The 72089-nt window shown below is 33.7% G+C and overlaps 5 protein-coding genes across 5 annotated transcripts in view; 4 read left to right on the forward strand and 1 right to left on the reverse strand.

Annotated features, from left to right (window-relative positions):
- LOC119837121 (divergent protein kinase domain 2A) overlaps positions 1-413 on the forward strand; it is a 2942-nt gene extending 2529 nt beyond the window's left edge. Inside the window, exon 3 of the mRNA XM_038362626.1 lies at positions 1-413. This exon is cut by the window's left edge and continues 215 nt beyond it. Within this exon, the coding sequence (XP_038218554.1) occupies positions 1-221 (221 nt within the window). The 3' untranslated portion in view covers positions 222-413.
- A 140-nt stretch (positions 414-553) lies between these two features.
- Positions 554-7199, forward strand: LOC119837028 (G patch domain-containing protein 1 homolog). Its single transcript, XM_038362508.1, has 10 exons — positions 554-753; positions 1215-1405; positions 1946-2084; positions 2455-2636; positions 2884-3105; positions 3326-3478; positions 3926-4073; positions 4700-5123; positions 5666-5872; positions 6394-7199. Exons 1-10 carry the CDS (start codon positions 684-686, stop codon positions 7196-7198), a joined length of 2541 nt encoding a protein of 846 aa, XP_038218436.1. The 5' UTR covers positions 554-683; the 3' UTR covers position 7199.
- A 2731-nt stretch (positions 7200-9930) lies between these two features.
- LOC119836966 (UPF0183 protein CG7083) lies at positions 9931-29233 on the forward strand. Its single transcript, XM_038362441.1, has 11 exons — positions 9931-10135; positions 21263-21345; positions 21718-21845; positions 23685-23844; positions 24268-24363; positions 25275-25425; positions 25916-26118; positions 26990-27114; positions 27768-27957; positions 28587-28682; positions 29069-29233. Exons 1-10 carry the CDS (start codon positions 10072-10074, stop codon positions 28671-28673), a joined length of 1287 nt encoding a protein of 428 aa, XP_038218369.1. The 5' UTR covers positions 9931-10071; the 3' UTR covers positions 28674-28682; positions 29069-29233.
- Positions 29234-55679: 26446 nt separating this feature from the next.
- On the reverse strand, positions 55680-62869 carry LOC119836892 (ceramide glucosyltransferase). The gene has a single exon (XM_038362335.1). It carries the CDS (start codon positions 62601-62603, stop codon positions 61410-61412), a length of 1194 nt encoding a protein of 397 aa, XP_038218263.1. The 5' UTR covers positions 62604-62869; the 3' UTR covers positions 55680-61409.
- Positions 62870-63645: 776 nt separating this feature from the next.
- Positions 63646-72089, forward strand: part of LOC119837183 — an 11426-nt gene continuing 2982 nt past the window's right edge. The window contains exons 1-11 of the mRNA XM_038362707.1: positions 63646-63882; positions 63956-64156; positions 64296-64489; positions 64770-64989; positions 65352-65484; positions 65681-65831; positions 66478-66637; positions 67001-67075; positions 67755-67872; positions 68491-68567; positions 68641-71899. Of these exons, the coding sequence (XP_038218635.1) occupies positions 63730-63882; positions 63956-64156; positions 64296-64489; positions 64770-64989; positions 65352-65484; positions 65681-65831; positions 66478-66637; positions 67001-67075; positions 67755-67872; positions 68491-68567; positions 68641-71899 (4741 nt within the window). The 5' untranslated portion in view covers positions 63646-63729. The remainder of the gene's footprint in view (positions 63883-63955; positions 64157-64295; positions 64490-64769; positions 64990-65351; positions 65485-65680; positions 65832-66477; positions 66638-67000; positions 67076-67754; positions 67873-68490; positions 68568-68640; positions 71900-72089) is intronic.

Here is a 72089-nt window from a genome sequence, read left to right on the forward strand (position 1 = left end):
ATCATAATATATGGGCTGCTTGCTATGTCTTGGCGGGTGATGATAACCCATTTCTTTATCCCATACCCAAAGAAATCAACAGCACAAGACCTCATTTTGATAGGCTCCTACATAGTTGTCTTCATGGAGATGACAAATTTCGTACAGCTGGCAAGCTACAACATGTAATAGAAGATATGTTGCTTGATGAAAAAATTATCGCTTTGGGTACGATAAGATAATTTGTTTGCGTTACAAAAGTATACTTTTTTTTCTGTGATATTAGTGTTTAGTCAAACAAATCTGAAATCCATGCTTCTGAAAATGATAAATTTTATAAGCGCGAACACTAAATTTAATTTATGGTTGTGAGGAATGGTATACAATTTTCGTTTATGCATTTTGTTATTTAAGTTTTTAATAAATATGATGGATCATGTATGAAAATGATTTTTATTCTTCCCCCTATGGCTGAATTACCACAAAAAAAAATCACATTTGACATTACAATTACACAGTGACGGGTGACGTACAGATAGCGTATGTCATGAGATGACAATGACAGTCCATGAAACATGTTTTCAGTTTGGGGTTGACTGTGTTTATTAAAAAAGTCGTTTTATGCCCTGTTCTAAATATGATAAAGTAATATTTTGTTCTCTGAGAATAGTTCTTAAATTATTTCCTTTAAAAATCTGATCATAATGACTGATTCGGACAGTGAAGATGAAAATATTATCCGGTACGGCACCCCCCTTGAACCATATGAAGAAGGTTTGTAAATAAATAATTACACTATCTAATTCATTACATTTCTTTTAAAATTTATCGCCAATATTTCATTCTAATACATGTTGAGTCCTCGACTTCATTCGTGTGTTCAGTCTATTTGTTATGTGTGACTTCCGTGTATCTCGGCGTCAAATTTTTGATTCGGCAAGCGGTTGTGAAACACTGATAAGTTTTCCATCTTTGCATTCTCTTTTCCTCTCTAAAATAGTATTTAGATTATTAGTATTTATTTATCATATTAAGATTTTTAAAGAAGTTGAAGAAACATATTATATTACACTGACATACACAAACATGAGTTTTTCAAAATACTAAATTTGATTTTATTATGAATACATATAGTCGGATGTGATAATGTCCCCTTATTTAGGGTAGGTTTATATATTTCGAAAATACCATTAAATGGCTTTTACAAAAATATTTAATTTTATCTATCATGCCAGATGAAATACCATCAAAGCGTAAATACCAACAACCAGCTGACCAATATGCAGTTGATGACCATGGAAGGCGAAGGTTTCATGGTGCTTTTACTGGTGGCTTTTCTGCTGGGTACGGCAACACAGTTGGTACACCTGAAGGATGGAGTCCGGCAACATTCAAAAGTTCACGATCAGAAAAAGCACAGCGTTCTGTAAGTATTATAATATTTAATTCTTCATATTGGATTATCATTAATTTTTTGCAAATGATTTGTTGCCTAGTTTTAGGATTACTGATAATTCTTTCATCAGGTAAAGTATATGGTTTTCAAAGAACTAATTTGTAATACTACCAACAGTAACATAAATGTAAACCTATGAGGATAGATATATAGTATATATGTATGTTTATTGCTCTTTAATGTGAAGCCACTTAATGGATTTCAATTATAATCGGCAGTAATGTAGTTTATGTACCTACCAGAATAACACATGTACTTCAAAAATACTTCCTTTTGCCATGGGTTTCTCTACATATGTGTGATGCATAGTGTAATAAATCTGCTCCAATGATTGATTATTGACAGTTATTCAATCAGTTAATTACTTATTTAATTATTTTCACTGATTTTGATTATTTCACTTATGAGTCACTCAGTCAGTTAATTATTTAATTATTTTTGATAGTGTCCACTCATCATGGTTATTAATGATTGCATAATAATATATTTAAATATTCAATACCATAACAGAGTCAAAGACCAGAAGACTTCATGGATGAAGAGGATAGAAGTGAATTTGGTATTGCTCCAAAACAAATGCAAACACATGGCGAGTTTTCAGGACAGAAGAGGTCCAGACAAAATAGGTTCCACGATGGTCCCATACCAGGTATTGTAATTAAATGTTTGTCTGTGTGTGTAGTGATTACATGCACTCATTACTGTACTTTTTGTGTGTGCTGCTGATGCAAATAATGTTTCAATTACAAACTACCCTCATACATTTTAATAAAAAATTTAAAAAAGTTTTAATTTCATATCATCCAGAATGTGATGTGTTATTTTATGGTAAATAAATTACTAATCACATTATTCTTATGCATACAAACTTACCACTTATTTGAATAATAATATTTAACCGAAATCTTTGTACTAATCACACACACATATTACCAAATATGATATACGCATTATGCATGTATTATAACAGTGATGTTTTTTTTTTAATACCAAACTAATAAATTACTATTATTTAATAGGTGAGCCGGTCCTAGAGCAACTACTGCGTCCCATTCACGAATCGGCCGCTGTAAAGATGTTACGTGCTATGGGCTGGCGGGAGGGGCAGGGTACGGGAGAGAGGCTAACTAAGGCTGAGAAGAAGAAGACAAAGAAGCAACATAAAGTTTATGGGTGTTATATGCCACCGGATATGCGACAGGTCATACAGATCAATAATTAATGTTTGTAATAAATGTATTGCTTGATTTTGAGGATTTATAGTCTTTTGTATTTATTTTATCATGAATTATTGATAAAATCGTTGTAGACAAAATGAAATTATATCTATGCATTGTATATGCAATTGTAGGTTCTCACATTATATATATAATGTACTATGTATGTTATAAAATGCATGTATGATGGTATTTTTTGGGAGTGTAAAATTAAAATTAAAATTTTTGCAGGAAAATCAACAGCAATCGGAAGAAAGTTCGGATTCGGAGTTCGAATATGAAACCCTATTTGCGCCAGACGATTATGAGCCTTATATCCTACAGCCTAAGAACGATCGCTTTGGCCTTGGTTACAGTGGCTTGAGTAGACATTCAGTACTGGGAAATTTAGTCGGTGAATATGGAAGTAGTGATACAAGGAGCCACTTGGTTATGAAGGAGAAAGGCAAAAAGGTACTATATTTCAAATTGTATTTAATTTTTTTTAATTATGTAGTTTTTTTTGTTTTGTTACTCAATAGCTCTTTGATTTAGAAGCGATTGGCGTAGCGTTTTGTGTATGACAGGAAATTGTTGTAATTTGGCCCCATTTTAGAATCTGGAGTGTTACCCTAACCCAGGAACGTCCTTTTTTGCCGGTAAACATTACAAAAACATTTTCAAAACATTGCAGGTCTCAATCCGCGGTCAGGCGTTCGGCGTGGGTGCGTTCGAGGCTGACGACGAAGACATCTACGCGAACGAAGACATGTCCCACTACGACTTTGCGATAGGTGGCGCTATCGAGAAGAGTGAACAGAAGAAACCTAAGGAGAGAGCCAGTAATGTATGTTCGTTATTATGTTTTGTTGTGTGTATAACTAGTCAATAACTTGTTTTATCTGAGTTAGTACTTTCGAAAATGAATAAAAAGAGTGTATTTAACATTGGTAATGGAATTTGTTTGTTGGAACGCACTAATCACAGGAACCACTGGTCTGATTTAAAAAATTATTTCAGTGTTAGATACCCTATTTATTGAGGAAGGCTATATATGTACCACGAGCAAAGCCGGGGCGAACCACTAGTTAAGTCTATATACTACTTTACCTTATAATCTAAAGCTGAAGTATTTGTTTGCTTTTTTTGTACACACGAAACCTTAGGTACTAATGGACCTATTTAAATAATTATTCCGTAATAAGTTCCATAAGCTATACAATGTCTATATATCTCGGTCGAAACGGTCGGGTAGACACGTATGATGTAATTTGTTTGAATAATTTTTTTTTAGGTGTTGCCAGGGTTTGTGAAAGCAAGCAAACCTCTTCCCAAAGTGCCCTCATTCCCGCCACCAGTTTTGCCCCGGGATTACAAGCCTGCCCCAGCTGGAATCAGACGCACTAGGTTTGAGGCAACTAGCGTGCCTCAAAGAGATCAAGGTACGTTTTATTTACACTTTAGTTCGCACCCGCGGCGTCACTTGCATGTTATACGGGTAAAAGGTAGCCCATGTTCTAAGCCAGAGTCTGATTTTATCAAATCTATGTCTTTATTAAATGCAGTACCGATTTTTGCGTGAAAGATTAACAAACATACACACATTCTTACAAACTTTCTTGTTTATAATTTATAATATAAATCAAATAAAAATAATCACCATAATCGGTTGACCCAGCGAAGCTCCTTTTTTTTGAAGACGGTTGAAAATATAATTCGATAATATTTAAATTATTCATTCATTCATTTCATTTATGTGAACTAAACTTACACACACATACTTGTAACTTATTCTTATTTGTTCTTATGAAACGGTTTGTGTTATCTGTATCCCCATGTACATTGAGTAAATAGTAAGCCCTAATCAGACTAAAAAAAAACCCAATTTTAATTATGTTATAAATTATAATGTATATAAATGAAATTACAAATATTATGTATATGAAGTTAAAGGGAAGGCACTATCTTCTGAGATATAGATAAATAACCTAGTTCAGACGGCAGAGCAATGTTGTAATTTTAATATTTGCTAATTAATTTTATTTTACTAATAAATAATTGTTTCCAGCCCTGGGCCGGCATGAGCTATCAGCCGAAGCGCGTGGTGCATTACTCGGCGAAACTCCAGTACCCCCACCGAAGGAAACACCGCAAAACGTGGAAACGAAGCCCAAAGAGCAAACGCAAGACGCGATCAACAAATTATTCGGGAAAAACGTCAATTTCGTGTCGACCAATGAGAAGAAAGAGGAGACAATGCCGGATTTCATTTCCATAAAAGATTCGGGCCGAACGGTGACGCCAGTGTTTAAACCGTTCGCGAGTGATCCCAAGAAACAAGCGAGATACGAGAGGTTTTTGGTTGGTGGAGGAGTGGGGGAGCGGGACGGTGATATGGGTAATGTCGGCGCGTGGGAGAGGGACAGGGAGATGTTGGAGTTTGAGCAAGCGGCCAAGTTGTATAGGCCACTGTCTGGTGTTATGGGTGATAGGTGAGTTGTTATGGAAATTGATATAATTATAATGTCGATATTTTATTTAGTTATAGATTTTGCTCTTTTGATTTGATTTTGTTTAGCCTGGGTTTCTGAATCAAGGATTGAATGAATTGTGGTGCATTTAATTAAAAAAGGGTTTTTGTACAAGGAAATATAATTATTCTTTATTCTACTATCTACTAATCTACTATCTACTATCCTACTTCCCACTAATATTATAAATGCGAAAGTTTGCAAGGATGTGTGTGTGTTTGTTGCTCTTTCACGCAAAAACTACTGAACCGATTGCAATGAAATTTGGTACGTAGATAGCTGGACAACTGGAATAACATAAAGGCAATTATTATATATTGTAATATTTATCCTGATATTCCTACAGGATACGGACTTACGCGGGTTCACCCGCGGGGCGCAGCTAGTACTTAATAATTGTGTAGAATGAATATTTTATATATTTATTTTGTGAGTTTGTTGTTGCATTTATAAATTATGAAGCATACAAATGTTTATTAGTAATATATTTAAATATGTAACAGATTCACCCACGCTACGCAACCCGACGAAGCGCTCAATCCGCTATGCGCAGTTGCAAAAAGTTCTACCAATTACGGTTTAGCAACTCCGGAGATGGAAGAGGCGGCTAAAAAGGGCGCGTTTGGTGTTATGACCAGGAGGAAGGTTGATTGGAGGCCTGAGTCCATCGTCTGTAAAAGATTTAATATACCTGAATTGGGAGGAAACACGTAAATATTTGGTTTAAAATACGTCAAAATTTATTAGAAAAAATGCTATCCTACTTAAATTATAAATGCGAAAGTTTGTAAGGATGTGTGTGCGTTTGTTGCTCTTTCACGCAAAAACTGCTGAACCGATTGCAATGAAATTTACACAATTTAGACAGCTGGACTACTGGAATTACATATACGCAACTTTTTATCCCGATATTCATACGGGCTCACCCTGGCTTGCTGGGGAGAAACTTAAACTATCAGTTCAGTAGTTTTTTATATTTTTTTTATTAGAAACTAATATAACAACTCTTTGATATATCAGTGTCGATGATATAGCCTAAGGAATATGAATTATAAAACAAATTTCAAGGTCTAAAAACTTATAATCAGAATTTAAATGCTATATTGTTTCTTCAGCGCTTATTAAAAATATGTCAATATTTAGGTGTCTCTATTCGGTTAAACAGAGCAAAAAAGCAAATATAATTTTAGTTTAATTAATGTACAGTTTCTATAAAATGATTTTATTTCAGTTATGCACAGCAAAAGGAAGACAAACCGAAAGTGTCATACTCAATATTCTCGTATATGGAATCGTCAGTACATGATAAAGACAGTTTCACTAAAGAACAGACCAAATTCAGCGGTTCCAAATCACTAAGCATAGATAATAAACCACAAACAAAAGCACCAAAAGTACAAGAAAATACGCCAATACTAAATGCACCGCACAAAAGAATGACGGTAGCAGAATTATTTCTAAAAGAATCTGAGAGGGATATGCAAAATAAAGAAACGCCTCAAGCACTCACTGAAACTATAGAGAAATTCGATAAAATGGATCTCTATAAAGCGATATTTTTGAGCGACAGTGAGAATGATGATGATAAGAAGACGGACAATGATTTTATTGAAAACCCGAAAAATGTTGAACGAAATACGTCACCTCCGCGTGGAATATTCGCGAATATTGACTTCGACGAAATTAATTCGTGGCGAAGGGCGCCAAAAGAAAAGGAAGATAAAAAAGATGCACAGAGCACAGATAATAAAGACGCTGATACAGGTAGAACTAATGAGACAGATAGCGGTAATAAAGCGGAACCCGAAGTTTACGGCCCTCAAATTCCAGTTAATTTACAGAGGAATATAGAAACAAATATTAATGAAAGTTTTAAGCCGAAGTTTAGAAGCAAGGAAGAAAGAAAAGATGACTCTGACTCAAGTTCAGATTCATGGGTGGACGCGAAAGAAGTTAAACACAAAAAGCATAAAAAGAAAAGTAAAAAACATAAATCGAAGCATAAGAAATCGAAACATAAGAAAAAAGATAAATAAATGTAGGAAATTTATGCCCTTTTTATTTATTTTTTATTTCTTGTAGAATATAATCTACTATATAAAAATAAGTCGGGTTTTCCTTCCTGACGCTATAACTCCAAAACGCACGAACCGATTTCCACGGTTTTGCATTCGTTGGAAAGGTCTCGGCCTCCGTGAGGTTTATAGCAAAGAAAATTCAGGGAAAATTTCAACAGAAAAACGGGAAATTCATTTTTCACATACAGCCATCTGGTAGCGAAACGAAGTTCGCCAAGTTTGCTAGTATATACTATTACTATACGATAACTTTCACATTACATACAAATTACCTTTATTTCAGTGATAACATAACATCAGTATAAAACTCTGCTTAAAAATACAATATACTCAATCTAAGTTAGGGGCTTGTTTGCACCAAATCACTGTAAGCTTATACTATTTTAAAAACATTATATACCTTAAGTCATTCAGTAAGTTATGAAGCATGCAGTAAATGCGAATGAATTAAATTGGTCTCTTGGTTCTTCACTTCTTTGATGTGGAGAATACAATATGCATGTATTTACGATAGCATCACCCATTGTTTACATTTATTATGGAACAAGTGGATGACATTGTATAGTTGTCGAGTTTAGCATTAATATTATACACGGTGATTCTACATAGTTAAAAATTTAATGATAAGTTTATAATGTGTTCTACTTCGATATAATGATCTTACTTTCACTCTAATTGAAAACTCTTTCTCCCAAACGGCGACGGCGAAAGTTGAAACTATAGCAATATAGTATTATATTATCTGTGCTATAGCACAACAGCACTAAGTAGAATAAAAACTGGGTTTCTTCAAATTTGAATAATATGTTACTGTACAACAGATGAAATAAATACTTCGATCCAAGTATAGCAATAGTTTTTGAAGATAAATGAAGCTACCAAAATGCGGGAAAAAATAAATAGACCAATTTTGAAGGTGACATACTCGTTTTGGATCGTATCTTTAGACAAAAATTTTACATGTAGGTACACGTGTAAAGAGATAAAATAAAATATGTAGACTCGTTCATTTTGAGCCATAGGTACACTTGCATAATTATCCATAGCTCGCATATAAGGTACTCGATATAAAATCTACATCTAATTGTGTAAGTATTTGTTGTATTTTTATAATTCAAAAATAAATGTGCAATATTATGATACAATCCTTGTCGTCTAATATATGCGACAACAATCGTCGTAATACCCATGTAAAATTCGATTTCAGTCGTCGTGCGCGGGAATTATAAACATCTGCGTTGGCGGTCATTGTCAACTATTTTTATGCAATGAAAACAAATTCATGTTTACAAAAATTCACGTAGAATTGTGCGTAGTATATTATAATTAGGTGAAACGACGAAAACATTACACAATACAGTTACGTCGAAAGTGTAGGTGTTGAGATCATTTCAAGGTTATTTACAATGGCGGGAAACGGAGCGAGTATCCTGTACGATACGCGAAACGCTTACCGAATATTAACAATAACAATCTTCCGAATAGTAGATATCATAATAATAAATCAAAACCAATAATTCACCAAACAACGTCTTCGATATCAATCAGTTTCATAGAACGATTTGTTTTGTTGATATGTGAAAAGTTCAATAATCAATATACATTGCTGCATTATTTTGAATTCTTTTTTTAGGGGGGTATGAAAAGTGTAATGTACTAGTATTTGCAATTATTATCATTAATGCCTCAGTTGTCAATAACATTGACGTGAGATAGAGATGCTGAATAGCTATAATGCTGCTGCAGAAAAGGAAGAAACATAAACTGTGATTAGACAGAGCTAGACTTATTAATTTTACATACATCTGAAAGAGAAACATATAAAACAGTGTTACAGCATTAAATTTTTTCGTCACGATTGGTACGCATGCGTCATAAGGCTATAACAGGGCAGTATTCAAACTTAAGTTTAATACAAAATTAATCTTAACTACGTCTAATATACATTTCACAAAATTTAATAATTAAGAGATGAACAAATTCATGCGAAAAGACTTATATGTTTGAGTTTTGTTGACCTTTATTTCAATACAATAAAACTAACTACATGTGCCAATTCTAAAACTATAAAGTTAATGTAGCTATAGAGGAACAAAACAATCCAAACAATGAAATTCGTATCAATAACTAGCTGCGCCACGCGGTTTCACCCACGTAAGTCCGTATCCGATGGGAATATTGGGATAAAAAAACCACTGGAATAGCAATATATAGGCAATATGTTATTCCAGCTTTCTACGTAACAAATTCCATTGCAATTGGTGCAGTAATTTTTGTGTGAAAGAGTAACAAACACACACACACACCCTTACAAACTTTCGCATTTATAATATTAGTAGGATAATAATAATAAATACATGAAGAATTTCATAATGCGGATGAAAAAATAGATAGATACCTACTATTAATCCTATTCTATCCTACTTCCTACTTTAATATTATAAATGCGAAAGTTTATAAGGATGTGTGTGTGTGTGTTTGTTGCTCTTTCGCGCAAAAACTACTGAACCGATTGCAATTAAATTTGGTACGTAGATAGCTTAACAACTGGAATAACATATAGGCAACTTTATATCCTGACATTCCTACGGGATACGAACTTGGGCGGGTAAAACCGTAGGGCGCAGCTAGTTAGATATAAACGTAAAATGCGACCCTGTCAGAATACAATCAGCTGTTTGTAATGACAGTTCCCCTGACAAATACAAAATGGTTGAAAACTAAAGTTGGCAAACAAAGAAAGGCAGCGTAATATCGCGTTTTATCGTGTAAAAATAATTTTATTAAGTGAAAGTTAGTTAGTTTAGTGTATATAGTGTGTTTTGTGCACAATGCTGGATTTAGAAATCATCCCTGAGCGTTCCCTGGGCTGTGATGCCTGGGAGTTCGTATTAGGTGAGCTATTCACGTATGTTTTTAATTTACGTCAAGATTTTGCGTTGTATTCCGAGGGGATGCGTCTTACGCAATGATTGTTAAATGTACGTGAGATTCAAACTTAATTTCACTTATTTAAGAACCTCTCGAAACGGGTATCATTGATTTTTTAACCGCCCGAGTATCGCGGGTGCGTCTTTGTTTCCACTTGTTCAATGTTTATTTTTTTTTTCTTACACTTGACCATGAAAACGGTCATTTAGCATTGTTTTTATGTTTATTCAACTATTTTTTAAATGGATTAATTTTATTGTTGTCACTGGCGTTGTTAGTTTATTTTTAATGAACTTAATGAGTTTTTCATTTGAAATGTATTTTTTTTATGTATGATGCATCGTGACCTGATTATGTGTTGTTATGTAGCACGATAAATGTATGAAAATTAATTATTAACTTGACACAGTTGTGTGGAATCTCTAATTAAGCGGTTTTCATAGTTGTATTTATAGTAGTTGCATTTGAAAGTACAAGATTTTATTTATTTTTTATATCCCCTCTTATTAAACAACAAATTAAATACTAGTTTTCCTCCTTGGCTTCACTCAATGGTCATATACATATCCAATGGTAAAAGAATTTTTGAAACTGGTCTAGTATATCTTGGGATAACCAATTATGATCAAGAAATCTATAACAATATCAAACTGAAAGATAATTTGGTTTGACTAATGAACCGACAAATACACTCAGCATGAGTTACATGCTTGGTACAGCGAAATCTTTGCAAGTGCGAGTCAGAACTGTTGAGGCTTATAGGCTGTTACGTCTTAACTCTATATCAGATCAAATACAAAGTATTCTTTACTATCCTGCTTAATACTATCCTACTAATATTATAAACAGGAAGGTATGGATAGATGTACTGATGTTTGTTACTGTTTCACGCAAAAGCAGCGTATTGCATCTGTATGAAATGTGCCACAATGATAGATTATAGTCTGGATTAGCACATAGACTACTTTTTACCCAGTTGCCTGATAGGATACTGCTTTTTCACCAGTTACAGCTAGTATAGTACAAAATAAAGTCGCTCCACATTTTCTGTGCATATGCTTAAATCTTTAAAACAATGCCACAGCTTTTGATGTGTTTTTGTTTTGAATAGATTCAAGAGAAAGGTTTCAATGCATATAGGTTTATATCAGAATAGCACATAAACTCTAGAACTAGCTTTTAAATGCCCATAGCTTTATCTGCAGATTGTGATCCCATACCACACCATAGCTTTGTTTTTACTAATCCTAGTAATATAGATGTCAAATGAAAGATTGTAACAAAACCATTACAATAAAACTACAAAGTAAGTAGTTAATAGGTCATATAAAATTAATTTTGTGTCATCGGACACACTTAGTGACACCTTAAATAAAGAATCAAGATGGAGTTAGTGTGTGACGAACGTTTTTAGCTGATTGGCTAAAGTGAAAGTTAAAGTAAATAAGTACTTCTGTTAAAAAAACTTCCAGATCTATTATTTATTTTTGGCTACATTTTATTGTTAATAAAACATTTATAAATTGACATAACTATATGAATATAACTTCATTTCAGTATTTAAAAATCTTTACAACAATTTTCTCTACATCTATTAAATAATAAATTTTATCAGCATATCAAAACTGTTTTTTTTTGCTATCAGTGGAGCCGTCCTTGAATCATGTAAACAATAAACTACAAGGAATAATAAATATGTTATTGTTATCTTTCCGTGTAAATAACTATTTTTGTAAATTTTCCTATCGTTACAATTTTTTTATAGAATTTTTTTTGTTAGTATTTATTTTTAATTTATATATTTATTAAACAGAACTAAATCATTTAAAAGGGACCACAAGGAAGGCAACTTTCATATAAAACACTTATCATAAAAGTTGATGCACCTAATCCAAAGTAGGTAACAAATAGGTAATATCGTAAAAACTGTTTTTTTATAATTATTTAATGAAAAAACTGTGATCTGTAATTTTACTTTCAATCTAACGCATTATTTTTCGTTAGATTGTAACATGGAATTTCGTCTCTCCGAAGTTTGCTTGGCCTGTAGATTAGGCCTATCCACAGTTATGAGCCGTCGATAGTTTTACAAACGCTCGCAGTTATGTATTACTTAGCTTAGTTAGCTGCGTCCCGCGTTTTCATCTGCGTAAGTCAGTATCCCGTAGGAATATCGGAATAAAAAGTTGCCTATGTTATTCCAGTTGTCTAGCTGTCTACGTACCAAATTTCACTGCAATCGGTTCAGTAGTTTTTGCCTGAAAGATCAACAAACACACACATCCTTACAAACTTTCGCTTTAATAATTTTAGTAGGATAGGATGCCGAGAATTTACTTGTCCAAACCTCCGTGAGGTGCAACTTGCTCGATAGATAAAATCTCGTGTGTTTACATGTGACATACATACATTACGACCATGACAAAGCTCTTCCTAAACGTGGTTAATCTTTGTTATAAATTAATCATTAATTACGTGTTAATTGAATGACGAATATAATATTATTTCTTTTATTTTTGATAAACACCAGATGGTTGTGACTATAATGCTGTTAATAACATTGTTATTTAGGAGAATTATTTATTGCGCCTCAAATTATATCGTGTTTTAATTATTTGTTTCGTTGTTGCATTGTATTGTTATTGTATTTTAGGTTGAAACTGTACAAATATGTTTTATCAGTATGTAGATCACACCTTTTTATTTAAAATGTATTTATATTTATTTTACCTTGTAAAACAGTTTTTTTATGTCACCTATCGGGTAACTGAGCTGGTGGTTCGCCTAATGGTAAGCGATCACCACTGCCCATGAACTGTCGCAGTGGTAAGGCTTCTGCGAATGCGCTTTAAGGTGTAAGGAAAGAATTGACGACTGGAAAGAACTGGACTGGGAAGGGTGAGGAAAAGGAAAAGGTAAAAGGCCAGTTGCCTCGGTTTCCCAAACAATCAATGACAATTTTTAAAGTGTGTAGGTGTAATACTTGCGTAAAGGTTATTATTTATTATTCTCTTTTTTATTTTTTGTTTCAATTCAATTCTCATTAAATAGCTTCTAAATTATACACGAAAACGTCTCATTTTAATCAGCTTTATTTGCTCAAAATTACTTTCATTTAGTTATTAAATAAAAACATTTTACAAATTTTACGTTAACATTGTGGTGATATGGCTCGAACATAATCATATCAACATAGCTTATCCTAAAATCATAAAAAATAATTATGTAATTTTAAGCCGATTCGCAGTAATAGCCCTCATGTCAACGCACTTTTTACGTGTTATCGTGGCTTCGGTGTAGTCACAACAAAGCGTAGTATTCGGAGATAAGTGGACTTCTAATTGAGATAGAGGATATTGGACTGTATGTAGTTGGAGGGGAGTCTATTTTTGGGTGCCGCGGTAGGAACAGATTTTAATCGTGATTGGTCAAGCGTGTGTCGTTTGATTATACTTCTGGTTAGCCTGGTTTAAATATGTTTTAATTAGGATTTTTGACTTGATAGATTTACTTACTTAAAAAAAGATGAATTTTGCCAAATTTTTAAACAAAAGGTTAGTTGGAAAGTCATTGGGAAGAAAATTGCCATGGCTTAACAGAAATAGACTTTATCTGTAGTCTCCAAAAAACATTTATCAAACCTATTACCCTAAAACTGGTCATATATGTAATTGTTTATAGTTATTAGTAGGCATACTTAATATTATTTTTTCTGTGACATAGTATAAACGTGGGTGTAGTATATTATAAAATTGCATAATGTAATGAAAAGACTCGATATACTATATAGTATAATAGGCATACTACGATCTCCACTATCTATCGAAATCTTAGTCTCCTCGTTCTAAGAGTTGTTGTTTTGTAAAAAACTAAAGGCTTCGATATCGTAAAGCCCATGTGAGATTACAATGTTCTAATAACAAGTGTGACGTAGATAAAACGTTTTGAATTGTTTGTACGGAATAATATAATACGATATTTAATTTTTAGTTTTATAGCATTGAAATGCTTTTATAAATGGGATTTTTTTATTAATTTATTATTTTTTATAGAAAAAATTCGATCACGGGGCGGGATTCGAACCCGCGTTTCTTGCCTAACCGTAGCAACGCCTAGCCTCTCGGCCACCCGTGATCCCTTCTATTTCCCTTTCTATCCTTTCAAAAAAAAAAAAAAATAATAATACGACATTGTTTTGAAAACCTTTTGCGGATATTACATATCTGATAATAAGTGCTGCTAAATTAACTCCTCGTTAATTGGTATAGAGCTTTTGTTCTTCTAACCTAACCTTCATAGTTTCTAATCTTCTAGAAAAAGTATCGTATTTTCCCACAAAGCGTATAAAAGTGACAAAAACGCCTTGGACGTATAAGTGGAGGAATTAATCTATAGTATGATAAAGTGTATTTATTTAGTTTTTCGGTAATTCCATTCGTACGTTAGACTGGGGTATCATTTTGCTCTATATACCTACGTATATAATCTAGGGTTACGTGGAGCGCCTACGAGCTTTAGTTTTGATCACCTTTATTCTACAGGTAATTGCAAATTTCCTTTCAACCTATAAACATGCTTAGAAAGCATTGTTTTGTAGGTGTATCCCGAAAAAAATACCTTCCTACAGTTCTGTAGCCTCCTTCAAATATGATAGCTTCTATTTCTTTACCTATAACCATCTAGTTACACGGGTATCCTTTTATTGTTTTTATTGCTCGTGGGGTACACAATATAAAAAATGAACGTATAATAAAAACAGGTAAGAACAGTATTAAATACGTCAATTTAGTTATGGATGGGTTTCGTGTTATGGCCACATCAAGAACCTTTACGAGTCTAGGGATTTACGTTGTGGCAACAGAACCATCTGTAATATTAAATGTCGTGTTCGTTACGAGAATTACTTTATATGGACAAAGGGTGAATATATTATGTTTGAGAATTGGCGGTTTTTAAGACTGAAGTACTGTTTTATTATTGTTTCTTGTCAAACTCTACTGCTGTAGACAATAGAAAGCAATACTATATGGTAAACTTCCAAAATGTTTCTTTAAATTAACATTTATCTCCATAGCTTCGGAAATGGGGTATCCGACCGCGGCTTCGCTCGCGTGGTCAAAATTAAGTTTCATGGTACACACTTTCATCCCCTTTTTATCCTCTTGCGGGTAGAATTTGTCAAAATAGTGGATGCCTACGTCATAACACCTAACTGCATTCCAAATTTCAGCCCGGTCCGACCAGTGGTTTGGGTTGTGCGTAGATAGATCACTGTCAGTCAGTCAGTCACATCTAACAAATTACCAGTAGTCTAATTAAAATATATATACACAGCATTGCATAGGCCATGCATTTATCTCAAACAAATTTCATACAATAACTTAACTTGTTAACTGTTGTCCTATTCAAACATTTTATCATTTCACATACACTGCCTCATATGAATAACCAATACGTTAAATGCATCAAACTATTTTTAAATGTCTACTGAGTCACCAAAGACAGTATTAACAGTCGGATCGATTCGTGAGTAGCATAAGGCATATGTAGGTCATATTCCAAGTCTATAGGTATGGAAAGTAACTGATTCACATTTAGGGCTACCAAGGAATTTTAAATTGAAACAAAGAGTCACCCTTTTGCCTCGGATTTTCGAACGGTATGTATCATGTCTGTGCGCCCAAATTTAATTAAGACAGACATGATAAACGGGTGAAATAAACAAATTATAACAATTTACGCATTCTTCTTGGTACCGAATTCAACATTCAGAACAAAGACCAGTCTCTCTGCTGTCGCCTTTATTGTAATAAATACTGAGGTATTCAAGTTTTAATAAAAGCAAACAAACATTAGAAAAATCGAGATCTGTCTAAACTTCCAGCGTAGGTACATACGCAGAGTCCACTAGCCTAAACATTGCCTCATTTTTCCATAACCAATGATAATGGTTTAAAATTGTCTGCTAACCATATTCCAGATCAAACAGATATGCAACAAAGGGCTCGACAAAAGATGTAACGGTGCGATATACGAATATAATAGTGCGAAGTACTTATCCCGTTTGCTTTAATATTAGTCACTGTTTTGTAACAGCTTTGTTCATCTCGATGACCCTTTTTTAGTATTAAGGCCAGAGATTTCAATATTCGTTGCACAGCGGTTAAATCATGTTGCATTGAAGTATTTTTTACTTTTAATTTTAAGACTCGATGTATACAAACTGTTTGAATGGTGGCGGACGGTAAATAAAAGAAAACAGATACGAATTCCCAATTAAGCATAGTGTATGAGTACTGCTCAGAATAAAGAAGAATAAATAGAGGTATTCCAAACGTAAAACAAACCGAAAGTGAAGGGATTTTATAAGCAGGATAAAACGGTAAAAGAAATGGAGAAAATTTGATTGTTAATTAAATAATTAATCAGAACCTAAACGCTGTTTCATGTTCACAAGCCGACCCTGAACTTCATGCATCATGACATTTCTGCATAATTTTTTTCACGTGAATTCGACGATGTTGATTGTTAACGTGCTATTCAGGGTGGAAACAAATCTGATAATTGATGTGAGATGAACAAACAAAAGATTACACAAATGGGACCAGCAGTTCTTGTATTGTGCAGTAAAAATCCACCATCCAACTAAAACAAATGAGCATCGAAATTTAACGTCAATTTCGCCACGTTTTCCCTCACGATAATCGATATAATGGCACTGCAGTCGGAATATTGGTTGGCAATTACTGAATAAATGAAGTGGACGCGTGAAAATAACTCTGATATTAAAAACAACGAAATAAAATGACAAAGGAAACCCAATGAAAAAAAACTTTGTTATATATTTAGTAGGTCTGATCTCTATCTCTGAGAGTAACTCGTATTGAAAAAAAAATATCGTTTACGTAACAAGCTGCCATTTACCCGACATCACCAGGCATACATCTGGAAAATTCTGTCTCAAACATTATAAACTAACTTAAAAAAAGGACAAAATGTTGATAAGAAAACGTATTTTAACCAGCAGATGTCCCCATGTTCCATATAGCATGCTAATGATATTTTCATTGGCGTTCATGGAAAATGAACAGCTGTTCCGAGACCTTTGATTTTGCAGGTGTCGCATGCCCTTTACTGATCTTTTGTATCATTAAGGTTCATTTGTGACGATTGCTTTGGTGGGTTATGAGGTCATGGTGGTGATAGATAACTAACAAAATGAGTATTGGTGTGATTTAGGACAGTTTTTTATTTTTAATTATTTCTTTATTCACACCAAGTAGAACTTATTATCATTACAGGATATTATCCTAATTCGACAGAGTTATTTTATAAAAAAGGAAAACAAAACTTTGCTTATCATAGCTTATTTATAATAATAGCAAAGAATATATAACAGTACCTTTGAAAACTCGCTCAAAGTACAAAAACACATCTATTTTATTGTATAATTCGTTAAAGGTGAGTGCACAAAACAAACACTTTTTTTTTGTCTGCACATTTCGGGTTCTTCATAACTTTGGCTCAAAGCAAGAGAGCTTAAAGCTTATATGTATAGTATTACCTGCTAAAGCATAATAATTGTATATTGGATATGTAAAAACAAAAAACACCTCACTACTATGCCTGTGTATTCTATAACGTATATACCTTTTGAATCCGATCCTATCCTATTATATCCTGATAATATTATAAATGCGAAAGTTTGTGAGGATGGATGTATGTGTATGCGTATGTTTGTTACTCTTTCACGCACTACTACTGAACCAATTGCGATGAAATTTTGGTACGTAGATAGCTGGACAACTGGAATAACACATAGGCAACTTGTCTGTTGTCTTGTCCCGATATTCCTACGGGATACAGACTTAAGCGGGTGAAACCGCGGGGCACAGCTAGCATTGGATATACAACAAAAATACTGATAACTGTGGATGTGTATTTTAAAACTTATGTACCATTAGAACTTACTGTTTATATAATTCATTAATTTCTTTGATATATCTTGTTCGATTAATGTCGTTCTGGTCAAGGGGTCACCAGCACTTCATTGCAACATTAAAATTCTCTCTGTGTATGTCATATACGCGGTAAAAATTAAATCAGTACCTACAGCATTGTCATTTCGAGGAATATGATATGGATGTTTTCATAATACATATTAAATAATAAATAAACATTGTTAACAGTAAATGGTTTTACTACTGCAGCATTTCACACAGACTCGAATGTCTAATGAAATCTATGTGGATATCCTACTAATATTATAATTGCTAAAGTTTGTAAGGATGTGTATGTGTTTGTTGCTCTTTCACGCAAAAACTACTGAACCGATTGCAATGATATTTGGTACGTAGACAGCTGGACAACTGGAATAACATATAGGCAGGCTTTTTATCCCGATATTCCTACGGGATACGGACTTACGCGGGTGAAACCGCGGGGCGCAGCTAGTATGTATAATAAAACAGTAACTTGACCATTTCTCTACAATTTTTTTTCAAAAAGAGTATTTGCTGTAGAGTATGAATGTTTTTTTAGACCCCGAAACAATGGTTACTTCTTTTTCTGTTTATCTGTTTGTATTTGTGTGAATCAGGTAAAAGCCACTGGACAGATTTAATAAAATTTTATATGATGACAAAGTAATATGAGTTTCTTATACCTAATTATGGAAATTAAATTATGTGATATTGGGTAGGTCTTTAAAAATGAGGTTTCGTAGTGGGTTTTTTGCTAAAATAAACAGTGTACGGAATATACGCATTAAAAAAATGTCATACTGCATCTTCCAGCATCTACATGGTACAAGGTTTTTTAGGCCACGCGAGCGAAGCCGTAGGTGGAATGCTAGTCAGTAAATAAAGGAAAGTCGCTTCCCGCGTCTGTATGTATGTATGCATGCTTAAATCCTTAAAATGGCGCAACGGATTTTGATGGAACTTTTTTAATAGATAGAGTGATTCAAGAGGAAGGTTTATATGTATCTGTTAAACTACTCCGAATTTAACACCCGCGAAGCCGCGGGTAGCATAAGCTATTGAATAAAATAGATTTAATGGTAGTTTTTTTTTATTATTTCTTAATGAAGGCAATCCAACAAAAAGTAACTGATTTATTATAGATATAACGTTATATGGAATGTAACTATGTTCGTATAAAAACTCGGCACGAGTAACATTAAATAGGTGATTTTGTTGAGGATGTTTTTAATGTCTGAATTAGAGCCCATCAAAACTTGAGTATTCATAAAGTATTTAGGTCGTATAAAAATTTCGGGATACCCTCACAATTGGTGTTTAAAATGGAATTAAAATTGCATCGGAAATAATATTTCATGTAATTATGATTGAGCACTGTAATTTATCTTATCTATCTAATATATAAAATTCTCGTGTCACAGTTTTCGTTGCCAAACTCCTCCGAAACGGCTTGACCGATTCCTCTGAAATTTGGTAAGCATATTGGGTAGGTCTGAGAATCGGCCAACATCTATTTTTTATCCCGATATTCCTACGGGATACGGACTTACGCGGGTGAAACCGCGGGGCGCAGCTAGTATACATATAAAATTCTCGTGTCACAATGTTAGTAACCTTACTCCTAGGAAACGGGTGGACCGATTCGAATGAAATTTTGTCTGCATATTGGGTAGGTCTGAGAATCGGCCAACATCTATTTTTCATACCCCTAAATGATAAGGAGTAAGGGAGAAAAGCGTTTGCCGGGTCGGCTAGTAAATACTAAATAGTATGTATAGGTATAAATATAAAATTTTCTAGATGAGTAATTCGTAGCTAATCTTTTAGGGTTCCGTACTCGAGGGTAATGGGGAGCTTATTACAAAGCCATCGCTGTCCGTCGGTTTGTCTTTCCCCACGTTTGACACCACTGTATCTCATGAACCTTGATGGTTAGCTATTTTCAGAGATGCATTTCTGCTGCCGCTATAATACCAAATGAAAAAAAAAACGAAATTAAGCAACGGTGGGCACGGTCTTAAATTGGATGGGTGACCGAGTTTTTTTTCAGTTGGCCTTTAGCTTATACGGGACTCTTAATCTCATAAGTCTAAGACTCGCACTTGAATTTTTTTTTCTCAATTAAGTAACGACTTGCGGTTTCACACATTATTTTTTAAAGGACAATAAAGAAAAAATAAACTCATTTGTTTATTTTTTTTAATCATTATTAGTGAGAAGGCCATTTCACGTCCCTGACATTCGAACTACAATCACGCTGCAGTGCTGTCCTGTGTCTGATATATTGTATCAACTATCGTAAAGATAATAATATGTAGTTCACTACTACTTGATTGTAAAAGTAATTTAATAGTATGCAGTAAAAGATATAGCCAGCAAAATGTGTACGTTGATTAAATTGAGTTTCTATGTAAATAATATAATCAGGCTATGCTTTTTCATAGATTTGATTGAACAAATAGAAATAAAGTTATATATAGGATTTTTTTTATTACTGTGGCAGGATCACGGGTGTCCGAGAGGCTAGGCTTTGCTACGGTTAGGCAAGAAACGCGGGTTCGAATCTCGCCCCGTGATCGAATTTTTTCTATTCTTTCAAAAATTTGTCATTTATAAAAGCATTTCAATGCTATAAAACTAAAAAATTAAAGTTATATATACTCAAACACGGAGTGACGACATTCGTAGGGTTGCTGGTGACAATTGGCGACAAAGAGCCAACGACCGGGCTCAGTGGCGTGCTATGAGAGAGGCCTACGTCCAGCAGTGGACATCAAAAGGCTGATAATGATACTCAAACACATTTATTCATTTTGATGAGCGAACCCTACAAGACAAATAAAGTCTTTTATTCATCAAAAAAGTCTAGTTAAAATGAAGTTACTATATATTTTGAAACTAATTATAACCAACTAGGGAAACGGTTTTGCACGGGTGCAATAATACATGATATATGCATCTAAACCTTCCTCTTTAATCATCAGCTATCTATTAAAAAAAACCCCATCAAAATCTTTTGCATAATTTTAATGACCTTAGCATACAGACAGACGGCGGTAAAGCGACTGTGTTTTATACTATGTAGTGATGATTGTTATTATTATTTCAGGAATGCACTTCTCTCAAGCTGTTGCGATTATTCAGAGTCAAGTGGGCACAATCAGAGGAGTCCAAGTACTTTACAGCGATCAGGTGAGATATATAACACAACCAGCTGTTGCCCGTAGCTTTGCCCGTTCGGTCAAAATAGATTTTTTCATGGTACAAATTCATTCATCCCTTATTTTATGCCCGTGTAGATAGAATTTCTCAAAATCCTTTATTAGCGGATGCCTATATCATAGAGGCTATGCGCATGCCAAATTTCAAACGAATCGGTCCGGCATTGTGGACTAGGCGGGCGAATTCGCGTGCGTATTTCTATAAACCAATAAACATAATACGATAGAAGTAGTTATAATATAGTACTTTTACTTCCATAGACAAATGAAAAACAAATATATGACGAATAGAACAAGGACTATAGAACGATAACTGTACTCATAATAATATTGTCTTTTTCAGAATCCGCTCGCTGTAGATTTAGTTATAAACATGCCTCAAGACGGTATACGGTTAATATTCGACCCGGTGGCGCAACGGCTGAAGATTATAGAAATTTATAATATGAAATTAGTAAAGCTTAGGTATAGGTGAGTATCTGTTAGCCTTTTTTTCACTTAAGTGGGGAAATCTTTTATGAGACACCCAAAGGGTCCTCCCGGGAAGGAGCTGTGGGTAATGTTACTGCTCCATGTACTCCTCTGCCCTTCGGGACATGCCCTAAGCGCTGATTTACAAGCAACGGCGGGAACGCTTAGCTTTGTAAACGGTTAGCCGTTATCGTTAGTTGAAATTTCTTTAACCAGAAGAAAGATACAGGATTCTTGAGTTTGTTTTCATCCCGGGTTCGTCTCGAATACACCCCGCTGAATCCTGGGCTAGGAGTTAATTTGTACAAGGTACTGAGGGGAATAAGCAATTTCGAATCGATTTATCGAGATGTAGTCTAATATAACTTTATGTGTGTATGTGTATATCACATCTATAGCATCATTTTACTAAGTGTTATAAAAATAATAAAAAAATTATAGACCAAATACTATTATAAATAAAAAAAATGTATAGGTGTACATAATGAAATAATAAATAAAAAATATCATAGCATATCATTTGACGGGTAACTGTATGCGTTTTGCCACAAGCAAAAACGATCTAATGAAATACATTCAGCCGAGTCATAACGGATTGACCTTAACGGGGAATGAAAGTAATCAATTGCAACTTTAATATTATATAGTTTTTTGCAATAACAACATTGCGTAACTGTGTTTTTATCGTTGTTACGCCGAGATGGGATGTCGGTTGTTTACGAAGTTCAATTGGATCATGCTTTCAGATGAATTCTGGGTTTTGATCATGATTACGTAATATCTAATGATGTAAGGTTGTTTGGTTAATAGTGTGCATGATTTATGTTACTTTAAAAATCACTGTTTTATTTCATTCGTAACAATAGATTTAAACTAGCAAAAAATGTTGATTTAAATTAAATATGAAAATGCTCATTGATGACAAATCTCTGCTTGGGGAAAAGGATAGTTATTCACTTATTTATTTACTCTTTTCTATACATAAACATGTGTTATATCAAAATATATTTCCCTTATACATAAGACTATATTTTAGGAAAATACAATCAATTCCACATTAAGATAATTGTTTTCCAGTAAATAATAATAAACGGAACCATCTCTAAATCCGGCATTTAACATTAACTAACTAAATTATAAATTGACCGCCTCCTTGGTACAGTGGTTAACGCGTGAGCTTAGAACCGAGGGGTCCTGGGTTCGATTCCCGGTGGGGACGCACAAAATAAAAATGTCTCGGTCTGGCAGGACACAGAAGGCTGATCACCTACTTGTCCATAAAGAAAATCGATCAGTGAAACGGATGTATATCATCTGCCCCATACCCCACTAGGGGACACGGGACTTCATTTTTAACCAAATTATAAGCCTTACAAATATCTAATGCATTGCAGTTTTAACGGATATTATAATAGAAATCTGTACCTGATAACCAATCAATAATCGTAGATGTTTGACATTAGAATTTAAAGAATCTTCTTCTTTCCAAAAAACAAATTCGACGAATTGATTAAAATATATACTGTATATTAACATTGGAATCATTGTACGTTAGATATATAAATTATGTTTTTATCTCCTGTTATTTTTTCTTAATTTGCCAAAAAGTATATTGTTTTCTTGAAAATGTAAAATTATCTTTATTTTACAAGAGCAACTACAGAGTCACTTGCCGACTTTTCTCTGTAGACTGCTTTCCGAGCCGGTGGTAAATGTTAAAACTATGTTATTACGATTCAAAAGTGCTTCTATAAGTGGTGTAATTGAATAAAAATATGTTCGAGTTTAAAAACAACCAACCAAGGAAATAACAATGATATATTTATTAACGAATTCCAGCGGTTTGTGCTTCAACTCGCCGGAGATAACGCCGTCCATCGAGCAGGTGGAGCACTGCTTCGGCGCGACCCACCCGGGCCTGTACGACGGCCAGCGGCATCTGTTCGCGCTCAACTTTCGGGGTCTCACCTTCTATTTCCCCGTTGATAGCAAATTTGAGGTATCTTTGAACACGATTTTATTCGCTTCACCTGTATGTTTGCACGTTTGTATGAGTCAGACTGCTTTGGCCTCGATTTTGACCCACCTTTTAACGGAGAGATTTAATTCAAACTTTATACAGTTATAAAGGGTCGATGACAATACAATAGTTTCATGAGTTTGTTATTCTGATAAAAATCAGGTTTGCCATTTGCTTACGTAAGTTCTGTATAAGAGCAAGTGACAGTTTTGTTGAATCTTTCATTTAATGGTCTTTTTGCTTTTTTTTTGAAAGTGTTAACCCATTACTACAATATTATAATTAGTGTCAATGTGCCTATAGCCATATTACACTTGACCTTAAGGTGAAATAGAGGACGGTAAATTGTAAAAAAGAAAACAAATAAAATAAAGAAATTATAAATTTTTTATTCGTTTTCAGCCTGGATACGCGCACGGTTTGGGTTCACTACAATTCCCAAATGGAGGGTCACCAGTCGTATCAAGAACGACTATATATTACGGATCACAGCATCAGGTATATTATGAAATGTATAAAAAAGGAAAAAAAATATTCCTTATGAAATTATGGAAATTTCTAGAACTAGTTCGACCACATTGAAACACGTAGAGCGCCAATTTTTTATATTATTTACTAACATTTTTCAATCGGCAAGCCAAGAAACAAATATGTGTTTTATTGTTATACTAGTCAATTGCCGCGGCTTCGCCCAGGTTAACGCGAGATCAAGAATTTTTTTTTGAATAATATAGCATCCTGTTAGTGAAAGAGATTTCATGATTGGATGAGTACTTCAGAAGATTACCTCGAACAAACATACAAAGATAGAAACCATAATTATTTATGATAGATTAGTACAGATAATTGATATGTCCACATACACACATGTTTAAATGAATACTTATTAAATGTTGAAAGTCCATGTTGTGATATTCACAAACTACTTATAATATAGTGGTGTCATGTAAGTAAATGTTCATAAAATTGTAATTAATTAATTACATAAGAGTCAGTCATGTGACATCAGATAAGATCGCAATAGAATTATGGACACTGAAGTCATTAAATTTTAATAACATAATCAGTAAGAACTCATGACTTGATCAGCTGTATTAACAATCACACTAATAGGTATAAATGTGAATGTTTGCTTGTTTGGATGTTTGTTCGTCAATCACGCTGAAACTTCTGAACGGATTTCGATGAAATTTGGTATACGCACAGGGTGTGAGCTGACTTTGGTGATAGGATACCTTTCATCCCGATTAAATGCTCCCTTGGGATAAAACAGGAATACACAGTCACTAAATCATTTGTAAATGTCCTAATTCCATTCGGGCGAAGCCGCGTGCGAAAGCTACTGTAAAATATAAATTTATCACAATATTTTTCTAGGCGTCCCATCACAGTATTTTTACGCATTGCAGTTGACGAGGTCAAGTAACGGTGGTCGCTGTTCAGCGCCGCTAGCGGACCTGCCTCTGTCGTGTTACCGCCACCAGCTGCATCTGCGCCGCTGCGACGTGCTGCGTACCGCGACCAGCACGCTTGGCCTCCGCCTGCATATATACACTGAAGGTATGTATGGGGCGCTGGGATCAGGTTATAGTGGTGGATGAATGAATAATCCTATCCCACTAATATTATAAATGCGAAAGTTTGTAAGCATGTGTGTGTTTGTTGCTCTTTCACGCAAAACTACTGAACCGATTGCAATGAATTGGTATGTAGACAGCTGGACAACTGGAATAACATATAGGCAACTTTTGTCCCGATATTCCTACGGGATACGGACTTGCGCGGGTGAAACTTCGGGGCGCAGCTAGTATATAAAAAATTGAATTCCATTTCTTTTTCTTTTATTTTTGCTTTTACGTTTGAAAATAAGATACAGCAATTTTATATTAATTAGACTATGCAATGACAATGCAAGTAATTAAAAAGTTCAGTTAACAGATATTAAATTTTTACCAAACATCCTTTCTTAACTAATGGGATGGAAGTCAAATAAAGGGTGTGTATTTAATATATGTTTGAGTTTGGAATAACAAAATGGCGGTGTGCGCAGGCAGCCGCGCGGGCGAAGCGCCGGCGGCGCGGCGGCGCGTGGTGCGCTTCGGCGACAGCTGCCAGGCGGTGTCGCGCGCGCTCGCGGCGCCGGCGCGCCTCTACTACAAGGCGGACGACAAGATGCGCATCCACCGGCCCACCGCGCGCCGCCGCCCCCCTCCCGCCTCCGACTACTTCTTCAACTACTTCACGCTGGGCCTGGTGAGTGGCGTACACACGCACGCAACACCGACTTACACACCCATCGCAAGTACACTGACTTATGCACCCACACGTGTGCGCGTCCGCGTGCGCGCGCGATGAACGTGCCTACGTGAGACACGCTCGCACACTTACGCACCCACACACGTACACACACACTCATACTGACTTAGGCTTAGTCTTAGTCACGTACGTTCTCGCACTCGCACACGCGTACGCACACCCACATATACGTGCATGCATGTAAACACACAAATTTAGAGCGTTCTATTACTTTAGTTTTCTAATAATAATTCGTTGTGGCAATTTTGTACGTGAAGGCGAGGCGAGGTTTTTAAGGTTACACTTACTTGTGATATAGACTTGTTATCAGCCTTTTGTACGAATTGCTGTAAGATACAAAAATGAAAGACATTAAAAAAAGAATGGTTGCCTGTAAAGTCGGTTTTACGGGTGAAGATTTTACGTGACAACGTCTTTTTCTCGGTAGAATATTTATTGATATGAATATTATTAAATTGCACAATAGGAACAAGGAATTGAATGAAAATAAGAATTGCACAAATTTTAACTATAGAAGATATATTTTGTTTACTAAAAAGACAGAGACAGAGACACAAGCACGCGCCGATTCAATGCGCCTAGGCCTCCGAGCCGCAACCTAATTTAAGACGTTGTCACGTCAAAATATAGTTCAAAATATTTAGTTGCATGGATTCTGGTATCAGAAATAGACTTATGGATTAATTATAGATGTTGTAATTTTATTTTTCGAAACAACAACAATACAAATCATAACTTTTTTGGCATGTAAATATAAAAACTGCTGTAACAAAACTCATCTACATGTTCTTTATCTATTCTCTTTCAGGACGTGCTATTCGATGCGCGCACGCACCAAGTGAAAAAGTTCGTGTTGCACACCAACTACCCGGGACACTATAACTTCAACATGTACCACCGCTGCGAGTTTGAGCTGAACGTGCAGCCGGATAAGTGGGTTTTTATGAACATATAAATTACATATATTCGATATGTTTTTCTAAGAGATTTAACTTATTTTAGTATTGTGAACAAAAAATTAATACGTCCGATCGTAGAAAGATAATTTATATAAAACAAACGAAAACGTACAACATACGTGTGTATATGTGTGTGCTTTTAATTATCATCGATAATTGCAAATTTCAACAAACAAAATTGGTGCTTTTAAAACGAATATAACGAGAAACGTATTCAGTTATAAAATCATGAACCAAGAAATGTTACGCGACTCCTCCGTTCCAACAACACGCGTCGTGTGCGCGTGTCGTATCGCAACGTATCATCAATCGACATTTTCAGTACAAATTCATGCCCAAAACTCCGCCGTGCATTTCTAAAAATATTATACCGCTGATGTGTATTATGCAGTATAGTATAACATTGCAATGTTTTCATTATACTTTCGTTTTTAAGATGCTTTAGTTTAAATAATATGCATGTTGTGTTTACCTTTTAAAGGTGTGCATTTAGCTCTTAATTTTTTTTTAATATTTTTTGATATAATTTCTTTAATGTAATGTTTGTTTCCTGTTGGTGAACCTATAATAAATAAAATAAAAATATAATAAAGTGTGAGACGTTGACCGCGATTGTGTGCGACGCAGGTGCGAGTCGAACACGCTGGTGGAGTCTTGCGGCGCGGTGTGCGTCACCGCGTACAGCAAGTGGGAGAGCGTGTCGCGCGCGCTGCGCGTGTGCGAGCGGCCCGTCGTGCTCAACCGCGCCTCCTCCACCAACACCACCAACCCCTTCGGCTCCACCTTCTGCTACGGCTACCAGGATATCATATTCGAGGTCCATTTTTTTTTTCATCAAAATTCAGACTTTTTCAGACATTCAGATTATCACCACTCCGTGTACACAAACGCGTACAGCACGTGGAAAAGTGTATTGTGCTAAACTGAATCTCCTCCGTTCCAACCCCTTCCCACCTTCTGCTACGGCTACCAGGATATCATATTCGAGTTCAATTTTTTTTTTTTATCAAAATATTACATATGGCGTGTGTACAGGTTTTTGTCCAATGCGATATATGGAGATTTTGCTTAGTATGGAGATATCGGTAAGTATATGGCATTACTCCGTGTACACAGACGCGTACAGCAAGTGGAAAAGTGTGTTGTGCTTAACTGTTTTACTCACACCAACACCACCAACCCGTTCGGTTCCACCTTCTGCTACAACTACCAGGATATCATATTCGAAGTAATATGGAGATTTTGCGACCGAGTTCGTGATATCCGTCAAGGCCCTTGCCCCCAGCTAAGGGGGCCCTTGACCAGCCAGGCTACTGGAAGCCTAGCGTAGGTACGGCGTCCGTACTCAGATGTAGTAGCACTTCCGCCTGATATCGAGATTCACTCAAAACAAAATGACATATGAATATTTGGGCCACATAAATATATAGATATTTTGCATTGCAGGTGATGTCCAACAACTACATAGCGTCGATAACTCTGTACCAGCCAGAGGGCACTCGACCCCAGTACGCGGTCAGCTCTATCGCGTGACACGACCAGGTGAATAGAATAAACTTATATTTTTTTTATTTTTTTTCTTCGTTGGGCCAAATATAAGTGGTTAGCACCGCCCATAAACACTTATAATCCAGAAAAAGAGGTGTTACAAGTGTTTTGTCGGCCTTTAAGTGACATATAAGATATTTTCTTGGACCCCAAAGTCGTAATTGTTCGGGAACATAGATAGCTGGTTGCATATTATGGAAAATCAACATTATATATTAAATTTTACAAAAATTATGTTAACGTTTAATTAAAAACGCTAAAAACAGATTTTTTACATGACATGACCATAGGCCTAATTTAATTTGTTATAATGTTACTTAGGCCGTTTCTGCTTTCGTGGCTTCAATTATTCTATTATTTCATCGTTGACGTTTTTACAGGTAACACAAAGAAATGGTAAAAAATACAAAACCTGAATGCCAGTTTGACAGTCAACAAGCGACACTCGCCAGTGTTGCTACTTCAAAAAAACTAATTCCATCGAACTTCTGGCAACAACAATACATATCCCCGAACTAAACCAACCTAAGAGGAAACAGTATTTAACAAAAAAAAAATGTGATAAAAACTGTGAAAAAAAAACTACAAAAAAAAGTGAGTGACCGATCTCAAATAGTGTGGAAGTTTATTTAAAACCTTAGCAAAAATTGACAGTTATATATAACTTATAAGTTTATGTTTTAATCAAGTGACGGACGATGTTACAGAAATTTCTGGATATTTTAGTCAATTGTGTTCTCTTTTTGAAATTGACGTGTTTCCAAAGTATAAATAGACTGTTGTAAATATCGGAGAATATTATGATAATTATTATATTGTAAATTGACGTATTTTTTCTAAAATAAAACCCTGATCGAGGTGTTTGACGACGTGTGACTATTGTGAAAAAAAAAAGTGCAAAAAATATTTTCTATGCACCACAATAATGTGTTAATAGGCTATATATAGACTATAATTTGTGTAAAATAAATTCATAGATAAAAATTCTTATCCTTTCAACTCTTTGAAATCATTGATATAAAAAAAATCATTGAATACTTCTTTTATTATAATTTTTACATTATGGTGCATGTTTATTTTTAAGAATACTTGTCTATGAATATATTTAACTTTTTTATTGTAAGTATCATTTATAATTAATTAATGGTTTTTGCTATTCGATTTTTTTCACAATTTTATATTATTAATCGAAGAGCCGAGTTCGCTTAAAATAAATAAACTAAAATAAATATCTACTTATTTGTTCGCTAATGCGCAATCTCGTATGTATGTTTGTGTGTATGTATGTATGCTTATCTGCTATTGTCACAAATAATCGTAGTTGATTTTCTGTAATTCTTTAAATTTAAAAATTGAGAGATTAGCTCCGTACACGACATTATATAATATTAGTTTTAATTAATGGTTTAATGGCTCTTAAATGATTGTTGAGTTTGTTCTTATCAAAAAATAATCTAAAAAATCGATCAAGTGCGAGTTGGACTCGCGGCACTAAGGGTTCTGTACAAGTAAAAAAATCGGTCGCTCTTCCATTAATGACGGTGCCAACGTCATATAACCATGTTTTTTATTATTAAAATAAATGGTCTCTCAAAATTTCAACTTTCGTACAGACGGACGGACAGACAGACGCGTAGTCTTAGCCAAATCTTAGCAATAGAGTCTTCTTTACCCTTTGGCTACGGAACCCCATACAACGGGCGCGACCAGAACGAAAATACGTAACTGGTAAATCAGTTTGCTTTAGGAATAGCATGAAAATTAATTTAAAATTACTGTGATCAAAATACACCAGTCACTGAGTGTCGTAACAACTCACTGGAACGTTTATCAAATTATTTCAATTCTTAGCGGTTTTATTCGCCAAAGATACTAAATGATACGCACAGATGATAAACGTACAGATTTTTTCAAATTCTATTATGACACACCGCAATTAAAACGGGTAAAAAAATAATAATGTTATAAGCATTTGGCTACCCTGGGAGTTCTCAATAAATTGTTTGTAGAAAAACATGACGTAAAAATGATCAATATATGTGAAATGATGTACACCGGCAAATTTCTTCAATTTTCTTTAATAAAAAAAAAAACTGCTATCGTTGTATTAAAAAAAAATAATAATAATATTACATGCGTGTTTCGTTTACGCAATATTTATCGTCGTGTACGAAAGCTAATGCTAGTAATTATTATCTTAGTCCTGTTATTGATGAGCAATTTGAATGATTTTCTAATTTTTGTATTTAATAACATGGCAACCTTACAAAATGTTTTGAATTTCGAATTGTGAGAATAATATGGCCAGTTTTAAAACTGTTCGAATGCATGAGTGTAACGTTTTAAAAAGTTAGATTGTATTCTAAAATAAGACATTTTTCATTAATATTTATACCATTTCTGAGGTGATGATATGGTGCAAGTGGAAGTGCATGTTAAAAATTTCAATAAAAGAGCTTATAGGCTACAAGGCTTAACAGGCGGGAAGGTTGTGATAATTCATTTTGTTTTAGGACAATATATTTCCGTTATGGCAATAATGTAAGGTTGATTTGGCGTTTGAGATTCTTTTGAATTGAACCCTTTGAGACAATAAAACGTCTGGTCCGTCTTAACTTCAACATAATCAATTAATTTTGATATGATTTCAACGCTACATATTATTTATGTTTGCACAAGTATTGCGTGATTGTTAGTGTAAGTGGCTGTGGTGCCATACAAAAAAAAGGAAAAAATTGACAAATAATACATTAAAAAAAGTATTAAATGTAAGGTAGCGTACGCCACCCCTTGTTAGTGTGGTACGGTTTTCTATATGTCAATTTTTTATCGTTTTTTTAATCTTCATTATCTTATTATTGTATAATACTCATTTACCAAAATATACCTCACTTTTAATTGTATGAAAATGAAAATAACCATGTAATAGTTCGTTTTATAGTAATAAATAAATAGTCGAATTCCGTACAAACACTGACAAGTTATTTAATGGTAAATAATTAGCTTATTTTGTCTCGCTGTGGCTTGTACTCGTCACAGCTTTGTCACTTTATTCATAAGGTTATTTGTATATCAATTATGTCAGCCAAACTACTATTTGGTAGAAATATATTTTACGCTGGCAACACCATATTGGGTTCCACTATAAACATGTGTGTCATTTAATTTTAAGATTTAAATCATGTTGCCATTACATAATTGTAAATTATACATTGTGTATAGAAATAGAGAATATATTTTTGGTCTAACATAAATTATAGAAAATCACACAAAAACACCTAAGGCTGACATAATAATCGTATAATGTAACTATAGTGTTTATAATAAACGTGTAGCAGTGTTATATTATGCATTTAGTGATACAAAAACTTTATGATTAGTGAATAGACGAGACCCACACTATTTTTTTTTTATTTCAACAGTCGAAATGCATAATAACATCGAATTATAGCAAGTTACATATTAGTAATAGATAGATGCATCAATAAATACGTGGGCCATTTTAATCAGAATAAATACAGCGGTCCTCGTTTTACAGTCATATATGTGTATTTTATAATCATTAATCCATACATTTTTCGATAAGAGAATTGTTTGTGCAATTCGATTTAATTTTTTAATGTTAATACCATCACAAAGCCTGGCGCGGGAACACATTTTTTACATGTCCAAAGGACTGTTTGCGATAACTGTCAGGTTGACAGTTCACGCATATGTGCAATATTCCTTGTCCGGTTGTGTTGCATTAATGACCTTTTTTACGAGAGCGGGCATCTGCTTTGGTTGATGGTAAAGGATTATCACAGATCATTGTAATATGTATGAATTGCGCTAATACTTCTAAATATTTTCCTTAAAGCGATATTGCCGAATTCCTTAAAATAAACACACATTTTAATGCGATATAGATCACACATTTTCGCTTTTAGGAACATACAAGTTATTATCAAAGTTTAAAAAATGCCAAGTTTTATCAGAAGTATGTATGTGTGGCTAGTTCAAGCTAAAATTTAAATAGGAACGTTATATTTTTAATATCAATCGGTGATTGTTGTAATGCTGTTATTTAATCTGATTAAAGTTTCAATATTTGATGGCATACCACGTTCAATTGTGTGTTCTTTATAAATATTGCTTTACTTGTTAGTAAAGTGTAACTACAGTTCTAGCTCAATGAAGATTGTTTAGTTAAACATTAAATGGGTGTAAACGGCTTCAATGCTCAGATAAATATGAATTAATTCAACGTAACGCCATCTAATCTGAAAGTAAAACGAATTCATTGTTGAATGTGCTATTTCTATTTATTTGTACAGTGTAACAACGGTAACCTAAAAAGTAGTTTGAAAATTACACTAATCTAACAGAATTAAAGAATGAAGTAAGTGAAGAAAGTGAAAAAGAATTACATGCTATTTGTTTTGCTGACCGTATTGGGTAAGAAAGAGAAGACAGAAAAGTGTAAGGGAGACGGACAATATTCTTATTTTAATTAGTGTTTCATTTTCATTCATATGTTTGGTTCAATTAATTAAAGGAAAGAATAATATGCTTGTTTCAACAGCGTTTTAAATTGATGATAAATAATTATCTTATTTAAATGAGCATTGAAGTCTGCTCTTAAATAATTTGAAACACATAGCCAATGTTTTATTTATTTCTAAGTGTGTTGTTGTAAAATTGTTGTATTGCTGTTGTTATGTTTAAAAGTGAAATAAACTTGAGATTTGTACGACGACGGCTGAAGTAAAATAATTTTTAACTGGAATGGGTTAATGTAATCAATTATAGTTTTATTTTATTTTATGAAATTCATGACTTGGCTGTGCCAAAAAGACGTGTATCCCAAAATACAGTTATATCTGAATACATCAAAACTTGCAATAAAATTTCAACTAAAATATATTTTCGTATTTTATTGTTCCCTTAATAATTTTTGCGGAAGTCCGAGGAAGTTTGTACTTCGAGTTGATGGGAAAATGCTCTTAACTTATTAATATATTTATAGGTGTGAATTCTCGTATCCCCTTGTGGGATATAAGGAAAATGCATTGAGCATCTGTTACTCTGGCCGATAGTCCTTGCGGTCAAGTAACTGCGATCAGCCTTCTGCGTCATTCAGGAGTCCAGCCCTAGATACTATTGAGGGACCCACGGGAATGAAACCCAGGACCGTTCAGTTCAACTCTTACGCGTTAAGCACTGCGCCAATGCATATGGAAGAAAATATAATTCTTAAAAGTATATCGCTTTCTCTACGTAATAATTTTATGAGAATGGCTGCTCTAGCCATGGCCAAGTAAAATGAACAGAGAAGATATAAGTAGAAGTTGCCTTTGAAATATTCATTTTAATGCATACTATGATGGACGTATTAAGCCCCGTAATGAAGGTAAGCTTTTGAATTGAATCTGCATGTTATGGAGCAGCTCACTTATTGCTTGATGATGATTGACAATGAAACGCTTTCGCCCCAAGAGCGCCAAAATTTAAACAAAGCTTCCATCAATATTGTTGATACACTGTTGCTAGACAAATGTTTACTATGTACACGAGGCTTTGCTGGTCTAGTAAACTAGGCATAATAAAAATTAATCAAATTATTTTTATCACAATAACGGACGATAAAAAATTGAATAATTTAGATAAGGTACTCTGTGATTGCGCTAGACTTACTAACTATTTGGGTTCCGTACCCCAAACGTAAAACAGGACCTTATTACTCAGATTTCGCTGTCCGACTGTCTGTCTATCTGTCGGTCCGCCCGTCTGTCACCAGGCTGTATCTTATGATCCGTGCTAGTTAGACAGATAAAAATTTTAAAGATGTATTTTCGTTGCCCCTCTGATAACAAATTAATAAAAATCGAGAAAAGGCAACGGTTTTCACGATCATAATTTGATTTGATCATTGTTTTCGTTGTTGTTGATCCGTTGATCTCTAGGTTATTTGTATAACCTAGGAACCCTTTGTGTCGCAAGTGCAACTCGTAATTTGACCGTTTTAATTATATTAGCTCGATTTTAACGTTAAATCAAGAATCACATCGAATTACGTCATTACAGGACAGCAATTACGTGCGACCTGTGGATGTATTGCGTTTCTATATAACAGAAAAAAGAAACAAACACACAGACAAATAACAAATTATAATAGGAAACAATTAAATTATTAAAAAAAATATATACATGTATTATAATTACATAATAATAATATCATTCTGGTTTCACCAAAAAAAATATGAATGATTCGGTGTACAGTACTAAAATTATATGAATCACACTGTCATACTAATACTAAAAATGTGAACTCAATCACACTGAAACAACTGAACAGATTTTGATGGATTTTTGTATAAAGACAGGGTATGAGCTGACTGATGATAGGATACTTTTTATCACGATTAAATGCTCCCTTGGGAAAATTTTATTATTTGTAAATGTCCTAAATCCACGCAGTCAAAGCCGCGGGTGGAAGCTAGTATTAATATATGGGCAAATATTTATTACTTTCAATTTACATATGAAGAGTTCTGTCTCCTTGTGAGTTATGTAATTAAGTACAATTTCACTGGTCGATTTTCTGTATGGATATAGAGCTAGTTGAATGGATGTGGATCATTCTCCTATACGTGTTAGTGAATCATTGTTTATTTTGTCTCCCAGGAATTGATCCTGCAAACTATGTGGTCATACACTTCCGGACTACAGCGCCAAGGAGACGGTCTTATACACACGATCTAGTTATAAAGTTAAATAAACGACAGATGAAGAGAGTCGTGCATGATACTCATAGAATACACACATGACATATAATATGATTATGAAGCGCTTTAATCCTTTAATATATATACGATAGTGGTTGATTGTTTGCATAGATAAACTCACCAATCGTAGGTATGATATACCTACAAATCTTGTCACACCAGTTCTAAAACGTTTCAAGTTTTAATGCTAATATCATGCATAAATGTTAGACATGAGTAACAATATTTTATAAAGAAACATAGGTCTGCCATTTATCGTTGATTAAATACTAGTTTTGTGCCCGCTGCTTCGCTCGCGTGTTATCATCATCATCATCATCAGCAGCAGCCCGTAGATGTTCCGCTGCTGAAACACAGGCCTCCTATGAAGATTCCGGCCATAATCCATCACGCTGGCCAAGAGCGGATTGGCAGATGACACATGTCGTCGAACTTTTTATTCTTACGTGTTTCCTCACGATGTTTTTACTTTAAATTTGTTTCTTGTGAATTGTGATAAGGTCTCTTCTATCTGTTTATCAAATTTAATCAAAATCACTTCAGTTCAGCATTCGTGAACACGCAGGAGATACTTTGGCATTAATGTATCTTGGAATATTTTATTAATATTCTACAAAGTATTAAATCATAAAGAAATTCAAGGAGATTCTGTGCTTTAATAGATATTAAAACTGTTAGTCTTGTTACCTTTTCACGCCTAATAACTAAATAGGTAAAAAAGTAATGTAGTATGTACCTGTATACGATGAATGTTTTAGCTGGTTCATAAACAGGATGAATTTTCTAATAACGATGGAAGATAATATAACGTAGCTAGTATTAGTCTAGAAATGTACGAGTATAAATAATTATAATAATGAGTCAAACAGCGACAGCGTCGCTATTTCAAATATATATATGTTCACGTATGACCTATTTAATGGATGTAGTTATTAAAATTACCCCAATTAACCTTATAGACCTTTTAACCCCGCTGCTACAATTATAATAGCCAATTCTTGCGGCAGTGCTTATCTACTGGGTGTGGCATGTGAAATTTTTGGACACAACATTTCTTTGAATAAGATGTAATTTTAACAAAACTTATCGATCTGGACCTTATGGGCCCACCCTGGCTTCGCCCACGGAACGTATGTTGCCTATAGCACTCAGGGATCACATACCAACATATCCAACAGTGAAAGAATTTTTGAAATAGGTCAAGTCGTTAACAAACTACTAGTAGAGATTGATAGAAAGTTATTAGGTACTTTAGGTTTTTTGCAAATGGTTGATTAACAACAGTGACCAGAAGTGCCAAGATTCTGAAGAGTCTAGCAAAATTGAAACATTATTAGAATTTAGAAGTCCATTGTAGGTGAAAAAAAAGACAGTTGTATAATGTTATACTCCTTATTGCAAAATGCAAACATATCCAGATAATGTACAATTTAAGGCAACGTAAAGTTAAATAGTCAAGCCATTGTTAGCAATTCCACCTGAGTCATACCAACCTGTGCCATTCTTAATGGGAGGCCCTGATTTTTCAACATTTCTTCTGATTTTCCTCTTTGAAAATGAATTATTTGATGACGACTTAGTTATCCAAATATAAATACAATATCTACTACATTCTATAGACGTAAGTGAATAGATTTGTCCACTTTGTGTTGATAATAAAATAAATTTCAATATATAAGTCACCAGACGACGATAATCAACTTTCAAAGAGATGAGTCCTCGTTAAATATATTAAGACTTTAGAAACTTACCAATAAATTTGCACGTGACATATCTTAAGTAAAGAGTCTTTTTTTACCTCTCGTAAATAGGTAAGGTCAAGCGAATCTTATTTAAAGTGAAACATCGTTATCATCTCCTAATCTTATCTGAAGAATATCTCAAGTGTACTTTAATAAAGATCAAATAATATTTTGGAGCAGATATTATTATCAGTGTTTTCAAGTGCGATGATTTATGCGTGTCATCATATTGTTTTTTATATTCCGAAATGACTCACCAAGCTCCGTCTGCTCTCTTTTGCATCATTTTTCATTGATGTTCCTTCACAATTTGTCGTTGCGTAGTGTTTTATATAGTCTGTTATATACCCTTGATTAATGGTATATTTAAAAACGAACAATTGTTCAATTATTTACTTAATAGGTTCGTTCTGTCACAAAATATGCAAGCGTGGCGATCGAAATTTGACCTGCTCACTCGATCCTCATCAAAGTGTCGATGTACCTAATGAAAAAAAAAAAAATCATGTGAGCATATATACCTACGGAAGGACAACCGGTATTAATAAAAAAAAATCAACCGACTCAAAATAAAAAAGGTTATCAATTCAACAGTATTTTATACTGGTTTAATAGGAAATGTCCAATTCTATCATTTAGCATCTAGAATTTTCTATGGAAGAAGTGTCACTGGAAAATTATATTCTATTCGTGTACTGATCACAATTTGAGATTCATCGTTTTAAACAACGTTTCAAATCACGAAGGAGATGCTGAAATCAACAGATATTTTTCTTTTTCTTTTGTTACACACAACTGACATTTCTGGGGTGCCGGAGCTCTTTTCTAGAAACGTCGGTGATTCTATATGAAGATAATAATTAATTGAAGATTAATGGTCAATAAGTAAATTTTATCTCTTAAAAAAGTGATATAATTCTAATTATATAATAGTACTTATGTGCAAAATCACAATATAATTAATTTACACTAGAAGCGTTCATACCAATATAACGGACTAATTTAAAAGGACTTCCTGGACTGCTGATGAATACCGACTACTCACACTTAACAGACTATTTTAAGCATCATTAAATACAATTACATTGAAACGAATTTATTATTAATATTTCGAGTAGCTTAGTTATATTTGTTTAATATTTAAATCGTCTGAATAGTAACTGTTAGTTTAGCATTCATTGCGAGAGTTTATTTGAAATAATTATCTTTGTGAGAAATGGGTACAAGGTCTTTTGTGAGTCAAGTTAGTAAGTGGTGGTTGTTACCGTTATTATTTTTATAAATTTTATAATATGCGCTATTTTCCAATGGCTTTTTGCAAACTATTATTACAAATTACGAAGTTGACCACGCGTCATTGTGGCCGAGTCTGATAAAAGGGTTAAGTGTGCGTTGTTTTGGATAATGTAGAGATATATTATGTTAAAAACTTATATCATAAATTAACATATAATTGACGTATAGAATACTATATTTTATTTTTAAACCAAAGGCAGTAAATTATTAGCCGAATATTTCAAATGTATTTATTGCAAAAATTGCATTTTACGAAGTACCTAAATACTACAGAGTAGGTCTATATTACTGGCTGTTTTCTGAAGAAACTGCTTACGAAACCTTTTCGTTGACAATCACTTTTTTTAACAATTCAATAGTCATCCAAACGTAGTCTAGTTAAATAAATAAGTGTTTGAGTTTGTGTACATATAACTTATTTGGAATAAGATAACGTCCAGAAAAACTTCATATACCTACTTACGTATCTACACGATAGTGTGCCTTATATGTTGCATATCTTAGGAAACTATATGCTTTGTTCGTAATCTTGGCGGAAACAAATAAACGAAGATATATTCTAAAGCAGCAGTGGTGGCTCAGTGGTAAGAACCTCGGACTTCAAAATCGATAAGTCGGGATTCGAGACCGGGCGAGCGTGCAGGAAATAAAACGATTTTTCAATTTATCTGCACATGTAGATAACATCATCACTGCTTAAAATGGTAATGGAAAACAACGTGAAGAAACCGGCATGTCCAAGAATCAAAAGTTCGACGACATGTGACATCTGCCAACCCGCAATTGGCCAGCGTGGTGGATTATGGCCTGAACCCTCATAGGAGGCCTGTGTCCCAGCAGTGGGAACATATATGGGCTGATGATGATGATATTTTAAAATCCTTAGTACTACCTAACTATTCATATTTTAAACGTGAAAGCGTATTTTTCCTTACCCTTCCTAGTCCTTTCCTTTATTCTTCTCGTCAATCTTTTCTTAATCCCTTTCCAATTTGAAGTCGGCAATCCATTTGTATTAACGTGAGGTCTGGAATCGACCTAACGCCTCTCCAAATGTCCATGGGCGGTGGTAGCGCTTACCATCAGGCGACCCACCAGCTCCATTGTTTATATGCTTGTATGTTTATATGTAACTAACTTCTTAGACTCGATTTTGACCAATTTTAAATGGACGGATTTAGTGCGAACTTTGTACACTTATCAAGAATCGGTGACAATGCAATAAATTTAACGAATTTATTTTATTTGCTGATAAGGAACGCTAGGATTAAATAATTTCCTTACGTATTTCTGTATGTAAAAGGACCCTGACCTAATCCATCCATTATAAAACCAAAAATTACTAATTCCAAATTATCGGCTGAATACAAAATGCCGAGTATTTGTAAACGGCGAAATTATACAATCTTCCTGCAACATATATAAATGAATAGGTCGTCCTTACGTCACCTGTATAAGGAAAAGGTTGTTTGTCACACTGCATTTTGTTTTGACGTGGGCTTCCTTGCATCATGTAACGAATATTAAATAATCTCATTAGAATACACTGTTTTGATAAATTCGTTATCTATAATATATTCAGCATAATATACAACGTACCTGCACCTATTTAGATTATACTAAATAACATTTTTCTCAGCAGACAAGAAAGTAACTTGTTCTCTTCTTTATTTATACAAGTCTATTATATTGTTTTAAATTCTTATGTTTCTCATAATTTTATTCACCTTTTTTGTTTAACATGTTAAGTGACCGACTCCTTAAGACTTCATTTTCCTCTTCTCGATTCACTTTACGGACAGATTTAATTCAAACCTTGAACACTTATCAAGGATCGATGTAAAGTGACTTCAAAAGCTTATTCTTGTTATCCTGATTAGAATTGAAGGGATTTAAAAAAAAACCTTATCATGGACACTCTAGAGCAAGTGACACAATTGAAGCGTGTTTTTGAGTTTTTTAAACATATTATATTCTTTTGTATTTTATACCTTAGATCGTAAACCACACCCCACTCTGACATTGACGTCACTTTTATAATATTTGCCCCTTATACTTTACACCAATCAAACACTTGGTACTTTTTATTTTTGAAATGAAATTTCTCGGTTTTGAGTTTTATCTGTATCATATACATATTATGTAAACATACGGTGCAAAGAATTCGATGCAATACATAAGGATAAATACCAAAAATACTATAAAAGATAAAGTGGATCCAAGGTCAATAAACTCAGAACAGCTCAGTACCTATAAATAATGTTACTTTTTTGTTCCGACGAATGACTACTTAAAAATGTATCACCTAGAGAAGCCTTCACATAGATATAGTTATAAAATAGAGACGAAGCAATTATTCACCGTTCAATTTGCAATCAAAAAGCAATCAACAGGACATGAATTTATATTACTAGCTTTTGGTCTCGGCTTCGCACGCGTTATATTCGAATTAAAACCCTTCCACCTTCTTTCATTTATATGGCATTATACAAACCTTTCCTTTGGATCACTGTAACTATTAAAAATAAACATCATCAAAATCTGTAGCGTAATTTTAAAGGTCTTACAGACACACAGACACACAGACGGCAGAAAGCGACTTTATATTATACTATGTAGTGATAGGTTGGAGCGCATCCACACACCTATCCCAACGATAGATGTGTGGAATTATCTTAATAAAAAATAAAAAGTTATGTTAAGTAAATAATTTTTTAAAACGACAATTGAACACTTAACCTGTGACATCGACTGTAACAGGAATCCTTCTATGCATCATCCATATACACTTAAAAGTCTATGACGCTAAAAATATCTTAGTACCTAGGTATTCAGTTGTTTTTGTTCACAATGGAATCAAGTTTTATATTTACTATTATATGTGTCCCTAAATAGGTATTCCTAGTGTTGTAGTACAGGAATTATCGTAATTGTTTGACTAAAAACTTTATCCTGCGTTTTTTATTGTTTCTGACGCGTGTCCTTGAGTCCCGGAGCAGCTGTTGACACAAATTCTCTCGTTCTACAGATAATAAAAAGCTAAAAGAGATATAATAAGGACCATGTTTACCCTCGCCCGGGCAGTAACACCATAACCACATCTACATAATGTTATACAAGCCATAACCTACAGACTAAAAAGAACCACGAAATATACGTCGACTTGTTGGACGAAGTGTTTTTAACTCGAATGATTAAAAGAACTGTAATTTTCTATTATTTGAAAGTACGTAAGTCGTAACAAAAAGATTTATGGTTAATGGGGATCTGCTCCAATAATTGTATTGTCAAAAATATAACGGTCTCAATTAATAAAAATAGGTACTTAGTCATTTTTATGGCAATTACTCAGAAATCTTCTAAAAGACTTATGATGAGTATTTTACTGGGTTCATTTTGAATCTTTAAATGGTTTTAACCGATACGTAATCGACTGATTAATTCCCGGCAAAAATAACTCAATTAAAGCGGTGAGGGCGACGACTAGAAGTAATTTTCATCATCATCATATTTCTCAACACTGACTATTAAAAAGGCAATGATGTGAAAGAAAAAACTGTAGAAAAATACCAAATCATTATGATATATATAGTGACATATAAAGATGTAATGTTTACTGAATCTCCGAGTTTGTGACGTTGGAGGAGATAATCTCTGGATATACTGAATCGATTTTAAAAATTCTTTATACTTTATAATTTACCAATAAAACGCCACGGCAATGATCGAGCTACCTATAAGTGTCGAAGGCATTTCATAGGCCATATTATTATTTTACACTAGCATTCCGCAAGCGTCTTTGCCCGCGTAGTCTCGGGTAAAACAGACTCGTTGTGTAACCGGCAAAATTCCCGTTCCCATTATATTTCCGGGATAAAAACTATCCTACGTCCTTTCTCGGGTCAAAAATTATCTCTGTACCAAATTTCAACATAATCGGTTTAGCCGTTCTTGAGTTATAAATAGTGTAACTAACACCACTTTCTTTTATATATATAGATTATTTCATATAACTTTATCTATATCACGGGTCAACCCAGGCGGAGCCAAGACGACCGTTTTATATACTTGTGCTCAATTTCAACACACTGTTGTTTATCATTAAAACAATACTTTAAATAAGTAACTGATGATAGTATTGTTTCTTAACATTCTAACGATACTAAGAATTAATAAATCTGTTTTTATTTTATTCGTTTCACCCATCCTAAAATAAATCATTTAATGTGGGAGTCGAGAACGCTTCGACACGAATTGGGCCAGCTAGTACCGGGGAAGTAACACATCCCTTTATAAAACTGAGAAATAGAAGCATGCTACTGTGTTTCGTACGGCGAACAGGAGGTCCAGTTCCTTTTCCTTATCTTTCCCAGTCCCTTACTCTTTAAAAGCGTGCATCGCATTCGCAGAAGCACTCACTATGTCAATGTTCATGGGCGATGGAGATCACTTTCAAGTACACCAGCATTTCTGTAGCTTGCTATGACATAAAAAGGTTGTGTTTACTTTTTTTGGTGTAGGCATATAAGATTATTTCAATAACTAACATTCATATTTTTAATCAATTAAATTTGTTACCTGCTCAATCATTTATTAATTACTTTTTAATAATAGTTAATTAAGATATAAAACATATTTGAATATAAAAATGTTTGTTAGCTAAATTATAGTAAAATAGTAACTCCAAAACAATGGTTAGTTTTTTTCTGTTTGACGTGTGTTTGTGCTTCATTTACATAAACACCATGGGGCAGAATGCAGATGTATATAATAACATTATATGTTATGGTGATAGACCAATTGATTACATTTTATTCGAAAAATATTTTTAGGGATGACTGTCCAATATGCAACCGGGAGATAAAAAGAACAGGTCTATGAAAATGAGATAGATTATTTTTCTTCGAAAATCCATGAACACTGTCCGTGCGTCTGCTGCCAAGCTGTTTCTCTTAAGCTGTCAGAGATAAACAGTTGATCGGACATTATGTACGTGGTTATAACAACAAATGATAATAATTAATCAAGGATAAGCAACGATGGGCACGGTCATGAATTGGATGGGTGACCATATTTTTTTGCAGTTGCGTTTTAGCTTACTGTCGCGAGTCCGACTTGCACTTAACCAACTCAAAATTGCTTTCTATATATTTTTTTGATAATATTTTCCTCAAACACAAATAACATTCATTTTTATACATGTCATATATCTAAGAACGTGAGGAAAACCAAGAAGATAAAAATAAATTACTTATGAGGAAGGAAAATTCAAGCTTCACGGTTTTGGTTTGTGAAAACGCGCTTTAGCCTTTACCTTAGTATTTTACATAAACTTCCTGTGTTCCCATAGAATTTGCATATCGTTAAGATTTTAACGAACTGAGTAAAAGTTAGTGATTATATAAATGTGGTCATAACAATTCACGTATGTTTTTTTACAAAATTCTCTATTTAGATGAAATCATCGTTACAGAAACCATCTCCGTAACTCAAATTGATGTGGGAACCATTTGGCATTACTGATGACTTTTTTTCTTTTCTGTATTTTTATTTTGGTGCCAAATAAAGGTATGTTTATTGTCTATGATACAGACAATATAATGCCACAGGTGATATTATACTGTACTAGTAATAATACTAAATTAATCTATGTCTATGTCTGTATAAGTTACGAAAATGGTGCGCCAAGGACAATCTCATTGCTTCGCTCAAATGTAAGTAATAGGATTAAATAATTGATGAAATATGAGTGCAATGTTCTTTTCTTCAATGTTCTTCTCTTCTTATTACAAATGTATATGTTATGAAGATACGTTTTAAATAAATAAATCTGTAAAAAAAAAAAATAAAAACAAATGTAAAAACTTAATCTGTGAGGTCATTTACTACAAAATACAACACCTTTTCGTGTTTTCTGTCTCTCCATTATAATTTCAATTTGTTTCAAAGAAAAAAGTTCTCATTGTTTACAAAAAAAAAAAAACATAAAAAATACAAGGTTTTGATTAAGTCCCAAAATATTCGACTACATTTTACATCAGCCATCAGTCACGTCTGCATGAAAAGTATAAGCCACACCCATAATGAAATAAGTGTAGACACCTAAAATATGAACAATAATTGCATAATAATGTACATAGTGCTGGCTATCTTATCATGGTGTACATGATGATAATCAAGTGCGATATTATTGCTTACGTCATAATATATAGACTAATCACGCCAGATTATTTTCTCCAAAATTGGTAGCAGTTCATTTAGTCACGTTTTTTCTTTACTTTATATTTTAAATCAATAACATTATCCACACAGTTATACACGATCTTCAATAAAAATAATACAATAGTAATTATTATTCGAGTAATAAAGTTGTTTTCCTTTTGTTATACAGCCTCCTATAGTATTTTATTTGATCCCCCACCGAGTAGCATGTCGCTACCAGGATAATCCTTCAGTTAACCTACGCCTCCGCGCTAAGATGTAAGCCCATCAGGCTAACATCGAGATTCATCCCAAAAAATTTGTAATACTTACTGTTTGTAGTCCTAAACACATAGGTACGCATACAGCTTGTAACCTTAAACTAAATCAATACTTAATATTATAAAACTGAAGAGTTTGTTTATTTGTTTGCTTGAACGCGCTAATCTCAGGAACTACTGGTCCGTTTTGAAAAATTCTTTCAGTTTTAGATAGCCCATTTATTGAGGAAGGCTTTGGGCTCTACATGTACAACGGGCGAAGACGGAGCGGACCGCTAGTATAAAATATAATAATCATGAAATGCCACACTCCACCACGTTATAAGACAAGTCTATCTACTCTTCTATTCGTGTAAATAATCAGTATATTTTCAATTAAAAATTCTCGCATCCCACATGTCAAACTCATTTGAAACCGACGTTTGCAAAATTTTCTTTCTTTTTCGGTTGATCGGAGTATGGGCCGTAAAAAATTTTTATACCGCTAAGTGAAAAGCTTGTTAGCTGGTAATGCATAAGAATCCCTCCCCTCGTTCTTATGTGACAACGGCAAAATATAATATTTGATCTCCAAGATATCTGGCAACATTTCTGTTAACAGTTCGACCTCGTAGCATCGTGACCTAGAAGACATACCGTATAATCAGCTTATTAGTCCATTACCACTTTGTCTAGAACGCATACTGTCTAGACACAACGTGGCTACTTATTTTCAGCAAAAACTATTGCGTAGGCTGGAGTTAATGTGAGCACTAAGACGTAAGGGTATAGTACTATCTATATGTAATAATATCTATCTGAAAAGTTGTTTGTTTTAAAATGCTCAGAACTTTTGGAGCAATTTCAAAAATTATTTCACCGTAGGATAGTTACGTGATTCCAGTGTATGTATATATTTACCACGGCCGAAGCCGGGGCGGATTGCATGTTGTAGTATATGTAATGTATATATGTAAGTAAGAAATGTAGGTAAGATGTAGATTTTAATGTATTAGCTATGCTGACATATGTCAACATATGAATTTCATAAAAATTTGAATTTTTTATGAATTCTTTCAACTCCTCGTGAAGCATTCATGATCTTAGAAAACTCAGCCGAAATGCATCACAATTCACTGTGCATTACAAACGTTCCCTCTATAAATTGCGCTATGAGATTCCGCATTCTTTATTGCCTGCTCGCAATGGAATACAAACTGTGCATTAATCCTAGACCACCGAGATTATGTTATTTTACAAAATATAGGTAATTGAATTATAAGGTTACTTGGTATATTCAACCGACTGCTTAAATAAGAGGTTATTACTTCGTCTGTATTTTTAGTACTGTGTTTATAGTTGCTCTTTTAAAAGCACATAGAATAGGCACGGGTAGACAAGAAATAAACATTTTATTATATGTGCATAACTATGAGATATGTCTCTTTTTACCCTGTCCTTTTGCGCATAAAAACTAAACAACATAAACTGTAATTATACAACTATTGTTCTTTTCGTTCTGTCCTTGTACACTTCATGTGGGCCAGTGACCTTCATACGTAAATAATTGATATAATACCACAGACTATAGTACAAACATATTTATTCTGTCATTTGGTGTCATATTAAAACCCCACCTCTACTAGCTATATAGCAATTAGTATATTTGAAGATAAATGGAATACCTACATAATCACATTTCATTTTGATAAATAAATATTTCAATGTCACTCTATGGAATTATTCTTACGAAACGTAATACATTACGAATATAAGATTAAACTGTGCGTAGAAATAACATATTTCAACAGAAATTTTTCATCTGCCCACATTGCATTTGAGGAAAAAGATCCCAGAAAAGACATATTTTCACCATTTCATTTCAAGAACCGCAAAGAGGTTTAGAATTAACAATTTTTTTTTTAACTTTTTTGCTTCGTAATAAGTATCGATATTTCCATAGTGTTGGCTAATGCCTAGTCCGTATTACTTTCTAAGTAGGTAATTAATACTCTATCTGCGGTTTCAAAGATTTCATCACCAGTTTTGTTGAATAGAGTAAAGGCGTCACTATTCATTCCAGATTGTGGATGCAGTTTATGGTTTTGATTAAAATAACTACAGATTACGATTACAGAAACAGATGTGCAGGGTTTTCCCCTTGCATCAAATTCATGCAACATGAATCAGAATTTCAATTTATAAACATTATTTCAAGTGTTATGAAGATGATTCTTGCTATATCATTCATGAAACTACATTATCTAAATGATTTATAAAGTGAAACATGGAAAGTTGACGTTTTTGAAGCCGGTTAAAAAATACTGCATTTCAATGCACTTTTCCACCTTTCTATATCCCAACGTTTTTTATACAAATAATCGGAATAAAAACCTCTTTGAAAATATGTGAATGTTCACTCCCTATTTTAATAACGTTTGCGTGGAAGTTCACTTATCGTTTTTATCAACCATTAGCTATATGATATATCCTTAATATCCTTAAAAATGAAAGGATGAACGGATTCAATTTGAAACTCGCTTTGCGGGTTCATGTCTGCTCTAACCTTATCATTGGTGTCACTAAAATCAAATCAATCTTTTGTTACATAACAAAAGATAATCTTCTTAGCCCTCCTCCTTTAAACATCCCTATTGTAATTTGTATTAAAAATGTATTTGACCTTTTTATCTGTACTACTATATGAACAATAAAAAATACGTTTTTTTGCATCAATGTGATCAAATTCTAAAAGTAAAATAACTACATAATATTAAACTGCACAATTTTGGGTACTATACGGCGGATCTAATCTCATAAACTTAAATATTATGTTGACCTTAGAAATCGCAAATAGCTTTAAATATGGAACAATTTAGTGACAACTGGTAATTTCATTATACATTGTACATATTAAGTTTGTGAATAAATTATTCAAATACACAATATAAAAAGTCTATATATTTATGATTAAAAAAAAATTTGTGTTAGTATGAGCTTGAAGAATATTTTGATGAAAGGTCACTAAGACCGTATTAATGTGAGGACCGGTTTTTAATTTCTAGAAATACCTGCAGATAACATAATTAGTTAGTGCTATTTCACTTGATTTTGAAAGCCTTAGCACAGATAATATAATACTATACTAGTCTTAGTATAAACTATAAAATTGTTATACCGTCTATTTTTGATTACGAAATTTCTAAATCTCTATACTTGAACCCTTCCTGTCCTTATCTTTCTTCTCTTACAATTCACATTATATATACTTAGGAGGCATCCAGTGGGTCGCTGACGAATTCCTGCAAGCATCCGTGACTCCATGTCTAAAGCGGCTCGACGGAACACAATGGGGTTTAATCGGTCCACTATTACAGTAGGAGTCCGATATAAGCCAGAGCCTCTTTCCACAAAGACCATGGGCATACAAAAAGCATTCCCTTGGTGAAAGACTAGCGTGTTCAAACAATCAAAATAAAGACATCCATGTGTTTTTGACATTCTATATTATTTTCAAGCAAAAAATCATATCATTACATAGATATTAAATGCGAGCGCAGCCGCACGTTTGCATTTATGAAAAATTAATTAAAAGTACCATACTAACTATTTCTACAACAATACCGAGCAAGTACATGTTTTATATCGTTGATAAGATAAGGAGTAATCGATATAAGGACGTGACTTCCCACGTAATGGTGAATGTGAAAAAAAATCCGTCTGGGGCTCGTCGGACTCGCGACACTATGAGTTCTGTACAAAGAAGCTTAAGAGCCGGCCTACTTGCGAAAAATAATGACTGACCCATCCAATTTATGACCGTTTCAATCGTTGCTTCACCTCGATTTTAAATCAGTTCTTCCAATAGTAGCAACAGAGATTCATCACCAAGTCTGAATATTTCAACAATGACGGTATACAAGATACTGCCTTGTGACAGACAAACAGACAGACGGGTAGGGACGTCTTAGTAATAGGGTCCAGTATTGACGTTTGGTTACGGAACTCTAAAAAACGATGGAATGGTACAAACGTCAATAATATTCAGCAATCAGGTATGATGTCATAGTGATTTTGCCGCACCACAGTCCCATGGCCCAGTAAACCAATTTTAGTAAACGCTACTAAAATCGATTAGCCTTCATCCAAGGCTAGGTTCTTGAAAATTCAACCGTTATCATCCAATCCTATCTATTGCTTATTAATGTCTATCTATTGTTTGATCTTCATAGCCTAGTGTTAAGCACTTGAGCTATCGTGGTTTGCTGTTTGTTTTAAAGCTATTATTATATTTCAGTAAAGAATTTATATCGAGATTTATTGATTATACTACTTTTCCCAAAGGAACGAGCATGATTTCAGCGTAAATGTAAAATGGTTGACGGTTTTTCATAAACTGTGCAATGAAAACTCCATCCTCCAATCTCCACCTATTTTTGAAACGTTACAGCGTCGCGTTGGGTAAATTACAATACGAAAAGCATACCGCATATTTCATATTATATTATTAACACTTCGCTTAAGGTTTAACGGGACCCTATACTTTATTGTCCGTCTCTTTCCGTCAGTCTGTACCTCATGAACGACTATAGTTACGACAGTTGGAGTTTTCAGAGATGGTGTATTTATTTTGCCGCTGTAACGCTATTATAACATACATACTACGCTATCGCTAATATATAAAGCTTGCGAATTATAAAAAAATTAGGTTAAGCAACGGTTAACATGGTCACAAAATGGGTGGGTGACCAATTTTTTGCTTATTTGTACATAGAATATAAATGTACCCATGTAATTCTAAGGTACTCTGACACTCTCTTTACACAAAAACAAACCTAAAAATAATTTTGTGTAACATAAAGCGAAAGCGAAACGTGTTTTATGATCTTATATAGATACCTACTTAAAAATTTCATCCGTTCGTTGTCTCTACAGCGCATAGCAATAAAGTCAAGTTTATATTTAATTTTGTAGCAATGAAACAGTTCAAGGTGGGGGGTAAAGTTGAGACACCACATGCCAAGGTTAAATTAACATTTCGGACGAGACGTTAAATAATAAATATTAAATGAATATAGACAATTCCTTAGTGTATTTATAATTACTATGATATACACATATACCTAATTGGGATAACCGTTTACTTAAAACAAATCTAAATTTAAATTTGTTGGACGGAATAAAAACGAAGGAGGAGGTAAAAAATTATAATATGTTTCTTTTTCATAGCTTTATTACTCGATAACTGTGAGATTTCAACCGATTGGCGTGATTTTTTTTTTTTGATAGGAGATTGTTATATGATGGATAGTATATATCAAATATTCTTATAATTTGCATTGTAAGATTTAAAATCCGTTTATCACTGATCTGATTTCAAATCAACGATAAGAGAAATTTTATAATAACTGTTATAAAAGGTATGTAGTCATTGCAATAGTATATAATCATATCATTAATATATTTTTATTATTTAACGATACAATATAATACTAGCACGATAGTTGTTAGGTACCGTGCAGATAAGAAGGTTAAGTCCCGATTTAATAATATTATACACTTGTACGAATATTCACCTTTTTATGTTATAGCAGCCAACTGGTGGGTCGCCTGATGATAAGAATCACCACCGCCCATCAACATTTGCAGAGAGATATAAGAAGTAGAGCTGCTACAAAAGTATGACATAAAAAAAAAAGTTGCCCGATTTTAAGGGATAAAGTATAAAAAAGGATTGACCACGGGTATAAAGGAAGGATGAGGGAGGGAATTTTTAAATTACACTTCTTTATTAAATATTTTAAAGCTTATATATTATTTTTTATTGTTTAGATGGAACACTAAAAAAATATGCTTACTTGTTTGCAGAGTGCAATCACATATCTCACAATATGCAATAAAATATTATAAAATTGTTATTAATTTATAATATTTAGCTATAAAGTATTACAAATATTAAACAGTTAATTTATAAATAATTCAAAAGAATAACCGATACTACATAATTTGTGCAATTCATTAGAAATGCGCAAATTATTTTTGTTCTTTTTTTTTATTACAAATTCACGTTTCTTTCAAACAATACAGAATATAAATTATTACCCACAATGTTAATATTAAATAGTAATAGCACAACATAATACGATACTAGGAGTAGGTAGGTGCAAAAGCGGGGGATGTGCCTTCCGATATACCTATTTGTATTCTGTGATATGAGTAGTATAAATTTATTAGCTTTAAGCCTTTTATATTGATCCAACCGATAAAATAGTAGCTATGTATTTTGTTTACATGTTTTATGTTATATGTTTTAGCTATAGTGGATGTCGCTACATCCAGAAAAAAAAAAAGATATCTTGCTTTAATATAATTATAATAAATACGCGCTTGTCAAAAAACAGTCAAGTGCGAGTCGGCCATCGGGCCGAGCAGTGTTCCGGGTTATTTCAAAGACAAACATGACAACTATTGACATCCTAATTAGATTTCATAGTTTTATCATACCTTTATATTTTTAATATATAATATAAAAGTTTAAATTAAATTAAGTATGAGTTTGGAATAGTCGGCCAATTGTACCTACCTGCCTGCTCGTAAATTAGCGTTTAAGTTTATCACACTATGGTTGTATAATGTATATTATTCTGTGCTATGGGTAAGACGAAAAAAATATCTTCCTCGCTTTACACGTAAACAAATTTTTTTTCGTGATCTTATTTTTTTACTTTTTATTCATGCCAAATTACAATTTTCTTAAATAGGTTGTTAAATACTATAACTGATTAAAAACTTTTTAACGGATTTTAAACGCGTTTATTCATTATATTATTAACCCGTCTCCCCGTGACCACGCTCGCTGTAAAGTGTTCGAAACGTCGGGTTAATAATATAATGAATAAATGGCGTTTAAAATCCGTTAAAAAGTTTTTAATTGCTAAATGTATATAACACTCGCGTAAAATCAAACACAAGAAAATACTACTATAACTGAGTTTTCAGAATTAGGTAGATGGTGTTTCGTGAAATGTCAGGAAACTTTTACGTAGTATAGAGGTACCTGTAAACTATTTACCAGGTAATATATTAATAACAGACGGCTTGTGTTAACACTTTCCCATTAATCAGTATTAGTGTAGAAAATCTATCTTGGAAATACGGCTGTGTATGTTATCTCGACGTTATCAAAACGATAAGACTTGACTCATTGCTGTATTTGAGGAAATTGTATCATCCTTTACATACAAAAAAAAAAAGAATTTATCTATTGTTACCAATACAAAATATGTAGTGTCTACTGCCTACTAAAGTGTCGGCCGATTACTTGGGTCACAGATAACATTATAATTGCCTGGGTGGAATGATTCTGAAATTTCCATGATGCAGTTATTATAATATGACCTATACGCCTATACCTATACTTCGTATCATCTACATTTATATTTATTAAAATTATTCTCCTTTACTTATTATTATCTTCGTCGTTTAAACTCTTCCTAAAGTAACACAAATATTTCATTATCAAAATTAGCCAAATCTTTCCAGACATACTCGAATCTAGATAAACGAATACTGATTGAATTTATATATAGAATTTGATATGTAATACTAAAGATAAAATGCAAATTATAAAGAGAAATAAGTGAGTGTGGGAGTAAAGCATGTTTCGGTGTGAATTTGGTCAGCTCGCACCTTGAAGTAAAGAAGATGAGGCGACTGGGAGAGCCGGAGGCCCGAATCCTTTTACTCACCATTCCCAGTCCTTTCCTTTATGCCCGTCGTCAATCTATACGTTATTTTTTACCTCTTAAAAGTAGGTAAAGCTTTTTTGCGACCCCTGCATATGGGCGGTGGTGATGGTTTACCATCGGGCAAACCACCAGCTCAGTTGCCCATTGTTAGTAAAACAAATATAAAACAAAAATGATAATATAAATAATAAATGTAATAGTAATAATAAATATAAATAAATAAAATGATAATAATTATTTTTCACACAATCACTTATTAGTCATCACTAAGCCCGTTCATTCTGTCATTTAAATATTACGTAAATGACTTTTACGTGCTTTTACTGTGCACGGACTCTTTACACATACGTACATACGTACTTTCACTAATTTACAACTCGACTTAAAACCTAGGGTAATTAAACCTAGGACAAAATGGATGTTCATACAATAATAAAGGCCAACACATTCGCGGTGTTCCTATCATCGGTAACCTACCTACTTAATTGCCGATAGCGCAATAGAAAAAAGAAAAATTTATGTTTTAAAATTGTATTTGTTATATACTTAATATAAATTTATAACCAAGTTGTAGAATTAGTCAACATTAGATCTCATTGAAACACGGCCTTCAAACTAGTATTTCCCGGTTTGAAAGTAAATAGTGACAATTAAATACTTTTTTGTTTATTGCTTATTGTTGGGCATTTTTCAGTAAGTAATTTTACGAGTCGGAGTTTGTATTATGTGTCATAGTATAGGGATCAACAGATATTATCGAATTATATGGTTTCATACAGATAAATGAATTTTCTTCGAACGACATTTCTTATCGTCTCTGCATCATTAATGAATAAAAAAATACCAGGACGTAAAGATTACCTGCCTATCTAAAATTCTACTGAGAATCAATACGATAGTAATATAATAATGTGACTAACAGTTGCTATCTTCCTGCACTGTACTAAAGTACCTACTAAAATTAATATCTATTTAACCTTTAAATGTATCATTCCTTTCTTGCTTTCTTCATCTTCGTTTGTTAATCTTCCTCATTTATATGTGTTAAATAGAGTATATTGTATTGTATTGTGTATCTATCTAATAAGAGTTTGTTTGTACGCGGTAATCTCAGGAACTACTGGACCGGTATCAAACTCTTTCACCGTTGGTATGTTATATTGATATGTTAGTAATATTACATATTACTAATATATAAGAGGTGGCACAGGATAAGATCAAATGGAGGCTCTTATTGTCGGAGGCCAAGACTCACTTTGGGTCACTGCGCCACTATAGTAAGTAAGTAAGTAATATATATCGGCTCGGCTTTTATGTACCACGAGAGAAACCGGGGCGGACCGATAGTTATTTCTATAGCTGTTTATCTAGATTTGATCGAACTGTTTTTAGTGGTTTTTACTTTTGATAAATACACAATAATTATACTTTAATATATTTATATCGATAAGTCGGGGTTCGAGACCGGGCGAGCGTGCAGGAAATAAATTGATTTTTCAATTTATCTGCGCATGTAGATTACATCACCACTGCTTAAAACGGTGAAGGAAAACATCGTGAGGAAACCGGCATGTGCAAGAATTAAAAGTTCGACGACATGTGACATCTGCCAACCCGCACTTGGCCAGCGTGGTGGATTATGGCCTGAACCCTCATAGGAGGCCTGTGTCCATCAGTGGGAACATATAAGGGCTGATGATGATGATGATATTTATATATTTGCTATATCTCTACTGATTTAATATACAAGTAGGTATACCTATATAACGTAACAAAGAAAAAACAAGGAAAATTCTCATATAATAATTTCCATATGAAGAAGGAAGTACATAAAACAGATAATGTTTATATAACTGTATTTTATAGCACTGAACGGACATTTAACTCATTCATGCAGGTTTTTATCGCAAAGGAAATAACTTCACAATTATTTGTTTTTTTTTATTCTATACAGCCACAGATAACATAATACTATTCTAGATATAGCTGTACTTAAAGTCCCATATAAAGCAAAGCGTCAGAACTCGAAACACGGCTGGTTTAAATCGGTAAAAATCCTATGTAAGTATTCGAAGGGAGCCCTGGGTAACCCATACAAGATTTCCCAACTTAAACGCCCTTACGCTTTCTTATATTTAGTATTGTGTACCCACAGAACTCACCACACACCCCTCTTCCATGTACCATATGTATAAACAAAGTATCTTAAGAACACGCCAATATAATATTCTCATATGTTGATGTTTTCCACTTATCAGGCCCTAAATTTAATAAAATTATGATGTTAGAATTGATTAATTAAGAAAATAAAAAACAAATTCACACAAATTAAAACTCCTTATTCATCGATTCTACACATTAATCACTCACACACACACACATGCCGACTTGTTTCGGGCCGAATTCTGTAATTTAATTTGTAGTTTCAAGCACTTAATTTTTTTTTTATTAATGTTCGTTTTTGTCACTAGCTGTTCATCCCGCTTCGTCCATGTTACGTAATTATATATAACCTATGTCACATAGTGAAGTTGCAGCTTTCTAATGGTGAAAGAATCTTTGATATCGGTCCAATGGTTTTTGCGTGAAAACGTTACAAACACACTAAAGTTTCCTCTTTATAATATTAGCACAGATAACATAATACTATAAGATATCAGTATAGCTTCTCTATTGATGTACCTTATTATTAGCATAATTAAGTCTACGTAATAAATAAAAAACAAAAAGGGATCGCTCACCAAAGTACGATTCGGTGGAAAGAGAATTGGTTTCATTAGATACCTACGTATTTATGATACAAGTATACGATCCCACTCATCCCAGTCGTCGCATAAAAACTTGATTCAAAATGACTGTATTTCCTTATATCACAACAGGTTTTGCGAGTTTGCAAAAACCGCGTGTGGTTCGCAAGTAATAAAAGACAGTTGTAATTTAAGTGGTTTATTCATTTCAAATTGTGAATTTTCCTTCCTGTTAAAATTAATAGTACAATATAAACATGGTTAACAGCCGAATTTTTCGTATCTCGTGAAATAACCTCGTTCTATAATAATGAGGTAGATTTCACTCACGCTTACACACATTAGGATACCGAAAATTATGTTTAAAGCGCTTTTTATCGGCAATTATCTTTTACATAATTCAAAGCGAAGGTACATAAAACAGCTGACATTTTAATCCATTGCAACCAAATATAAAAAATATAAACGCAATCTCTGATCTCGTTTTCTTTTCATCTGCACATTTTTACGTAAGTATCGAAGCAATTGAAGATTGATCCAAAATAATATCATAAGTTGGCATGCAGTCATCATAATAAACGTCAATCTTATGAACACGGTCTGAATGCGAGTTTTTGCTATTGAAAAAAGTTATCTGGCTGTGACCTTCGCGAATGAGTCCTACGCAATTTTATAGTCACGATATAGTCCATGTTTTAGCTAGATTGAATTATCTTAATGTGAATTATCACATTCCTGCATACTAAATGTACCCAATTAAACAGAGGCAATGCGAATCATTTTTCAATTCTTTAGAATTAAAGTTTAGTTAACAAGTAAAATCGTTTTATTTTTTATTTAAAATAAAAAACCCTCTTATGAATTGTGTTTTAAGTATTCATATATATATTTCACTCGCAAGTGTGAAGCACTTAATCAAGTGGCCATATGCAAAAATGCCTAAGAACGATTTTAACCAAACATAGCTCAGAACCATCGCCAGCAAACTGGCTTTCAAATAAAAAAGCGGCATCGCAATCAGTCCATTCGTTTGAGAGCTACGATGCTAGAAATCGAATTCGCCTACAAACATGAAAAAACACACTTTCTGCGTCGGGGGATATGCAACGAATTGACAATGCGATCTAGTGAATAGAATTAATCATAATTCATATGAGTTTTACATGTCTTACATACGTTTCGGCGTTATTCAAACTCAAATGACAGAAAAGTTGTACCTTGTACCTACTGTGTTATCGGGTACTGTTTGAAATGCCCCAATTGGTTATCGCATACGACTCATCCACGGGTTCACACCTTATTCGTATAATTCCATTGCTTTGTATTCGATAATTACATAACAAAAATGTTTCAAAACTGCGCCATTGTTGATTCGGTATCAGGGCTGTGCATCCATTGTACTATAAAATTCACCAGTCATACATTTGTAGCAATAAATAAATAACACAGCGGTTGTTAACAACCGGTGTGCTTGTACATAGAAATTAAAATAATCCTCTTAAAAATAAACATAAAATTTGCGCATAAATGTCCAGTTAAACGTAGCATTGAAGATTGTAACTTAATTTATTTTCGAAACAATCACAGAATTCACAATCATTTTCGTACTATAATATTGTAAAATAACCGTCGAAATTGCAAATTTAAATAATTTAGGATAGATAGGCTAGATTTCGATTAGTACTATCGTGCAATGGCTTTTCCCTTTGTTCAGTATTTTACATTTATCAAATAATTACAAGAATGCATGCATCAGTACATATCATGCCAATTATGAGGGAAATACACGTAAACTATGAAGTCTAGCCTTCAGTGGGTAGTTCCAATTAAAATTATTATGTACAGGAATTACGTAATCACCTGAAACATTGCGCTCAATGTGACAGTTCTTAAATATCAATACAATCTAATATCACACTGTATAATTTCCATTATCCAATCCTAACCTATAACGCCTAAAACTTTGTATGTTTTTGAAACAAAGAGACGAGAGAACCTTGAACGATTAACACCTACACAAAGAATCAACTGTTTATTATTTTATTACGTATGCAGATATAGTTGCTGGTAAAAATAATATATTAATACGTCTACTACAAAGGACAGAAATCGATTTTCTTTGTGCAATTAATAATGTTCGAAACAAGACTAGTCAGGCATATGTATTATCATTTTTATGTATATATTATGCTAATAAAAACTTAAACATATTGCAATAAAAACACTCTGCAAAACAGAGCTATTATGTAAAAAACGTGTATGAAGAATGTAGTTATATCACTACATAATATAAAACAAAGTCACTTTCCGCCGTCTATGTCTGTATGCTTAGATCTTTAAAATGACGCAACAGATTTTTACGGGATTTTTCAGACTTTTCGAGGAAGGTTTATATTTATATTCCATGTATTATTGTACCCGTGCGAAGTCGGGCCGAATTGCTAGTAATATATATTATATAACAAAAAATCATTTGAATTTACTCGGGCAATAAACGTAATTTCAATTGCGTCCGAAAACTATATGACGTTCGACCTATCTCAAAATGATAATAATAATTAATCAGCGAGGGAAAAAATTGTGTTTGCAGTTATGATAAGCACATTCTTATCAGTGTTATAACGGTATTACAATTTTACCTACCACATTTGCGAGTATGCACAAATGACAAATATTTTCGGAATGTCAAGAAGCTATATGTCCCAACGACATTAAAAATAGCGCGAATTCATATTGTTGCACGTGTAAATTTGTTATCTTCGGGTATTTGTAAGGAAATGGCACGTAAAATGAAACTACATATAAGCGGTTATTTAATCGTTCGTGACACCCTTTCTTGTTGTATCGTACAATTTTGGTAACTAAAGTTAGAAGTAAACGAGCGAGAGAAATTTTGTACTTTATTTACGAATTAATTTACCAAATTAGTAATCGTAAATGATTTAATTGTAGATAAATTATTCATGAACGTATTTTTTTTTTTAAATTATGCCTAATTTCACCTGTCCATTGCTGATAATTTAAGACTGATAAATTGAAATATAATTAACCGATTGTGTTACTCCCTATATCCTTTACATGTCTACAAAAGTTATAATGTATTACGTTATGTAACTGTGATACTATTATAAAACTATTTCTACGTAAATAACCTAAAGAAAACATGACTCTACGACCATGTTGATTAATCCAGCATTTATATGCAAGATTACCATTCACAACAAAATCAATCTACACCTACAAGACACTGAGCACAATGTTTCCCATGTAGGTACTAGATATTAATCGTGACGATACTCATATCCTCTTCATGAACCTTGGCTGTGGTATACAATAATCTATTATTATTTATTGATATGGAATTTATATACATTGTACAGGGCTACTCTGAATTGATCAAAAGGTGCGCTCATATAGGGTTGCCCGAACCAGGATATTAACAATTCGAATGCGTCTAATTGTGCGAACATAAAACAGTTATTTCTTTATCAGAAGTAACATTCGAGTACGTTCCATATTTTACAGTTGCGCGTAAGATTCACTAAGACTCGATAAATAGAAAAAACACATATCAAACAAATTACATTTCATTTGAGATTTGCTAACTATTTAGTTAAGGGCAGTGTTCTTTATCTTATACCATGGTTGTGACAACCCTAGCATCGTAAACTTTATCAATCGTCCGAGCTATCAAAACTTATCACAACAATAGAGCATGATACTCATTACGAAAATACGTGAAAATGCGCCGATTTAGTAAAACGGTTATGAATATACATGATTCGTTGCCGCAACTGATAACGTGTCGGCTGATTCACATAGGTATATAATGACTACGAAATGCGTGTCGTAAGAACCTATATCGGTAATTTCTAACCGCGAGCGATAATGTTCCAGAGAAGTCATCACTAGATATGAATTAGTCTATTGTTTAAGGGGTGTCATTATTGATGTGTAAATAATTTTAGAATATAATTTGCATTATACATCATTTGGGAATATATAGATCGATAAAACGCCGTTGTACAAAGCTTGATGACATCAATAAGATCGACAATTGTTCTTAGAAATTTCGGCCAAATTGTATCATGCTTATTCCCGTACGTGTGTTGTAATGCATTTGGGGAGTACGCGTGACTCATCTTTTGATAAAATGTATGAATGGTCCATTGAGGTGATAAGGATTTCATTGTCATGGAAACGTTCGGATTCTAATCGTATGCAAATATTTAAAATCTTTAAACTGGTAATCAGGCATAGCTAACATTGAAAATGCCTGTGTTATTTACAACATGACTGAGCTACTTGGCTGAAATTTGTAAAAATGAGTTGATCTCTATTAAATTTCTTTGTTCTGAAACGCAATTTTGCTCGTGAATGATGTTTAGATGTTGCCTCGTACTCATTAATTTTTTAATAAATTAACCAAGACTTGATACAATGTATGTTTCTAAAGACTTTCTCCAAATTATAAAGAAATTCAGAGTAACCTTACACTCATTAGACTTAAAAGTTGAGTATTTATAAAATCTTCAGTATATTGATTCACAATAACGTATCACGTGTACAATGACGCACATACAGAAATGTGATATTCATATGACTCGATAGTAAATCACATTTTCATTTTCTAAATTATTATATCCATTGAAATGTTAAGTACTATGTTATATGTACATACACTTTTATAAAAAGCAATATTTTTTGTTGGTATATAACTGACGACAGATTCATCAGACACGAGAGAAACGTTTATTGCTAACCAAGCGCATGGTTTCAATTTTAAATTTAACTCATAGTCATAATGGAATATTCGTATAGAGTTGCCAATACACAGACTCAAAATAATGGTAGACAGCGTGAAAATCGCCTTATGTAACAGTTACGTGCGCTTTCAAAGTCATTAAATTATTTCTGAAAATTGGCAACCCTAGGTACTTACATCGTAAATCGGGCCATTCAATTAATCAAATGCTTAATAAGATTTTATGCAATGTACAAGTGTTTTTCATGGCACTCAGTATTGATTTAATTCTTAACTAAAGATTCAAGTACCTTTGGAAGCCAACTAAATACCAGTCTTCATTCTCAAATATTAAAACTTAATTAGTCCAATAATTAAATGGATATTCTGTCTTTTAGGCTACGTTCGAAAAATAATTTCTCATTTTTGGTCCCCTTTCAGACCTGAGTGACGCTTGAAGTTTTTGAATCATCCAGTCCAAAGGTACATTGAAAATTAAATTGGAAAGTGCTTTTGAAACAGTTAAACCCTGTAAGATTTAATTTAGATTAATGCAACAGTTGCATAAATAAATGTAATTTCACAAAATTAAACAGAGTGGGAACATTGACCAAACAGTTATCCAAAATGTTATTAGAAAATATCAGTAACATACCTAACTTGTATTTTTGATTATCACAATTATTTATTATGCGTTATTGCTTTATTTATATCAGCATGAAATGAAGCATAAAACAATCATTTGTATCAATTAATCTAGGATATTGTATAAACCATTGTATTTACAAGACCTTTACACATGCCTTGCCCTACATAATACAAATTTGGAAAGTGTCATTGTATTGCCTTTATCTCTATGTACAGGCTAGGCTGATTGATTCACCAATGACCCATCAATACAATCTCCAAATAATAAATTGCTGGCTTCCAAATAAATATAATGGCAGATCAATATAGGCAATAAACCACAAAATAGGATACAACAGCTGAAATATTCTGTTTAATCTATAAACGTACAAAACTCTTTAAAACAAGAATAACAAGTGTCCACCGTTCATTTCAAAACTATAAATAGCAATTAAAATAAAAACTTAACTCTAATATAATATAATTATTATAAACTCACATATGAAATCGGCCGTACTGAATGGTATCCATTGAAAATACAACATAATCTACACCAAATTAAAGCTTTCAATTAAGGAGGGGGACCAGCTCAGAACTTGAGCTTGGGTTTGAGCTCGTGGGCGCGGCCTCCCCAGTCGAGCCGGTAGCTGCGAGTCCGCCACGAGATCTCGGGATTCAGCACGGCCGTCGCCAGCACGAAAGGCGCACAGCACTCGCTCCACACCCACGCGAGCAGGAACTCCACTTTCGTGAACGGCGGCGACCCATTCTGCGCCGACCGCAACATCAGCCAGTCCGATAGAAACCACACGAGTACATGTACTAAAAAGAACGGCAGAGGTTCCGCGCCAAATAGCTGGCCGGCCGCCCAGGCCGCGCCGGCGCCGAGAGGCATGCACTCACTCAACGGCTCTAACAATGCTGTCGTTGGCACCATCGCTATTCGCAACCTCGCCCACCGCTTTAGGCGAGCTTGCAACGCTCCTATGGACTTTGAGCCCGAGTTTTGTAACGCTGGTAATGATGCGACCCGCATACGCCAACCTCGGGACACTACAGCTTTCGCCATGAAGAAATCTTCCGCGAGATATTCCCCGAAAGCCGCCAAACCGCCGGCTTCCTCCAACGCGCACCGTCTCACCAGAGACGACATTCCAACGTGACAATTGATGCCCAAGAAGTCTGCTCCCATATACATACGCGCCTGCGCCGTACCAAAGTATACTTTCTCGTACACCGCTGCGAAGCCATCAGCGTCGTACGTAAATGGCATCTGGTGCACTATCGCAACGTCGTCTTTCATATGTTGTACCATATCTAACAATGTATCATCACGCATACGAATTCCTGAATCGCTCACCAATATTAAGGGATACTTTGCCGCCAAATATGCCGGGTGCATATTGTTGATTTTAGGATTAACGCCAACTCGCGTACCACCGATGAATACCCTCGAATCCACCTGAGGATATTTGTGTATTAGGCTATTGACGAGCATTAGGGCGGGATCATGTTCGTTCTCCACACAAAATAATATTTCATACGTTGGATAGTCCAGCGAGAAAAACGTCTCCAAGTTCGAGAATAGGTTTGGGTCGACACCGGTAAGTGGTTTTAGGATTGAAACACCGGGATACGGTTGCTCCGGCGGTGACCGGTCCACAGTCCGATGCAATTTCCACTTTGAATACGAAAAGGCCATTATATGAATTAACCACAAACACACCCACGCGACGATGAAAAATATGGCAAAACCATACACTGTATACACCATGGGAATCATAATTTAAAATTCCTATGTCTTTTTCGCGTTCCGACCACATAATATCGACTGGTTTCAAGAGTCTAGAACTTGCGCTACGATGCGATCATAACACTGAAATCTATTGTACATCAGCCAGGCGAAAAAACTTGTTTGTTATATACTCGATCTAATAATCTAACATGTGTTATCTCGACATATTTATTGCCCGATCATTTATAATAAACCACACCACACAGCCGAGCGTAAACGGCCTACAATAAACCATAACCGCAACCAACATTCCCCGCCCGTCATTCTATTATTTGACGGATGAAAAAATTATTGCCCAATCCAATAATGTAGCCAGTGTAAAAATATATTTTTTAGAATCGAATAATATTTTTGCATAAAATTGTTTGTTTAAGTCGAAAAATATTACATGCTTACTTACAAATCACAAATGTTTCCACTTTGTAATGTTTTTAGTTTTCTGATTTTTAAACGATTTTTTTTTATTCATTTTATAAATGATTTCACTTGCTTCTCCCTTTTTTTAATAATAATATAAATAGTACATATTTCCAACATCGTTTAAATCCTCTCCACTTATGCTTAGCCTCTTCTATAACAATAAACAAGTATTTCCTAAAACGTAAAAAACTTAAGGTTTGAACATAGCTTTCAATAATATTTTACAGTAATGTTTAGGTAAATTGTTCAATGGGGAAACACTTTTGGATTTTTTAAAGAAAAATTTTAGTTTCACAATCAGCTTAATAAGTAGACGTACCTATTTATGTTTTCATAGTAGGTATTTATGCTATAAAATAATAAAATAATGTGTTATAACGACTTTTATACATCTGCAGATAAAACTATGCCTAATAATTTGAAAAATAAAAAGTATGCATTTCTAAATATAGAAAAACAACACATAAAACGAGGTCCCACTACATTTCGATTATATTATGATGTTGTCTGTGGTTAATCCTCGAGATAATAAAATCGAAAATAGTAAAATCGATATCAGCTGTGGTAACTACTTACTCCATACTACACTATGGAAGCTTTAGCGGGAAAGTTGAAACTATTGTTGTATGCTCTCTTTTAGTCGTTGCTATTTGTAAAGAAGATTCATATTCAATACGCGAAATCGGTACTAAACATGGATATTAGTAAATATTTAAAGAATGTCAAGACTTTAGACGATTATAACATAACAACACAAGACTTTGTAAATAAATATTGTCGGGCGAAAATTCGATTGAACATGTCAGCGGTTCTTGCTCTGAAAACTGTTAGATCATTAGAAATAGAAGTATGTTGTTTATAATATATTATTGAAGTGCTCATTTAAATAGTTGTGTATATTAAAATGAGTTTATTTTCAGTATTTCAATAAAAATGGCGAAAATGGCGTTGCGGTTCATATCTTCAAAAATATTTTAGATTTACCAGGTTCCAAAACATGGGGCCTACTCGGTAAAGAGTTAATTTCAGTACTAAAGTATTGGTTTGATACTTTAAGGCTACATTTACTCCAACACAACAACTGGTGGAATTTCTTAAACCTACTCTTAAAGTTTGTTAAAGTAAGCTTGGTTTATTAAATTATCAATATTAAATTCAGTGAAATTATTTCCAAAGGAATAAGGCTTCAACTGAGTATTATTTTAATGTTTATTTATTTCCTGTAAACTTTGTATTTATTTCAAATTTTGTACATTTTAGGAGATAAGAATAAAGGATTCATCAATCAATCAAACAATAATAGAGGAGCTATCTGATAATCTCCTACATTTAGCAATCCATCGACAACCAAGTACAAGCCAGCGTCTTCACATCATACAGTGCTTTAATATTTGCAGCGCAGAGTCTAATAGAGAGATCAGAATTGCTTTGAGAAATAAGTTTGAACAATATTTGTAAGTGAAATTGCTGTTGACTGATTTCTTTTCATGTTGGGTTTTATTTTATGCATGTTATTAATATTTCAGCATATTATATGTATACACATTAAGAAATCAAACAGTAGCTAAGGCTCTTAACATTGAATATCATATTATAATAACTGAAATAATTATAATTTTATTTTCTCAAATGTCCCTATCTATCAAGATAAAAAAATCAAAACTTAAGATTTTTTTATTAATTTTAACATTAAATGAAGGAAAAACAACTTGTTAACTTTTTATGCTTATAATATTGGTACAATTTCAACAGCATAAAATTATCAGAGCTACTCTCGCAATGTGGTGACTTTCGACTCCAGTACAGCATGTTGGAGAGCCTCATGCGATGGCTTCTCCCTCGGCAGGAGCTATCTGTTAGAAAAAAAGCTGCCGAAGCCTGGTTCACAACTGACTTATACAGTCAAAATGCTGTTGATATTTTCTTGAACAGGACTTGGATGAATTTTTTTAAGGTATTTATTTATTTATGGCCTTTAGTTTATGGTTATTTAGTAAAGTTCCTTATAATAGGTTGAGGTAGGGGAGGTAGGGGAGATGAAGATCTGTTACTCCTTTCTCACCCTTCTCAATCCATGCCTTTACTCCTGTCGTCCATTATTTGCAAAGTATTTGCACAGGGTCCACTTTTGCAAACCTTTTTGTTGGTGCTGATCGCTTACTTTGGTGAACCACCGGCAAAGTTGCCCACTCTGACTCAGACATAACATAACTCATACACTTAAAGCATAGACATTTCCTGCTTAGGTCTATCTAAAAAAATATTATAATATGACACTGGTTAAACACATAATATATGTTTGATGTATTCAAACAGGATGCAAGAGATTTTCTTAATGCACAAAATGATAAAAATGAATTGATTACATCAGTGCAGTGCAAGAAATTTGTGATTGGAAGTTTAGAACTTATCACCGTGAGTAAATTGAGAATACCAATAAATATTAGACGTAAATGATAAAGCTTTTAAATACAACTTGCTATATTATTACTGTAGGCGTAAAAAATACATTTCACCACACATTCTTGTTTGTTTTTTTCAAAATTAATATTTTAGTACATTATTCTGCATAGTGTTATATGTTAAATGAGTTTTTTTTTTGTTTATGCTTATAGTTGTATTTTGTTTTTTTTTTTAGCTCACAGATAAAAAATATTGGCTTGATTTGAATACTGGCAACAAAAACTTGTCACTCATGTTGGAGTTGAAATTATTGGAGATACTAAAAGCGTATGGTTCCGGTTCGAATGCTTTAGTTATAACTGAAGATAATGTTACATCTGTAAAAATGTTGATGTATGATTTTTTTTTTATTTCGATTAGAGTTGAATGTAGTATGGGTTTCTTTCATTTGAAATGTTCGGTCCGTCCGGGCTTTGCCAATGGTACATAAATATCATCATATTAGCTTTTCGCCCGCATAGTCAGGGTTTTCTCTACATACCTCCCGTTCTCCAGCAAATTCCGGGATGAGACTATCCTTTAGTTTCAAACGAACTTTGTACCAAATAAAAATTGCTCCAGTAATTTTGCTTTCTTATCAATGTCGCTTTACGGCTTAGTTACACACTAATTAACATTTTTATATATTTCATTTATAGTTACGTAGTTGATACATAATTATTTTTACTGTATATGTGTTTCGTATGGTAGGAGATTTAAAAGTACATTAATTTATTAATTAGGATTAAATATAATTTTATTTAAAATAAGTGAATATAGTTTTCAAAATACGTTTGAATTCCTATGAAACTTGCTTTTAACGAATATTTATCAATATTTACCACTTAACAGATGACTTTTTTAATTAAATAAAAAAAAACCGTCAAATCCCACTAATAATTATAAATTTGTTTTATTTCCCTACTTTCCATGTTTAAGTAGTTAACAGGTTTTATTTTATATCTGTAAATGAAAAAAATATAAAAAATATCCGTCACAGGGAGTCATCGCTCATAAAAATTGAACTGCATATAAAGGATTCGAAGCAATTGCACGGCTCAGATATGCTGGAGGGAAACGAAGTAATGATATATATAGGCCCCGAAAATGCTGTTAAAGTCAACACCTCTTTAGCTGAGATTTTTGAAGATAAATATCAGGTGATAAATGCCATATACAATTCAAAAAAATATATAATTATACATCCTACTATCCTACTAATATTATAAATGCGAAAGTTTGTAAGGATTTATGTGTGTTTGTTGCTCTTTCACGCAAAAACTACTGAACCGATTGCAATGACATTTGGTACGTAGACAGGTGGACAACATATATCCCGATATTCGTACGGGATACAGACTGACGCGGGTGAAACCGCGGGGCGCTGCTAGTTATAAAAGTAAACATATATAGTATATATGTATAAAGTTAAACATGAATTATTCTACCTCTGATGTCGTGCAAAAAGCTTAATATTTTTAATCTGTAATTTAACTTTTCTTTATCGGATAATACTCTTTCAGATATTATTAGATCTCAATAAAATTTATCAAGCCACTACAGAAAATGCAAGAGAGTGTTCCCAAATTGAAAATTCGGTAAGCGCCTTACTTAGTATGAGTATTTATCATCTAATTGATCTCAATTGTTTCATTTTCTGCACGAGAACAAGAGACTGGCAATCTCTGTCTTTAATCTAGACTCAATTAGAGTACCTCTGATTTTCTTTTTTACACTATAAAAAATTTCAAGTGACGCTTGATTATTTTCGCGGGACTTTACTATTTTTTTATTCTTTATAACTACCTATTAATTCCTTCAATTACAATTTAGTTTGCTTTCTTAAAAAAAAAAAATCTGAGATTCTATGTCCATTTAAAGTCAGGTAAAGACAAATGTAAATAAAAAATATCCCTTTATTAAAAATCCTAATTATTTGTTCATGTTAAAATCAATAACGAACCTACTATAGTACCTACTACGAAATAAATTGGTTATAAAATTAAAGCCATTCCATAATCCATTCCAGCTTTAAAACCCATAAAATGTATTATTCCTTTGAAGAGTAAATTTTTGAATTAAGAGGTAAACGCTTCCGCGGGATGCTATTAGCTAGTATTTCTTTCTAACAATAATCAATCCTAGACCCTTCAATTTTACATTATATAACAATTATTATTTATGCATGTCACATCCTATACTGTAAACTTGACAGATTGTATCGTGTACACCCACCTTTATTTCCATATAGAAATGTCAAATAAAAAAAAAAACTAATTTGTGGGTAGTTTTCACTCCGTCGGTGTTTGTTATGCGCGATTGAGTGATTTTTTTTTTTTTAAGGAGGACACTAGATTTTCGAATCCCATTAAATGGCGACGTAGAAAACATTCAGGTAATAATTTCTGTTTATTTTTTAATATCATAATCATACCTATGGACTGCAAGGCAATTTTTAATTATCATCATTTTTTTCATTGTCTTTAGTTGTCACTAATATTTAATCATGTTTTTCTTTTTAACAACAGAACATAAGAAAGTGAAATGTTTTGTTATTTAATTATCCAATTAGAAGTTAATAGTACACATACTAAATGAATGCAGGTATATTATTACAATGCAAAATTCAATCAATACAAAACAAATCTAATACGCCGAAGCGCGTTAATGATTTTGTCAAGTGGGCGTCTCTGCATTTTTTTGCACTTTTCATTTTATGTACAGCCTCGAAATATATATATGATTTAAAATCTAAATAGTTATATTTATAATATATTAGATATTTGTATGTGGATAAAGTTGTGTACAAACATATGAGTAATTGTAAATTTTGAGTTATCAGAACTGCATTGCGAAGCAAATGGCGCATTAATAAGCGATTTTATGTTAAGTATATGATTTTGATATAAATTGTTTTTGAATTTTGTTTCTTGAAAAATTCAATGTGTTTGTCTATTTGTAAAATATTCAATACAAACGGTATTGTAAATGCAAATATGTTTGTTATTTCAAGGTGTTATTACTAGATCTGGTAGGCCTGTTTCGCTTCGGTCACCGGCATCCAGCGCATCCACTTCGTCTTTAGCATTGGTACCTATTTTTTTAAATTGATTATTAATTTCAATATTAGCTTACGTTATATATATTGATTTTATTCTTACAGTTACGAGAAAAGTTATCTGAGTTACCGGGTTGTCAATTTGAAAGAGAGCCAGTCAGTGTATGTGCGTTACCGCAGTTATCTAGAGTAACTGAAGTAACAGAGATAGACGAAAGCCGAAGTTTTAACGACGAAAGCACGTTTCGACCTAGAACCTTTGGCGTAGCTCTTAAAAACAAATCGGATTCAGACCATGCAACAGTTACATCTCGGCGTACGGTCTCAGAAAATAATAATCTCTCTCCACCCAATAATCACGATGAGAATTCAATAAGTTGTTTGTTAGTAGCCACTATTGGATCGGCCGATTCTGTCATAAATGACACGTTAGATAGATTCCCAAAAGGCAAAGAAATCAACACGGATAACATCGTTGATATGTTAGTCAAAGAAGCTCTACAGTCTAATCGTACGCTAGATCGAATACGTGAGAATACTAAAAATATACGAACAGAATCTATAGAAAAGTCGCCAAATGTGAAAAGCAAAACTAAACAAAGTACGATCTATGAAAGAAACGAGAATAATAATATAGTTCAGCGTTTGGGAGATGAACAGACTACTGATTGTATAGAAGATACTCCAAATCATGTTTTTCCAAAACATAGAAAGGAAGTTATTAACAGCAATAAAGTAGTTTCCACAGAACTCGATAAGTCAAATAAAGACTTTTTAAATAATAACAATTCAGCCTTCGATTCTCAAATCGTTGAAGATTTCTTCGCCCAGCATTGTCATGAAAATAAGAACGAGGATGTCATTTTAAGTCCTTCGCTAGCAAAGAAAATAAATGAAACAAGTTCAGAATCAAGCGGAGAGTTTGACCTACCCACGAATAACGATTTAGAACGAGATTTTAATTTTAACGAAATAGAAATCGTCGAATGCTTAAATGACTTGGTTGATCAAGTTTGTGAAGAATTAGACAATTACATAAAGATGCAAAGTCTCACGAACGATGTAGCTGAAGCTGGCCTTCAGAATAATGGAGCTGATGAGAGTGATTCCAAAGCAACAAAAAAGAAAACTAAGATCCATAGGAAAAGCACTTCTAAAGCCATAAAGTTGAAATTTAAATCAACAATGAAACATAATAAAAAGCAATACAAATCTACGTTACAAATTGAAACTGATGATAATATGTCAACTGTACATGATGAGGACTGCAATAGAAATGAAACTAACAACAATAAGAGCAAAAGCCCAGAAATTTCGCAAATTCGCAGGAAGCGTAAACTATATTCCCCTAATGATGAACACATTATAAATGCTGCAAAGCCTACTGCGTATGTATCTGAAAGTGAAAAAGATGACGTCGTAGCACCAGATCAACTACCATATAGTGATACTCCGAAATCTAAAGCTACGTCCTACAAAGAAATTGAACAAATAAAAAGATCGACTCGGAGAATTATAAAACATAAGAAAATGAGCAATGAAACTCCGCTCTCGCCTAGATCGAAGAAAATTAATGATGATTTTAATAATCTAAAGAAAACGGTGGATAATAACGAGAACATTACCCTTGTAGATGCAAAACGGGATAGAAACCTAGCAGTGTATAATTTTTCAAGCGACAGTGATGATAGTGATTTTAAAAAGAAATTTACTCAAACTTTTAAAAGAACACCTAGTGTCAATACCACTACACGTAGTCGTCGCAATGTACCACGGAAAAATTATTCAGAGAAGAAACCTAGAGAGAAAAAAACGAAAAGTAATAGTAAACAACGTGAAAGGGATACCATTAAAATATCACGACACGAACTTTTAGATGAAAAAATGCGCGAACCAGCTTCAGAAACGTTAAATGCATCTATAACAATCGAAGTTCCTCAAGAAAAACCTGAGAACTTAGAACCGAACATAAATATTGTTCCGCAAATGGAAGCTATTGATGAACAAGTAATTGAGAAAAGCACAAAAAATTCTAAGTCGAAAAGGAAAACAAAACGATCAAAGAAAAAAGATCAATGTTTAAAAAGTGATAATGAATTAACATTGGAAGTAAGACAAGAGAAAGAGGAGAGTGTTAGTCCATTACCGGCTCTTATAGTCGAATCCCAACCTAAGGATAATAATTTAGAAGATTCCGTAATGGCTTTAGAGAAACTCCAAGAAATGTGTGAAAACGATTCAATTGGAAAACAGCTACAATTGAATACCACCCAAAATCTATTGTCAGACGTGGAACAAACTAATTCCAGTCCGCAGAATCTAAATGTTAGTAGTATACAAATAAAAACATGTGATAAATCAACTTATAAGACCAAGAAAAGTAAGAAACGTAACAGTCACAAATTAAGTACAAGCGACAAACCAACTGCACCAACAGATAAAGAAGGAAGCCTTACAGATAATAAAATGAGCAAAAAAGCTAAAAATCGTAGGAAACGTGATAAGAGAAGGTCAAAGAGCCGTAGCACAGACAGTGATACTATAAGAAGCAGCGTGAAACATCTTAAAGTTAGTGCCGTAATCGAGCACGAGTCACCCAAGTCTATACCTACACTTGGCAAGTCTCCAATAACAGGCCACGGCAATTCGAAAGAAAAACCTCCAAGTTCCAATCAATTGGAGCAAAATTTGCAACCGCGCGATTTAGAAGTCGAATATTTAGATGATTCCATCAAAGAATACCATAAAACTCTCACAGACGAAACTCACAAGTTGTGGCATTCGAACAATAGCGATAAAGCGAGCAAAGTCTCAAAAGAAGATGCAAGGCGTATAGTTAGGAACTCGCCGGCCGTTTCTGTTACAAGGCTGTCCACGCGAGAGCTTCGTGAATGGGTACCGCCACGACACAACTCCATATTCGGATCCGATCAAAGCGAGGTCTCGAAACAATCCAGAAGTGAGGCGCAAAAAGAAGCTACGCCTGTTACAGCATCAGTACAGAAACCTATTCTAAGCATAATATCTCCAATAAAGCTATTCGCTACGAAACCTATCTCGATCTCAGACGGCGGTAACGTGAACAAAGCGGAAACGATATCGTCTAAAAGCGCCGGAAACGAGAGCAAATCTAAATACGATTTTCGCAAGCGGAAAAATGTAGTCGCCATTGACTCGACGCCTAAGAGGTCCAAATTAGAGTCGGCCGTTAATACATCTTCGCCAATCATATCCAGTAAGCCCACGACGAGTGCGATACCGCAGTACAGGATGTCGGATGACGTTGTGGCCAATGTGAGCGTTCCTTCCAGGTCCGTTAGTTTCTGGATGAAGCAGAACCAATCGATTCTTTCGTCGTTGCCTCGTAAGTATATTTAGATTTAGGGAACGCTAGTTGCACCGCGCGGTTTCGCTCGCGGGCAAAAGCAAGTATTTCGATACCCTATGTGTTTTCTGATACATAAGTCACGTAACTGCCAAGTATAATCAAAATCCAACAGTGAAAGAGCAACGAACACATATAGACTTACATTCATGCATCCTACTAATATTAT

The sequence above is a fragment of the Zerene cesonia genome, chromosome 26, assembly GCF_012273895.1.
Source record: "Zerene cesonia ecotype Mississippi chromosome 26, Zerene_cesonia_1.1, whole genome shotgun sequence".
Lineage (NCBI taxonomy): Eukaryota > Metazoa > Arthropoda > Insecta > Lepidoptera > Pieridae > Zerene > Zerene cesonia.

Coding starts and splice junctions, on each gene's coding strand:
- LOC119836966 (XM_038362441.1), top strand. CDS start 10,072: ATGCTGGATTTAGAAATCATCCCTGAGCGTTCCCTGGGCTGTGATGCC. Junction 24,364..25,274: donor ATTACGGATCACAGCATCAG/GTATATTATGAA, acceptor TACGCATTGCAG/TTGACGAGGTCAAGTAACGG. Junction 27,115..27,767: donor CTGAACGTGCAGCCGGATAA/GTGGGTTTTTAT, acceptor TGTGCGACGCAG/GTGCGAGTCGAACACGCTGG.
- LOC119837028 (XM_038362508.1), top strand. CDS start 684: ATGACTGATTCGGACAGTGAAGATGAAAATATTATCCGGTACGGCACC. Junction 3,479..3,925: donor CTAAGGAGAGAGCCAGTAAT/GTATGTTCGTTA, acceptor ATTTTTTTTTAG/GTGTTGCCAGGGTTTGTGAA. Junction 4,074..4,699: donor CGTGCCTCAAAGAGATCAAG/GTACGTTTTATT, acceptor AATTGTTTCCAG/CCCTGGGCCGGCATGAGCTA.
- LOC119836892 (XM_038362335.1), bottom strand. CDS start 62,603: ATGATTCCCATGGTGTATACAGTGTATGGTTTTGCCATATTTTTCATC.